Source organism: Nyctereutes procyonoides, unplaced genomic scaffold (genome assembly GCF_905146905.1).
Source record: "Nyctereutes procyonoides isolate TBG_1078 unplaced genomic scaffold, NYPRO_anot_genome, whole genome shotgun sequence".
Lineage (NCBI taxonomy): Eukaryota > Metazoa > Chordata > Mammalia > Carnivora > Canidae > Nyctereutes > Nyctereutes procyonoides.
In genome coordinates this window covers 11,442,293-11,514,381 of record NW_026575131.1, presented here as the reverse complement: position 1 = coordinate 11,514,381, position 72,089 = coordinate 11,442,293, and positions in this window count along the sequence as shown.

Genomic DNA, 72,089 nt, shown 5'->3' with positions numbered 1-72,089 from the left:
ATGCATTACTTTACCCTCTTAAATACCAAAGTAGCTGTATTTTTTTGAACTAGAGTCCACTTACATTGCCTCCATTTTTCACATGTAAGAGGGGAATCTAGGAATAGGCGGCAAAATAGAGTAGCAGTTAAAATTGCCAGCTCTGGAGCTCCACTGTTTGAGTTCAAATCCCAATTCTGAGACTTCTTAGCTGTGTAACTTTTGTCTGATTCTCAATTTCCCTGTTTGTAAACTAAAAATGATAATACTACATCTTCTGACTATAGAAATGATTAAAGACTCAAGAGTTTAGAACATTTAATGGTTTTAAAGATTAATATTAAAACAGTAAAGTAGCCCATAATGATTGTTAGGAAAATATTAACTTACTATTTTGATAAATAGGGCACGTAATCAGATAGCTTTCCTGGGTAGCATTAAATATAGTAATAAAGATTGTTTCCTGCCCAAACAAATGTGCTTTTCACTGAATAGTTTTGTATTAGCTGTCTTCCAGTGACTAATAATAGTTCTGCTAAGAGTGAATGTCAAAACTTTTACTGTATTTTCCTAGTGTCCCAGTAGCTGTAAATGAATTGATAAGTCAATATACCTATGTTTAAACATAATGAATCAGTTATAGTGATGTCATCAATGCATAGCCTATATATAGCCTGTGAATATTACTTAAGCACCAAAACATTTGTTTTTATGATTGTTACACTCTTTAGAATGTTTGATAAAGCCAATTTTGATTGATAAGTACTAGGACAATTCTATGACATTGTACAGTAGAATTTTTTTAAGAATGATGAAAATACAGAGGGTGGGGTGGGCTTGGAAAAAGAGCAAGAGGCTAGTAGATGCTGGGGTTCTAGTTCTACTTGCTTCCAGCTATGTGATATATTTAATATATGTAGTTTGTTCTTTATCTCTTAACATGGCAGGTTTGGGTAGATGATCTCCAAATATCAGCTGTGATATTTTAGATTCTGTCTTAATAATTTAGAACTTCGGGGATCCCTGGGTGGCTCAGCAGTTTAGCACCTGCCTTCAGCCCAGGACATGATCCTGGAGTCCCAATGCAAATACTGCATCGGGCTCCCTTCATGGAGCCTGTTTCTCCCTCTGCCTGTGTCTCTACCTCTCTTTCTCTGTCTCTCATGAATAAATAAATGAAATCTTAAAAAAATTTAGAACTTCATAATTATGATTATTTGTAAGTGTGCTGTGGATCATACAAGTGTTGTCTTAAAATTCTAATCCCAAATGGCAGAGAGTCTAGAAGAGCTTACTTCCTGGGAGAGATAACTATCTGGGGGATTTGACAAACACACAGAGTTGTCTATGTGATTTGACACACTAGCATCTAGCAGTTATCACCCCTCAAAACTTTGCAGTAATTCTCCACTGTCCTTTGGAATAAAATCTGAAGTTCTTAAAACAACTGCTGGGCAGCATCACCTGGACCCAACTGGGTTGCCAGCCTTCTACCGACTTGCCACATTGTACCCTTGAGTGCATACAGTTCTTTTCCATTTTGGACTCTTGCTAATTGTTGTTCACTTTTCTTCAAATTTCCCTCTTCTTATATGACCCAATCCTGCCCCTACTTTATCTTTTAAGCATCAACTTAAATATATAGATTATCAACTTCTGTGTTGAACATGCAGTGTTTTATGCATTAGAGACAAGATTTTACAGGAAGCATCAGTTTTAGTCATTTCTTCTAAAATGGGGATCTGGCAACATTTGCGTCCATGTTTGTACATGGTAGTGGAACCATTGCTGATGAATGACCCTTCTAAATGGGTTCTGAGATTTTAGGACCTGTATACATATATTCACATGCATTGGGAACCCACCTTCACTAAGATATATTACTTGTTTCTTCATGTGGGGTTAAGAGGTAGCAAGCTCTAGCTAAAATTTTTCCTCAGAAATGTCTCCTGAAACCCTTAGAATGGTTACCTCCCAAATATTACATCCACAGCACCCTATGAACGTCCTTCAGTATATTTAGCATAATTGCAAAAAAGTCATTTTTGATGGCAATATAATTGTTTTAATACACATGTCCCCTTACTACACTGTAAGCTTTATGAGGGCCAAGACTTTGTTTTGTCCACCACTCTATCCTTCTATCAAACACTTTGCCTGATGTACATTCTTGCCAACAATGTTTGAGTGTCTAGTACATACCATTGGTCATGTGTCCCAATAGCTAGCTGATGAATGATTGAATAAATTAACAACCCAACATAATACCCTTGATGGAAACCCTAGAAGTAAAGAGGAAAATTTAGATAAATCAGTGGTTTAAAGATTTATTTATTTTAAAGAGAGAGAGAAAGAGAGAGTGTGAACATGGCACGTGGTGGAAGCAAACTTCACACTGAGTCTGGAGTGCTACAGAGGGCTCAATCCCATGGCTCTGAAAGCATGACCTGAACTAAAACCAAGACTTGGATGCTCAACCAACTGCATGACCCAGATGCCCTGCTAAATTAGTGGTTTAAAAATATTCAGCACCATGGAAGGAATGATCAATTTTTTTTTTTTGGTTTATGTATACAAAGGAATGATCAATTTCATTAACAAGTGCAGTTTAGTTGTTGGAAGGCATACTTCTTTGCTACCTGCTCCTGTTAGAGATCTGTTTTTATGTTTGTATTGTTGAGTAGTGTTTCAGTCATGTCAGGAGGATAAAGAATTTGCAAGTAACTGGCATCTATGTAATCTGGCATTAATTACAAAGTTTCCTCTAGTCTACATTTAGAGCATTTTTATTGAGGAGTGCACATGTTTCCTTAACAGAGATTCCCAGAGAAATATGCCCATCTCCCTAGCATGACATTTCTGTTTCTTTTTTTGTTATTTTTATTTACTTATTCATGAGAGAGAGAGAGAGATAGAGAGAGAGAAAGAGAAAGAGAGAGAGAGAGAAGCAGGTTCCATGCAGGGAGCCCAACGTGGGACTCGATCTCGGGTCTCCAGGTCATACCTCGGGCTGCAGGCGGCGCTAAATTGCTGCGCCACCGGGGCTTCCCGACATTTCTGTTTTTAACAGCCTATATACCCAGCTCATGCCTTCCAGGAGCTAAAAAAACCCAACATATTGAAATATCTAGAGAAAAACTAGAGGGCCATTAGGTAAAATAGGCATAGGTTCCTCAATCCCTTCTTTTGGAGTAAAATGAAAGAAAGAAAAAAGAAAAGGAAGGATCGGTTATGTGTCATACACTAAGCTTTGAGGATTATGGACAGATAAAACATGATCATTGGGATTTAAGGTTTAAAGTTGAAATATACTTTAGTTATTCACATACTTGTTACATCGCACTACTGGAGGCACTAAAACAACATTTTTGAGTGTCATTGTCTTTCTCTCTTCAACAATAACTAGTTAGACTTATTGGATGTTTTCAATGTGTCAGACCAGACACAGCACTAGGGGCACAGCACATGAATTATCAGTCTTTAACTGTAGAGCCATGCTGCTATAGACATCACCATGCCCATTTTGAAGATGAAGCAACAAAGGCTCAGATGAGGTCTTCCAGTAGGAAAACTGAATTTTGATCCTAAGTCTTTGTTGAAACTAATATAAGCACTCCTAGCCACTTTTCCATACAGCCCTCCAAATCCATTTTAGTGCAGATATTTGAAGTAAAGCAATTACTGCCCCCACCCCCACATTCCTCTTAATATTCTGCAATAACTTTCCATAGTAAAATCCAAAGTTCTTAAACAACTAGTAGGCAGCATCCCCTGGACCCAACTAGCTTGCCAGACTTTTTCCTACCGACTCACCACTTTGGCATCTTGAGTATATAGAGCCTTTTTCTACTCTGGACTCAGAAGTAAGAAGATAAATCCACAATTCACCTAAGGTCAAATAAGTCTATCCCCACAACATTGATGTTTACTTTTAGAACATGAAGTTTCTTTTTAGCTCCCTTAATCTGTTAATGAACAATACTAAAGCTCCTAGATTTATCAAGTACACCAGTTGCACTTCTCTTTTGGTAGCAAAGATGCCATTTTGTGTAGAAATATTTTTTAGTTGAATAAAGATAATTGTGGCACCAAAGCTTAAATTTGTAAGTCTTAGGTTTTTTTCTTGCACTGAAAGGGTTCTAATTTAGGAGCACAAGATCCTCCAAATTTTTAGTGGAGAGCTGTTGACCTACTCTCCAGAAATATTCACAGACACATAAATATGAGCATGTTTTAGAAATATTAGGCAAATATAAATGCTTAAAATGATGATGAAAATAAAAATGAGTGCAATACATTGAACATGCACTATGTGCAAATGATATAGAATAAACTTCCTGAATTTATTCCTAATCTACTTTAGTAAAGTTTAGTAGCACATATGACCCATGCTTTGCTAACATTATTAAGGAACTCTTTCAACCCAGGGCTTCTTAAGCTGGGGCCCATGATTTTAGGGAGATCCATGCATTCTAGAAATATTATTCAACTTTAATATATCTTTGGACTTTTTTTTGAGAATGGGGCAATCCTTTTACCAGATGGTCAAAGAAATCTGTGATTCTCTTCCAACTAAGAGCTAAAGATGAAGGAATGAAATTATGTGCTCCCACTGAAATTGTGGGAATATATAATGACATTGGAGAGTGTTTTTGAAATAATGTTGATGAAAAAATGAAGGAAGAGTACACATTGAGACATCTCACCTCCAAAAAATGGATTTTATAGAAGGCTTAAGATGTACCAATATTGGACAGCCCAGGTGGCTCAGCTGTTTAGCACCGCCTTCAGCCCAGGGTATGATCCTGGAGACTTGGATCAAGTCCCACATTGTGCTCCCTCCTTGAAGCCTGCTTCTCCCTTTGCCTGTGTCTCTGCCTCTCTTTCTCTCTGTGTCTCTCATGAATAAATAAATAAAGTCTTTAATAAAAAATATGTACCAATATTAATAGTGGTCATCTCTTCAGAGGTGATTTTTATTTTTTTTACTTATTTCTTATCTATTTAAAGTTTTCTAAAATGACCATATTTTCACACTATATTAGAAAAATAAATGTTTTAATTTAAATATATTTAAATAAAAGATATAAAATACAGTATCTCCAACATGATCCTCACCACCACCAGATTCTTTAGAGAGAAATGAACATTGATTCATCCAGGAAATTTTATTCTAATCAAAAAAAAGTCTTCTGATTCATCTATTTTGAATAGATATCCACTGGTGGTATAAGGGATGCAAATATTCATCATTAATGTATGATTTCGATTCAATTTCCCAATACTTTACAGTTGTGAAAAAGTGATCTTTATGTCCTCAAAGTTTTCTGCTGAAGGGGAGTTTTTATTGTATGGCTTTTATAGACAATCTGGCTTGTATAATCCAAATTAGATTTTGAAATGCTTTCTTATTCCAAATTGGCAATTATTTAAAGACACTAGGGGCAAAAGATTCTGGTTGTTCACGATGTATCATCTCTTGTGAGATTTTATACCTTTTTATAGGTTTCCTTTCATTTAAACCTATGGAAATTTTTGAAAGTAAAATCATATATCTACAATGTATCTTCTTAATGTAAGAGGAATTGCTTAAACTTAGATTATGTGTTTCTATAATACTGAAGTTTTACATTCACTTTATTTTCGAGGGACACCTTAAAGGCATTCTACAGAATAGCTATATTCTATATATAGAATATATATATTAAAAAATCTTTTCTAATAGCAGAAAATTGTTTGATGATAAAATTGTTAATTGCAATCACAGATCTTTAGAATTAAATGGGACCTCAGAGGTTATCTGGTGTACTTCCCCATCTGATGCTGAAGTCATCTACAAGTTAGTTGTTCAGACATCTCCTTGAGCACTCCCTGTGACCTAGAATATAGCATCTCATTTGGAAAGATACTAGTGGATGCTGAGATGTACTGCCCAGATTGGCTTTCAGTACTGATGAACTTCATCCAGGGACTCTTCCAGACAGCTGTAAAGACAAACCCTCTTGTGACAAGAAGATAACCCTGATGAGCCATCCCGGCTTAACCCTGGGGTTGGCTGACAACTTTGTTAATAACTATGGTGCAGCCGACTTCTTTTTGCTTTTCTTTCTTTCTTCTTTCTTTTATTAAAATGGTTGAATGGGACACAGCACAAGATAAGTTCTGCCATAAGACATTCTCTTGTATAATGCCAATGTGACATTACACTAATCATTGCACCATCAACATTAAGTCTCATCCAGGTTTTGTTTTTTCAGTTTGGGATAAAGCAAAAGACTTATAAAATGTTTGATACACACACATGTATGCATATTTCACATATATACATGCATTTTCTTTTCCATAATTTCTTTTTAATCTTCAAATGTACTCACCCTGAGATTGGCTGACAACTTTGTTATAACTATGGTGCAGCCGACTTCTCTTCTCTTCTCTTTTCTTTCTTTCTTTCTTTCTTTCTTTCTTTCTTTCTTTCTTTCTTTCTTTCTTTCCTTTCTTTCACCTATATAGATCCCAATAAGACTTCTTTTTTTTTTTTTAAAGATTTGATTTATTTATTCATGAGAGACATAGAGAGAGAGGAAGGAGAAGCAGGCTCCATGCAGGATGCCCAATGTGGGACTCGATCCGGTCTCCAGGATCCTGACCTGGGCAGAAGGCAGCGCTAAACTGCTGAGCCACCAGGGCTGCCCCCAACAAGACTTTTTAATAAACATTTTTCATATTAGTTTCTCTCTCACAGTCTGCTTCCCAGGGCATTCAACTTGAAGCAGTTACCCAATACAACTCAGTTTCTCATCACTCAATTCTCGGAGCAGTGACTTACTTCATGTAAGCCAGACAACTTCTATCTGTTCCACCTTTTAACTCTCTCTAATATCACTTGAAATTTACCTTACTTGAAATTTACTTCTTTCTTGAACATTTTTGTTTGAATTCTTTAGTCATATCTGAGCACATAAAAAGTGGTTTTAAATCACTAAAAAGGATCTATCTATCATCTATCTATCTATCATCTATCTATCTATCTATCTATCTATCTATCTATCTATCTATCTATCATTCATTTACATGAGAGAGAGAGAGAGCAAGAAGGAGGAGGGGCAGAGAGGGAGGGAGATGGACAAGCAGAATCCATGCTCATTGAGTTTGAAGCCTTATGCAGAGTCCCACTTGGCCTGATTTCAAAACCCTGAAATCATGATGTGAGCCAAATCAAGTCAAATGCTTAACCCAGATAATTATCTGTCACCGTTTTAAAGTTCCGTTTAAAGCTCAATGCCATTTCTCTGACCCTACCTCTCCTATGCCACATTTAGTTTCCTGGATTTGGTCTTATCAGTTATTTTCTTAGTTATTCATTAATTTTTTGCTTTTGAAATATATTACTCAATAAACACTGTGTTGCTGTGGATATCCAGAAAAAATAAACGGATACTGTCTCTGGCTCCATAAGGTTTCCCATGCAAATATTAATAAGATCATAACATATGAATATATAACTAAAGTATTAGGATATTCTTAAAAATAAGAGTGCAGAATTATGTAAGAGCAGAAAGGGATCATTAACTATGTAATGATACTTGTTTTTCTAGAAAATCATATGTTCTAGAAGGGAAATCTAATGGAATTGCTGCTCTGAGACAATTTTACAGCTTCTTATTCTCCACCTCCTTATCAGCTACTAAGGGCATGGGTGATATAATCTACACCTAGAACAAAAAGGAATGAGCATGGAAAAAAATGTACTGATCTAGGCAAAAAAGAAGGCAAGTGAAGCAAAAACTATCACTCAAGCGTTAACTCTCTTATTCTCAACAACTCTTGTTTTCATAAACAAATTAAAATTAAAGTGTAGAATATTGTGGTTACAGAGTTATAATATGAGAAATAAGTTACATCTTCTAAGATTATTTATAAAATATCTTTTTCATTTATAAAATTTGTTTACATTCCTTTGCTTGAAAGGAAATGTAAATTAAGAGTAGTGACTTTTACCCAAGATAAATAAATCAGCCGTCTTTTTCAAGTTACCCGTCCACATTTTAAGAAAATCTATTTTTAAAAATCTTTCAAAATAACATTTTTAAAAGATTTATTTATTTGTTTGAGAGACCATGAGAGTGAGCATGTGAGCAGGGGTGGGGGTTCAGGACAGAGGGAGAGGGAAAGAGAGAATCTCAAACAGATTCCCCACTGAGCATCAAGGCTGATGCAGGCTCCATCCCAGGATCCTGAGATCATCACCTGAGCTGAAATCAAAAGTCAGATGCTTAACCAACTGAGCCACCCAGGCACCATTAGAAATAACAATTTAAAAAATCCACTTGTTTCTGAGATTTAGAAGGAAAGTTAAAAATTACCTTGTACAAATTTTCTTTTTATGTCTTAATCATGCTTCTTTCCTGTCAAATGCCCATCATTTGCCAAAATCAGCCCTAATTAAGAGAATGGGCTCTGGAGACAAATTTTTATTTTATTTTTTAGCTTAAATCCTGGCTTTGCCACTTACTAACTGCAATGACCACAAGCAAATTACATAAATTTCTTTTGCCTTGGATTTCTCAATGATCAAATGGGGTAGTAACAGCATCTACCTCAGGGAGAGTATGGATTAAATAAGATGACATATGTCAAATGCCAACAACAGTGCCTAACACAAAGTGAGTGCTCATTCATGTTAGTTATAATTTAGTGCCATATAGCTTAAGTCATCTCCCACAAGTGGACAAATCTAATTCATTCTGATACTGTGTGCTCAACAGAAAAGGCTAACACCTATTAGTATGACAGGGAAATAGCCTCCTAAATTATTTCTATGCTTTCTCTTTTGTCTGCTTTTCTACACACAGCCAATGGTAGCCATTCCAAAATTCAATCAGACAAAGGTAATTTCCTGCTTAAAACACTCAAATATAATTTGTCAATACACTTTGAGTGAAATCCAATGCCTCATCATGTCCTACTACAGCCTATAAATTATGACCTCTGCCTAACACTCCAAGCTCACCACCCACCCCACTGCTTATGATAATCCACCCATACTGGCATTTCCTTTTCTCCTCTCTGAATAGGTATAGGGCAAGTAGCATCCATTACCCATTATCAGAAGTCTGGGCACTTCTATCTGCTGCAACTTGGTATCACAGTCACTAAGGAAAACACAACGCAGTCAAGCACTGAATGGAACAACTCCTTATTCACACAGAGAAGAGAAGAGCCAGATTAGCTTCAGTGGTGAGTATCAGTTCCCTGTGGCCAGCCATTGGCCTGTATGCATCCCTCCTGTGTCACAGAACAAAGGGCCTTGCCCCCTCCCCACAGGGGCAGATATAGTAGTGGTTTTTTCCAGAGGCTGTATCACAGATTAGAAGAACAAAGGATACACATTGAGTCTGAAACCAGGAGAGATATTCCCACACAGGGTGACAAACCCAGCATAAACTATGGGCTCTCTTTCTCTTGTGAAGGAAGTACTTCAGGCCCCAGGCCATTCTTATGGAGGTCAAAATACCGCAACATAAGAGGGCCTTTCCCAACAATAAACCTTTTGCACTTGCTGTTTGTTAAGCCCAGAAGTGCTATCTATAGCTGCAGTGCTTGTAAGAGTTGCTGGTGTATACTAGACAATCAATGGATATAGTTTGGGTGAATGGATTCTATTCCTAGCTTCTATTTTTGGTGATAAGGTCTATAACGTATAAAAATACCTGTTGCCCTTTATTTGGAAATAGGCTCTCATAAGCCCTCTTGTATTGGTTTTACCTCAGTGGGTCACGTGTTTTTTTTTTTTTTTTTTTTTTTTTTTTTTTTTTTTTTTAGTGGATCCATTTAGCAAAATGCTTTCTCATTTGTCAAATGAGAAGAGTAAGGCTCTGGAGGAATGCAGTCTTATATTTATTCTCTATTCCCATCACATAAAATCTGTTTGATGACAAACTCACTTAATGCCTCTATTTCTTCATTTGTCAATCTGCTAAATGAGTAAAATATCTTCCACCTGATTGCTTATATATACTCAGTAGGTAAATTTTACTCTTGTCACTATGACTTAATATTTATAAATTTAAGAATTGATTCTTATCCCAATTCTACACAGGAGGGAACACAGGTCCAGACTTATAACAGAACTTGACCCAGGTCTCCTAAATGATAGATAAAGGTAGATGATAAATACAAGTATTCTTGTTCAGTTTCCAAGTTTAATGCTATGAGTATAGCATATTTGTTTCCATTTTTGTGGTTCACTTTCCTGTAGCAAGATATACAAAATATTTGACTACCATTTTGCATTAGCTCCCATTAGCTAATGGCTTATTGAGGAGCATTCTGATGTATGAATGCAAGGACTTGTGACCAGGACTCTTGGTAGGTGCCCTCAAGATCAGTTTAAAATATAATCTATAATAATCTATATAGATTTTTATAATAATCTATATAGATTTTTTTAAGTTCTATGTCCCTTAAAAGAAGTTATTGGAGATTTTGACTCAATGCTAAAGTCTTTTTGTTTTTTGTTTTTTTTGCTAAAGTCTTTTTGAAAAGAAATATTGAAAGACTTCTGTTTCCAGAAAGATGGAGTAGATGCACTTTTCTCTATTCATTCCACTAGGGATGTGATTATTATCTTATGATGATAGAAATGTTCTGTAACTTGATTGTATTAATGCTAATATGCCACTTGTCATGTTTTTACTATAGTTTTACAAGATTTAACCACTGGAGAGGAAACTGAGTAAAGATTACATGAGATTTATCCATATTATTTCTTATAGCTTCATGTGAATATACAGTTATCTCAAAAGTAAAAAGTTTAATTAAAAAATAATGTGTGCATATATTAGTCTAGTATTAGTATGACAGTGAATTAAACTATCTAATATATAATGTTCCAATAAATTTATGAGAAAACAATCAGCACCCCATTATAAAAATGGAGTAGAGATGTCTGAGTAATGTAACTGACTCCATTACTTATTAATTTTATGTCACAGGGCAGAGGACTCAATGTCCATCAGCCTTGATCCTCTCAAATGTGAACTACAATGTCTACTTTACAGAATTAATGTGAGGAGCAAAAGACACAATATATCCTTTTCTTCAATTAATAATAATGGCTGCCCCATTTCTTCACTGCCCCATTTCTTCAATTAATAATAATGGCCGTCCTTCTTAAAAGATGTGTATAACAAGGCAACATATTTTGCTGATAAAACTGGAAACTTTTAAAGGATTTTCTTAAAGATTTATTTACTTATTTTAGAAAGAGAGACTGCAAATGAGGGGAGGGGCAGATGGAAAGGGAGAGAATTCTCAACCAATGGGATCCCAACATGAACCTCGAGATCATGACCTGAGTGGAAATCAAGAGTTGACCATTCAATCATTGACCCACTCAGGCACTCCTACAGGATTTTTATCACAACATTTTAAAAAATAAATACCCATTAAATGCCCAATAATTAAAAGAAGTATGGAATTCTAAATGTTGACCATTCTATGATGTTAGTATTAAATGGTTTTACAATGTAAAGAAAAGCATTTGAGGAAATGAAAAATATTTACCATATACTGACTAGTTTACAAAGTTTTATAAAATATTATAAAATATAAAATATTTATAAAGTATTATATGAGTATAATTTTTAGGTGTGAATACAGATACCAAGACTGAAAAACGTACAAATAAAAAAGAAATGTACCGTACCCTTGATAGCACAGTAGCAAATTAGGCTCACAGATATACAAAACTGTTGAAAAAAATAATTGCCATTTTAAATTTGAAGGAATAAAAATGTAAACTCTAGTGAATAGCAGCTACATAGGAATATAACTATTGTGTTATACTGGGCAAAGAAAAAAAAGAAAGACCATAGGTAGGCTAAAGAGGATTATGTAGAAAATCATGTTTAAATTGTGAAGCAGAACCAAATGGGAAATGACGCCAAGGGGAACATATTCTGAGCATTAACTGGCACTTTTATGGTATATTGAGCAAGCTTATATTATATCAATCCATTGCCTGAAAATCTTTGGATATTCTATTCACTTACTGTGAACTATAAAAACTGTTTTTACTTCCAGGTATTTCCCTTACTGGAAATTTTTTGTTTTGTTTTAATACAACTGTGTAAGGGGTATTTTAGAGCACTACTGAATTTTGTCAAGAGTGGTAAAAGAGATACCTGTTAGAGAAAAGAACATAATGATTTCACTCATGGCCACTGATGTTGGTAAAGTCCTCTGTATAATTATGTGTATTGGTTGAAGAAAAATTTTTTAATTTTTTACTTGTAGAAAAAGATCTTTGTTCCATATTGGTTGTGAAATTAATATAGAGAATTGTGTATTTCATCCTCAAATCAGCTTAAGTTATTTAAAAAAAATTCAAAGATCAAGTGGAAAAAAAGTAAGTCCCAATAAAATAATATTGAAGACAAAGAAGTATTTAACCATTAATCTAGCATAAAAGTACATATTTCTGAATGTAACAGCCACTATAATATCACTTTAGTGCTATGCTTCATGAAGGAATGTTCAATGGAAATAAAGTTATCAGATGTATTTTTAGGGGAGAAAAAGCATTTGTTTGCTAAAATGTTCATGGTGTACAAGACCCCCTCCCCTAATTCTGCTGGATTGTGAGAAGTTCTTAATGGTAAGAACATTTATAATTTTTTTTCAGTTGTACATGTACATGTGAAGAAATAGTTTGCAAACCAGGTTTGAGAACCTGCCATAGTCTATATAATGGATTCACTTATGATTTTGGCAACCATTAAAGAAATTGGTAAGACATATCATAGGATCACATTTTCAATCCACATTCTAAGAATTCCTAAAGATTATTCAGTTTGTACTAATCAAACTTCTCCCATCAGAGAGAAAGAGATAGAGAAAAGGAAGAGAAGATAGAGAATTAGCCTTAAACAATGCTTAGCAAGAGGGAAGGACTGAATGTGAATCACTTAGACTATACTTAGTAGTTGCTGAATTTGTGTCCTTGGGAATGGGTAGAACTTTATTTCTGTAAATTCTGATAGAATCATTAGGATTAAATAGGAAATAAGCTAAAGGAAATTGAATCAGTTTCTCCCCTCAAAAAAAGTGTGCTTACTTTCATGCACCAAAAATGTCTTTTCTCTTAAAAAAAAAGAGCAAAAGTGAATTCATTTTCAAATGATTATATATTAAGTATCCATAATTTGAAGCCAATGTAATATTTAATCTCTATTCTTGAGCCTCCGTTGACAATTTTTGAATGTGTATCACTCTTTATTACCATTAAGCACACTGGCATAGAATTTTCTCCTGTGCTAACTTGACATTTTATTTTGCATCATCAACTGCATGAGACAAACTTCTTTCAGTGGTTTGTCACTGAAAACCACTTTCAGTGGTTTCTGAACATTGTTTCTTTCCAAGGAACAAAGAACATAATTTAGCTTCCTCTGTAGACCTATCAATAGAAATGAAATAAAATGATTTCTTTTGTGTTCATATATACATGAAAGTAAAGAAAAAGTGAAGCTAAAATGCTTGGGGCATACCAATTATCTCTTTTGTCTCAAGCATGCCCAAAGTGTCCTCAAAAACACAGAATTTACATTGTTTGAGTCAATAAATCATTCAGTATGAGTGCTTTGCTCTACTCTTCACACAACATAATTAACAAACAAAACAAGATATGTAGTGGATCCAGGTGCAGAGATGATGTTTAATTAAAAATGGGACTACTTCCAATGATTTGATTTGAGTTAAAATTTTGAGCCTTTGCACTGTTAAACACTGATCTAGATTTCCAAAGTGGAATCGCTTTAGGAGGGGTTAATTTTGCTTCTCTGAGAGTGAGTCACCTTTAGTCTTGTTCTCAATGAATGGCCAGTATTTTCTTTTCATATATATATATTTTTTGGTCTGAGCAGCATGATTTCCTGTAACATTTCCATTTTGGTAGGATATATGTATGGATTCTATAGGTCACTCCTTCATTGAATAATTATTACAATATGCCAAGCACAGGGCTAGATGTGGGAGACACAATGGAAAGGAAGATGTATGTGGTATCCTTTCTCAGGAAGCTTGTGTTGGATTAAGGGTGGCAGAGTCATTTGAGTAAAAGTATAATTAAGTACAAAACCAGTCTGTGATAACTAAGAATTGGTGGTGGTCACTTTAATCGAGTAGTTAGAGAAAACTCCATTGGGAAGCATTACACTGATACTGGGTGGTTGACCATAAATTAGTTATGCAAAAGTAGGGATGGATGGTTTTTACTAGGACACACGTAAATGCTTTGAATCAGGAAAAGGTTTAGCATGTTTTATTAATTTCCAAAGGACATTGTAGATAGAAGATAGTGAACATAAAAAGAATGGTTCTGTTTTAAGTTGGTGATGTAGATATTAGCTAAATCACAAAAGATGTTACAGATCATGGCCAAAAGTTTGAATTCTATTCTAAGGGCAACAACTGGCATGACGTTTTGTTTTTAACTGTGCAGGGGCATGTGCTGAGTTATGGCTACGCATGAAAAATGCACAGTAATAGTTTGGGTGAAGTAGGACGGTGGCCTGATAGTGATGGTTGTTCTAAAAATAAAAAAGACTGAATACATTTAAGCTGTGATATCAAAGAAATAATTTTAGCTAAACTTGTTTCCATTTAAAGGCAGAATACCCAGTATAGAGCTATTGTTTTATAGTAGTTTCTCAATGGCCACACTATGGACATTTTGTATGTGATGCCTCATGGTGGTGGTGGCAGGGCTCATCCTCCACATTGCAGCATCCTTGGCCTCTACACACTAGATGCCAGTAACACACACACACACACACACACATCTGTCTTGACAATAAAAAAAATAAGGTTCAGGCATAGCCAAATGTCCTTTGGTGGGTAAAATCTCCCCCTTTGAAAGCCACTTATTTATAGTGATAGGTCAGTATCAGGATTGCTAGAGAACAACAGGCTGAGAATGGAACCAAAGTAAATGTTATATTTCACACCAGAGAAGCAGGGGGAAGCAGTTTCAGAAAAAGAGAGTTCCAATATATCACAGGCTGATAAGCAGAATAGCCCCTATGATTTCTGTAATGAGATGAGTTATATATATATATATATATATATATATATATATATACACATATATATATGTATATATATGTATAGCAGTGTCTTTAAGTATCAATGAGATTGGGCTGTAGTTTTCAAACTATAATGCATATTTGAGCCGCCTTATGAGCTTGACAGTTTCTTTCATTATTTCATTCATTAGACAAATACTTATCAAGTGCTCACTCTCTGCCAAGCATGTTTAGACATTGAGGAAAGAGTAGAAAAAAGAGAAAGAAATATCTACTTTTCTGGAATTTATCCCTAGTAGGGAAAACATGATAAAATTATAAATTTTGAAGCTCTAGACAGAAATTCCCATTTAGTGGGACTGGGATGGAGTACCAGAGTTTGAATTTTTATAAAACATCTAAGGCTTAAATGCATTTTTATGATTATACTTTGAGAAATACTGAGTTTGAATCTAAATAGAAATCTCTTTGAGGTGTCAGAAAAAAAAGAGATTCAGGAATCATTTATTCAAGTATAACTATAAATATGTATGCAACATATTCATATACATTTATGTGTGTATATACACATATTTATACATTTATTATATATAATACATATGTATGTATATGTGTATATGTGCGTGTGTATCTGTCTTTGTAGAAGACATTTGCTAGGTATTTTGGTTGATATAAAGATGCCTAAGATAGTTTATCTGTTACCCTAAATATAATCTTTTAGATCAGAGAGACATCTAAGTGTCTTTGTATGTGTATGCATATCTATACACACCACTATATGAACAAATTTTGTTTCTGTTAAGTATCATTACTTAAAAATTTGAGGAAGATTTTCACCAAAAATATAGTACATGCTTGAGATGGTCTGAGATATATATATAAATATTGTGTGTCGACTACACTATATAGATAGATGATAGATAGATGATAGATATAGATAGATATAGATATATTTGAATGTATGTATTCAGTATTGATTCTATAGGTCATTCCTTCATTAAGTAATTCTATATCTGTAATATAGTTGACACACAATGTTAATATTAGTTTTAGGTGCACAACATAGAGATTCTACATGTTTTTATGTTATGCTGTGCACACCACCACAAGTGTAGTCAGAGATAGTCCAAATTATTGTTTAAAATATATATGAAATTCAATTGGGAGAGTCTCAGGCAGCTATCTTTCAGTAGAGTTTCAGAAACTGTACACCATAGAGTAGCTCCTAAGATTGGTACACATAATACTTTGTAGTTAGGGGAAAAAAAAGGAAAAAATGGAGCATTTTCAAATAAGAATCTCATATCCATAATCTCAAAAGTAGGTAGTTTTAATTTCAGATGCTTTGTTTCAAGTTGTTTATTTCATGGAAAATTTTAAGGGCTGTGGTAGTGGTTCTCAAACGTAATGTATAAGAATCACTTGAAGAGCTAAGAAAGAATTCAGGGGCTCAAGTTTGTGGTAGTACAATGTGGTCCAACCTCAGTTATTTTACCAATTCCTCTGGTGATTCTCCTGCACACTAGTGTTTGAGTGCATCTCAGCTACAGGGAAAGAAGCAGCAGAAATGATTTCTTGAATGATGGTTTGTGATATTCTCAAGGCATATAAGAGAAAACTATATTGAAAGTATTGTGATATTCTCAAGGCATATATTGAAAACTACAGTATATGTAGACATTGGCAAAAACATTATATGTAATCAAAGGAGTTGTAAATTTTTATGTATTTGATAGATATGAAATAGTATCTCAGGTGTAGGTTTTCTTTCTTTTGTTTATTTATTTATTTATTTTTGTTGTTGTTGTTTATTTTGTTTTTAAGTTGCCTCCATACCCAGCATGGAGCCCAATGCAGCGCTCAGAATCAGGACCCAGAGATCAAGAACTGAGCTGAATTAAAGTGTCTGATGCTTAGCCAGCTGAGCCAATCAGGCATCCACCAGAGTACTTTTAATTTGCATTGTGGTAAGTGAATTTGAGCATCTTTTTATATATTTTAAAGGTCCATTGAATATCTTTCTGTGTGAATTATATGTTTATGGGTTTTGTTCACTTTTCAAATTTTTACAAATTTTTCAGATAGTGAAGACATTTTCCTATTTCTCTTTGACTGGAAAAGATGGCAGAGACTATTCTAGGTTGTGAAAACTGCATAGGAAAATTTTTTTAAAGTTGGAGAGGTATAGAATAGTAAATACTCTGGTGTCTTAGACTATAACAATAGATTCCCAAATGTGGGATTTGCCTTGGAAGCATGAATAATAGTTTAGGTAATATGTGGATATAGTGCTAACTTACTTTGAATTATCTTCTAATTATACCAAAAGAGTCAATTTGGCATTATTTAATAATCCCATGTTTTTTGAAAGAAGCAAGAGGCCTCATGCTCAGAGCCATATGCAGGAAACATCATCCAACAATAATTTAATAACATTATTTTATTTAGTTTATTAAGTTTTACCTTCTGTTCAAGGTAAGATTTTTCTATTTATGGAAGAGAAATCTAGTATGACTTATGCTAGTAAAAATGGTATCAAGTTGAGGGGGGAAGTAATAAATAACACTATCAGTGATGCCTGGACATGGCCAAATCATGGAAATGGTTTAGAAATCATTGAGATGTTAGGCTTAGATTTACTTATTATAATTATTCAGTGAATGGCTATAAGCATTTTTTAATTTTGCTTTTGTTTTCTTATTAAGTCATGTTATCTGAAATGCTCTGGCTCAGATGACAAGGTGGTACCTCTGAATGATGTGGTCTTTTATTCTTAGTTCAGTTGTATCTCAACATATTTTCTATTTTAAGAGGACAGAGGAGGAGGAGAGGAAGAAAACTTTTATTTTTATAGAGATAGATTTGGCATACGATTGACAGATGAATAAAATAACAAGCATTTATCATGAGAGTGGAGGATAATCCAAAGCTCTGATTCTTAATAGCTGGTTACAGGCTTCTCCAGTAGGCCTTCACATAATCCCTGTGAAGGGACTTCCTTCAGTTTTGGACAATGGCAGTCCTTGGCAAGTATGACTTACTGACCATTTTATAATAATTCTTTCAGTTTAGGGGTACCTGAGTGGCTCAATCGTTTGAACATGTGACTCTTTGTTTTGGCTCAGGTCATGATCTCGGGGGTGGTGAGATCTAGCCGCACACTGAGCAGGGAGCCTGCTTGAAGTTCTCTCTCTCCCTCTCTTTCCCTCTCTGCAACCCCCCTTGCTCTCTCAAATACATAAATAAAATCTTTTTAAAAATTCTCCCAATTTATCCTCCCTTTAAAAATACTTTCTTTTTTTTTTTTACAAATTTTACAATTGTAATCACAAGAAAAATACTAAAGAAAGAATGTATAATCCTATACCCAAAATTGTTATCCTATAGCACTTTTGCATTATTTGCTTGCATTTTTTTAAATAAAATTTTTGACATAAAGTTAAATTATTTTTAGCAACCTGCTTGCTCGCCTTCCAGCACTCTTCTTTAGAGGCAACAATTCTCAAAACTTAACATTTTTTAAAAATTAAAATATGTCGATACTTTTAAAACCTCCACTTTGTAATAATTGTAAAACATCTTTATAGTGTTTTTTCCACTATAAATACTGTTGTTTTTCATGGATGTTTTATACAAATTGCATCAAACCATATGCACTAGTCTGTATGTTGAGTATTTCCTTTAGTATTGTTTTGATATATAATCATGAGATATGTATATATCAAAATATGCTACATACTCTATACTATAAGCAAATATATAAGAATATGTATGTGTATGTATATATATATATACATTTATATGTGTATATGTATGTTTAGTCATCCAGTTCTTTCCTTCCTTTTAACTGATGAGTAATATTCTCTTTAACAAATTAATTGTATTTAATATTCCATTCCTCTTTTGATGGATAGTCAAGCTCCTTTGTTTATTCCTATTTTGTAGTTAAGGCTCTGTAAGGTGGTTTATTCAAGACTACTCAGCTAGTTGAAAGTGAAGCTAGGATTTAAATCTAATCTTCTGATTCCTAAGACAAGTGTCCCTTACAACCGCACGCAGTCCCTTTATCTCATGTCATCTTAAGTCGTCCATTCAAGGCAATAATAATATGGACACATGTTAGGAATTTTAAAGTGAACTGTGTCTCTCCAGAGTATGTCACATCTCTCATACTGTGAGAGTTGAAAAATAAGCAAGATCAAGAAAACAGGTAAAAAGATGAGAACATACATGAAGGGGTTTATAAGTGGCCAGGGATGTTTGATATTATTTCAAAAAATAGCAGTATTAATACATATTTTAAAGAAGTGACATTATTTCCAAACACCAGGTGATAGATGATATAAGTCCTTTACAAATATCATTGCTAAATATCATTGCTAAATATCACAGGAACCCCCCAACGAGAAGTATATAGATGCTTGTCACTTACAAATAAGAAACTAAAGTTGAAATCTACATAATTTGCCCACAACCACATGCTGACTAATGAAGAAACTAGGTTCTAATCCTGTGCTATCCCAAACTCTGTGGTTGCCCTCCCACAAGGCCCAGTGGCCAGGGATTAGAACTGAGGTTGCGACATCAGACCTCTGGCACAATTCCTCCTTTCATAGCCTCATGGCAGATAACAATGGGCTAGTATTGTTGATGATCAAAGTGCTGCTTTATTTAGATAAAATCATCCATCCATCTTTTTAAAACGCAAACCATATATTTTTATCTCAGGTTTTCCTAATAAGGAATTAATTTTTTTACTTTAAAAATCAGAACATCATAATCCATAGTTTACTTGGTTTTTGTGTTGATCATACCTCCTGTATGTGTATTTCATTTTTTTAAAGATTTTATTTATTTACTCATGAGAGACACAGAGAGAGAGGCAGAGACAGGTAGAGGGAGAAGCAGGCTTCCTATGGGGAGCCTGATGCAGGATTCAAACCCAGGACCTTGGGATCATGACCTGAGCTAAAGGCAGATGCTCAATCACTGAGCTACCCCAGCATTCCCTGTATTTCATTTTTAACCTGCAAATTATGCTGTAAAATTAACATTTATTGGGTTTTAAACTCAAAATAAAAAGAGAAAAAAGTTATAAGCATGAAGTATCTACTTAATAAGTGGCTTGGGATTCAAACTGCCTGGAATAGAGTTAAACCTTGGTAGTTATCAGATCTTTGCTCACAGGGTTAAAGAATAGCTGTACATAAACATTTAATCTCAAACTATACACTCCAATAAAATATCAGGCTAATAAAAGCCAACCATGGACTGAAATAGTCAGGTGTTTTGTGTTTAGCCCTTCACCTCGTTGTGGCTTTAGGGCTTCAGTTAAGAGGAGACTGATGATCTTCCATCAGGAATAGGTGATATGTAGATCTCCTGAAGTCCCTTGCAGATACCTGGTGATTCTCTGAAGGCTGCTAATGACCTGGAAAATTAGAAAGGGATGGATATGCCAGCATCTTGGGACTGAAAGAGCTGCAGGCAAGAAAAGCAGAGAGACTGAAGTTTATGAATCCATTGAGAAGACCTGGGCTGGTGGGTCAGTTTCTAGACCTTCAAACAAGGCACAAAATTAAATAAAATGAAAACCAAAAGAGCCCTTCCAACTTTCTTATTCTATAATATGACATTCAATTTTAGTGCTAAAGTTTCAAAACAGCAACAAAAAACTTAAAATAGAGGTGCTAGATTGGGGGGAATCAGAGATTAGAAACTGTCACCAGAAAATCCTACTCTGTCTAGCAAATCCCACTAGTCCATGAGTCACAGAGCAAACCATGTGCAGATCACACAATTTAGCTCATTCCTAACTGGAAAAATGTACCTGGCTCTTCTCTATAAATTCATCTACTTATTTAGTAGTCATTAGTTGGGACTTGCCAGCCCCTGGCACTGTGCTTGACCCTGCAATGGTCTGGGGTGCTAGCTAGATAGTCTCATACCCCACAACTAAGAGAACACATGATGAGAGCTAAGTAGTTGGCTTCACAGGTACTCAAAATGTAGAGTCATATTCTAAAATTCAGCTAGAAGGAAATTGATGGACCTACTTCAGTTTCCTGCCATACAGAGACTGGCAAAGATGAGTTGTATAGAAATAATTAGGAATAAGGATGAAGAGCAGGTGTTACCAGTATCAGCTGTCCATTGGGATCAACCATGGTTCCTAGTGATTAGCACTTTTGTCACTGAAAAAAACAATAGTCAGCTACTATGGACCTTCTCTATTTTACCAAAGTTTTCACCCCACAGTTATTGCCTTTGAGGATGCCAGGTATGTGTGTCTCTCTTCCCACCCTCCTTACCCTTGCCTCCATCCCAGACTTCTGTAGCTAAGCAAGTGCAAGACATCAGCCTAGACTCTCCCAGCTGATCTGCACTGCTCTGTGTACTCTTGTGCCTAGCTTCTCCAACTGTGCACTTGCACACTACTGACCTCTCATCACCATTCTCTATTGCCCTGTGCATGCTGTTTCAAGATTCTGCAGCCACAGAAATGCATGCAGACAACCAAGGACACCATAGCTACTTATAAGCCCAGATTTAGGTGTATCTACAGTCACTGACTTTCACCACTAGGCTCACTTTGAGCTAGATCTTCCTATTGGACACCTGCACACTGTCAGGCTATACCCATCATCAGCCTCCAGTGCTGTGCACATATTCGTAGGGTCATCTTACAGCCACAGGAGAACACACTGATAGCCCGGGCCCCAACAGTTGCAAATGGGATTGGATCTGGACCTGTCTCGTAACATCGGTCTGTACCACAGGGCTCACCTGCTGATAACATCTCCAGCTGTGCACCAGAACACCCTCATCCTGATACTCATCACTGGCATCCACTGTCATGCACCCATGAAGAGATCCTGTAGTCAGAGAAGTACATGCCAACAACCAGGATCCCTAAAGCTGACAGCTGGCACCCACAGTAGGTCCAGGTCCTTGCTGCTGGCCCTGGCACCTACCACTGCATGTTTATTTAAAATTGGCCCTTGTCCACTATACAGGGACCTCCCCCACAGCTAATTATGTGCATACCATCAGCTCTGGCCAACATTGCTGCCTATCCTGGTCCCTAGCCACTGGTCTTAGAGGTGATACTGAGAACCTCAATAACTCCTGAAGCCACTGTGGAGCTCTTGCCGCGCTTGTCAGGAACCACACAGTTGTTGATGGTTGATGATATGGAAGCCAACAGTCTGAGCCAATGAGACATTATAGCCCCAGACCTAGAGCCACCACACAACCCGGCACATGGCAACCTGCATCACTATAACCAGAGTCACAGCATGATTCAGCATGTTTTCAACTGCAGATGAAGGTCTTTTCTTACTGAAGTCAACCCATAAAGTCTATAAGAGCTAAATACTTTTTCAAATGTGCAGATACCACACACAAAGCTATGAGTCACAAAGACAGGAAAATATGAAACCACAAAAGGAACACAGTAAACTTCAGTAACTAATCCTGAAGAAATGGAAATACATGAATTGCCCAACAAAAATTTCAAGATTATTCTTCTAAAGATGCTCAGAGAGAACACAGTTAAGCAATGTAATGAAATAAAAAAAAACATATAAGAAGAACATGAGAAGTTGGACAAGGAAACAGAACACATAGAAAAAACAAACAAGAAGTTTTGGAGTTGAAAATAGAATTATTGAATTGAAGAAATCAAAAAAGAGCTACAGCAGCAGACTATACCAAGCAAAAAAAGGAATCAGTTACTTTAAAGATAATGTCATCTGAGATTATCCCAGTCAGAGGTGAAAAAATAAAAATGAATGAAAAGAAAGAAGAAAGCCTATGTGACTTTTGGAACATCATGAAAAGAAATGAGCTATGTATCATTTGAGTCCCAGAGGAGAATAGAAGGGAAAGAAAGAAATGATGACTGAGAATTTCTCAAATCAGAGATTTGAACATTTAAGTTTGTGAAGCAATAGACCATGTCATAATTTCACCCCAAAATTATCTTCTCCAAGATACATCATAGGAAAACTTCTAAAATGAAAAACAAAGAGAATTTTGAAAGCAGAAAGAGGAAAAAAAAAATCTCATACAAGGAAACCAACATAAGGCTATCAGCAGATTTCTCAGCAGAAACCTTGCAAGTCCCAGAAGAAAATGTGATATGTTCAAAATGCTGAAAGAAAGAATAAACTATCAAACAGAAATACATCATCCCACAGAGTTGTTCTTCAGAAATGAAGGTGAGATATTTTCCCAGATAAACAAAAGCTGAGGAAGTCATTTTTAGCACTATATATGCTGAAAGGAGTTCTTCAAGCTAAAACAAAAGGGCATGAATTAGAAACATGAAACTATGAAAATATACAGAACACTGGTAAAGATAAGCATATAGTCAGATTTAGCATTCCTTAATACTATAACATGGTGGGGTACTAACCACTTATCTTTAGTATAAATGTTGAAGGACAAAATTATTAGCAATAGCTATAGCTAAAATGATTTGTTCATGAATATAAAATATAAAAAGATTATAGAAAAAAACAAAATTGTGGGAGTAAAAGATTACAGTTTTATATACAGAGTAAATTATTACCATCTTAAAATAGACATGTCAATAAGCTATTAAAGTAAACTTCAGGGTAACCACAAAACAAAAGCCTATAGTAGATACACACAAGATTTAAAAATAATCAAAATATCCTACTATGGAAAGTCATCAATTCACAGAGGAGGACAGCAAGAAAAGAAAGGATCAAAGGAAATACAAAATAGCCAGAAACAATTGACAAGATGGCAATAGTAATTCCTTGCCCAGCAATAATTACTTTAAATGCCAATGGATTAAATTCTCCAATAAAAAACCAGTAAGTTATTGAATAGACAAAAACAAAACAAAACAAAACAAAACAAAAAAACCTAACCCAATTGTATGTTGCCTACAAGAGACTCATTTCAGCTTCAAGGACACACATAGGTACACATAAATGAAGGGGCGGAAGAAAGATATTCCAGGCAAATGGAAATCAGGGGTAGATATATTAGACAAAATAGACTTTAAGTCAAAAACTGTATTGAAAGGAGCACCTGGGTGGTTCAGTCAGTTAAGTGTCTGCCTTCAGCTCAGGTCATGATCTCAGGGTCCTGAAATCGAGCCCTACATTGGGGCTTCTTCTTCAGTGGGGAGTTTGTTTCTCTCTCTCCACCTCCCCCTTCTCATGCACTCAAACACACACACTCTCTCTCTAATAAATGAATAAAATCTTTATAAAAGACTGTATCAAAAGACAAAGAAGTTCACTTTGTAATATAATAAAGGGGTTAATTCATTAAGAATATATATATAACAATAATATATGCACCTAAGTAAATAAAGAAAATACTGTAAAGAGTAGAAGACAACAATACAATGACAGTGAGAGGACTTCAAAACCCTACTTTCATCCATGGTTTGGTCACCTAGACAGAAAACTGGTAAGGAAACATGGGTCTTGAAATACTCTTTACATCACATGGATTTAACAGATATTTACAGAACATTTTAGCCAGCAGCTGCAGAATATACATTGTTCTCAGGCACGCATGGAATATTCTTCAGAATGGATGATGTATTAGACCACAAAACATATTTTAGCAAATTTTTTAAAAGACTGAAATCATACCAAGTATTTTTTCCAGCCACAATGGCATAAAAGTAAGTATCAATAACAAGGAGAAAGCTAGAAAATTCACAAATATGTGGAAATTAAACAACAGACTCCTGAAAACTGATGTGCAAATATGAAATCAAAATGGAAATTAAAAAACCTGGAAATAAATGAAAATAGAAACTGTACATACCAAAACATGAGATGAAGCAGAAGGAGCACTCAGGGAAGTATAAAGTGATAAATGCATGGATTAAATAAAAAGATCTCAAGTAAACAACATAACTTTATACCTCAAGGCACATTAACAAGAACAAACTAATCTGAAATTTAGCTGGTGGGAGGCATAAAAATCAGAGCAGAAATCATTTAAGTAGAGAAGAAAAAAAAAACAGTAAAAAAGATCGAAGCTAGTTGGCTTTTTGAAAATATAAACAAAATTAACCAACTTATATTTATATCTACCAAGAATAAAGGAGAAATAATTCAAATAAATAAAAGAAATGAAAGAGAAGACCTTATATCATCTACTACAGAAATACAAAATATTGTAAAAAGAATACTAAGAACAATTATATGCTGATAAATTGAAAAAATTTAAAAGAAATTGAAACATTTCTAGAAACATACAACGTACCAAGTCTGAATCAGAAAAAGTACAAAATATGAGCAAGTAATTAACATGGGATTGAATCAGTAATCAAAAACCTCTCAACAGAGAAAAATCCAGACCAGACAGTTTCATGGTGAATTCTACCAAACATTTAAAGATGAGTTTACCCAAGCCTTCTCAAACTCTTCTAAAAGATGAAGAGGATGGAACACTCCCCAACTCATTTTGTGAAGCTAGAATTAGCCTGACACCAAAGCCAGATTAGGATAGCACAAGAAAAGAAAACTACAGGCCAATATCCCTGATGAATATAGATGCAAAATTTCTCAACAAAATACTAGCAACAAAATTCAGCAGCATATTAAAAGTATCATATACCATGATCAGGTGAGATTCATCCCTGGAATGCAAGGATGGTTGAACATATGCAAATCAATAAATATGATGCACCACTTTAACAGAATGAAAGACAAAAATCATGAGATTATCTCAATAGTTGCAGAAAAAACATTAGAGAAAATATAGCATCTTTTTCTCATAAAAACTCTCAACAAATTGAATGCAGAAGAAACGTACCTCAATATAATAAAAGCCATTTGACAATATGTCATATTGACAGTTAATGTCATAATGAATAATGAAAAGCTGAAAGCATTTCCTCTGAGACCAGGAAGAAAACAAGGAAGCCCTCTCTCACCATTACTATTCAACACAGTAATGCAAGTCCTATCTGTGTCATTAAGCAAGAAAAAGAAGTAAAGCCATCCAAATCAGAAAGAAAGAAATAAAACTGTCTCAGTTTGTTGATAACATGATCTTGTACATGGAAAATCCTAAAGTTTCTACCAAAAAGAGCAAACAAAAAAGAAGTGCTGTAAATAATCAATGAATTCAAATTAGTTGTAGGATACAAAATTAACCTCCATAAATAAGTTGCATTTCTATGACAACAATGAAATGTAATAAAAAAGAAATAAAGGAAATAATCCCATTTACCATAGCATTAAAAACAAAAACAAAATTAAGAATAAATTTAACTAGGCAAGTGAAAGATCTATACACTGAAAAATTCAAGGCACTGATGAAAGAAATTGAAGACACAAGAAAATGGAAAGATATCCTACATTCATGGGTTGGAAGTTAATTTTGTTAAAAATGTCCACACTACCCAAAGTCAATGTAATCCTTATCAAAATTCCAATGGCACTTTTCAGAGAAATATAAAAAAAAAACTCTTTTTTTTTGAAGATTTTATTTATTTATGAGACACACAGAGAGATAGAGAGAGAGGCAGAGACATAAGCAGAGGGAGAAGCAGGCTCCATGCAGGGACCCCAATGTGAGACTTGATCCTGGGACTCCAGATCATGTCCTGAGCCAAAGGCTTAATGCTTAACTGCTGAGCCACCCAGGCATCCTGAAAAAGTATTCTAAAATTCATATGAAACCACAAAATATCCTGAATGACCAGAGAAATCCTGAGCACAGTACAAAGCTGGAGGCATCACCTTTCCTGATTTCAAGCTACATTACAAAGCTATAGTAATCAAAACAGTATGGCATTGGCATAAAAAAATAGACACTATTTACAATGAAATATTCTTCAGCATGAGAAGGAAGGAAACCTTGCCATTTGTGACAACATGGGTGGACCTTGTGGGCATTATGCTAAGTGAAACAAGTCAGACAGAGGAAGATACATGCTCCATGATGTCAGTGGAATCCAAAAACATCGAACTCAGAAACAGAATGATGGTTGCCAGCAGCTCAGGGATGGGGGAAATGAGGAGATGTTCATCAAAAGGTACAATCTTTCAGTTATAAAATAAATAAATTCTGGGACTCTAGGGTACAGTAGGATGTCTGTAGTTAACAATACTATATCACATACTTGAAAGTTGCTATGAGAGTAGAGTTTTAATGTTCTCACTGTAATAACAACAAAATGGTAATTATGTGAAGTCAAAGATGGTTAACTAACCTTATGGCAGTAATCATTTTGAAATATATACATTTATCAAATCATCATATTGTACACCTTAAACTCACAATGTTATATGTTAATTATATCTGAATAAATTTGGAAAAATAGTTTGTTTTATAGGTACTCAAATGTATGACCATATTCTAAAATTTACCTGAAAATATTATTGTTAATAAGATGACATGACAAAAAATCAAACTGCAAAATGTTTGCTGCAAAATCTTTTCATTGGCTTTGTGAGAGACCCATATGAAGGTTTTATAGAGTAACTTAGTTGGCACAAAGAGTAGTGAGTGGGTGGTTCACTTCACCCAAGGTGAAGATGAGACCCATTTTCTGGCTTCGTTCATTGTTCACAAAGTATCTGATGAAGTCTTCTTCCCTGTAAATACGTCACGATTCTACATGTAGCTGGTAGTCATATAGAAACAGCTGCCTCCCTCTTAAGATCACGGTCCTCTGTACAATTTCAGGATTCTTCCACTTGTAATTTTCCACAGACGAAACCACTTAAACTCTGTGTCCAGGCCCACCTGGGACCAGTCCTGTTCCATTTACCAAGGCTGTGCCATTACATAAGTGTAAAGTAATGTCCAACTAGTACTCCTTTCCTGAGATTTCCTCATCCTTGAACCTGTATTTTAATAACTGGACTTTCAAAAATTCTACATCATCTAGAATATTTTTGTTATTATTATTATGGTACTAGATCTTTCCTTCATTTCCTTGAACTAGAAATTCTATCTATTCTGAGAAGACTCAAGCTCCATTCTGGCCATAAAATAAAGGACTTCAGATTTAACTTCAGTGTCCTCATCCATAGTTATTAACACTTCCAGGCTTCTTAGACCTCACCCAATGTCCCTTGATGTAATACTATATCCCGATGTGCCAGGTACAGTTCTAAGAGCTTTGCACAAACTATGTTGTATAACCCATGCAATAGTCCTATGAAATAGGTACTATTATAATCAGCATCACTTTTTTTTTTAATTGAAAGTATTGAGGTATGCAGAAGTTAAGTAGCTTGCTCAACAATTTAGCTTGCAATGCTAGTAAGTGGCAGAGTCAGTGCTCTAGACCAAACAGTCTGGATTTGGTCACCATTCTGCCTCACTCTTTTGCCTGCAAGGGATGCTACTGAAACTCCCTCTGGTGTCTGTGACGGAGATGAACCCCCAGGGGCAGCCTAATGCTTGGTCCTCAGGAGCCACGGCATACCTTTCTGCTTCCTGCTGTACTCTACTTCTAGTTCTCTTCCCATTTCCTACCTGCCTTAGAATCAGTGGAGGGTTTTTGTTTGTTTGTGCTATGCTCCCTTATGGTCTTACCTGTCTCCCTCACATGTACCTTGTGAGGTACCTTGTGAGTGACTTGGTTTGGAGAACTATAGTCTTTTCTCCACCAGTCATCACACCAAATTGACCAAGTTAGATTTTATGCAACAATACATAAATTGTAAAATTCTTTTCTCTGAACCTTTTTACTTGATAATGTACTTTATTATCGCGTGTATCCACCAACCATATTAAATGTAGCAGCTGCTAATGACATACTTAATACTTATTATTTGAAGCCATATACACTGTGAGGAACTTTAGTGCATGTGGGGAACACATACACACAGCAGGAAGAAAAGTTACAAAATATTATATGTGCAATGCCAATACACTTCAACTTTTTCTTAATTATGTCATTGAGATAGTAAAGTCATGCAAAAAGCCAGAATTAGTAATATTAAAAGTTATTGTCATTGGGAAAAGCTTCAGTAAGAAAATAGTTTATTTAGTATTCTTGTTTTTCAAACATGCAATGGTCTTACTTCTAGATTTAGACCTCCTGTCTGTGTGAGCTACAATCCATATCCTCCACTGCCAATTACATTACATTTGCTAGTTCAAGAGTTGAATGATATTTGTACCACTCTTTATGCCAATGAAGCCAATTCAGGGTATTTGCAGACCATGATCCCAATCATGAGGAAACTATCCTAGGATACCCACTAGCTAATAGTTAATTATGCCAAGCTGCCTAATTAAAATATCCCAATGAAAATATAGTACCACTTATTTAGACATGATGTGGAAATTAAGTGGCCTTTTAAAACTTGCAATTTACATTTAGAAGGCACATTTCTTGGGAAGAAATAAAATGTCAGGTTGGGATGATTTGTTTTATTGGGAAGATTTTCCATAGCACTTTTACTGTCTGAAACTGCATTATTATTGATTAGTTTACATTAATATTTATTAGTATATACTCATTTATTATCTATTTCTACTCATTAGAATGTAAGCTTAAAGAGCATCTATATTATTTCTAATTGTCTTCATAACCTAAAAACTGGACATAGGGCACAAGTACCCAATAGGTATTTGATAAAAAAAATTACTAAATTAGTGAACTTATTTTAAAAATGGACATTGCTATCTGTGTGTTGAATACACTTTGGAAGTGTTTAGTCTAACAACTGCAAAATATCTCTCATCTTTCCTAGGATACAGGGAGTGGTATCTGGAAGGGTCTTTCTTGGTTTTATGACTGCCACCTCCCAAAGAAGATAAATAAATGTCTGAATACTAAGAGCACTTTAAAGCAATAAGTTATTATTATATCTGGCTGTCAGGTTTATTAATGCTAAATTCAAATCAACAACAGGAATAATACTAGAAGAAAATTCACATTAAGAAATGTGTTACAAATAATCTATCAGATAAAGGGCTAGTATCCAAGATCTATAAAGAACTTATAAAACTCAACAGCAAAGAAACAATCCAATCATGAAATGGGCAAAAGACATGAACAGAAATTTCACAGAGGAAGACATAGACATGGCCAACAAGCATATGAGAAAATGCTCCGCATCACTTGCCATCAGGGAAATACAAATCAAAATCACAATTATATACCACCTCATACCAGTGAGAATGGTGAAAATTAACAAGAGAGGAAATAATAAATGTTGGAGAGGATGTGGAGAAAGGGGAACCCTCCTGCACTGTTGGTGGGAATGTGAACTGGTGCAGCCACTCTGGAAAACTGTGTGGAGGTTCCCCAAAGAGTTAAAAATAGACCTGCCCTACAACCCAGCAATTGCACTCCTGGGGACTTACCCCAAAGATACAGATGCAATGAAATGCCTGGACACTTGCACCCCGATGTTTATAGCAGCAATGGCCACAATAGCCAAACTGTGGAAGGAGCCTCGGTGTCCTCAACAGATGAATGGATAAAGAAGCTGTGGTCTATGTATACAACGGAATATTACTCAGCCATTAGAAACGACAAATACCCACCTTTTGCTTCCACGTAGATGGATCTGGAGGGTATTATGCTGAGTGAAAATAAGTCAATCAGAAAAGGACAAACATTATATGGTCTCATTCTTTTGGGGATTATAAAAATTAGTGAAAGGGAATAAAGGGAAAGGAGAGAAAATGAGTAAAAATATCAGTGAGGTTGACAAAGTATGAGAGACACCTAACTCTGGGAAATGAACAAGGGGTAGTGGTAGGGGAGGTGGGTGGGTGGTTGGGGTGACTGGGTGATGGGCACTGAGGGGGGGCACTTGGCGGGATGAGCACTGGGTGTTATGCTATATGTTGGCAAATTGAACCCCAATAAAAAATAATAATAAAAAAATAAAGGAAAAAATTTTAAAGAAAAGAAAAATAAATAAAAATACACTTTAACTTGCTATTACACCTGATAATGTGTCATCTATTTAAATTACAAGTACCATTATTGAACAGCAGATAACAATAAATTGGCACTTTAAAATATCAAAAAAAAAAAAAAAGAAATGTGTGAGTGGTGGTTGAAAGAGAACAGAAACCATACTGAAGTCTTTATTCTTTCCTATTCTACACCAAAGTCTATGCAGCACAGACTTTAGCTTCATTGCAGAGTACCTTAATTCGCAAAGGCTGACATTATTTGTTATATTCTTCAAGAAATGACCATTTTTATTCTGTGCTTTGCCAAAGCTTCATGGGGGCTGAGAACAGAGGACCACTCTGTTCGGAAAACCATGTTGCCACCCCCACTCCCACCCCACCCCATGTGTCTCTTTAGCACACATCATCTGCCACTGCTTCTGAGCACTGACTTTCCATGGCAAAGATAATGTCACCTTGTTAAGCTTGGGATGGCAATTTAGACAAATGCCTTCCATCACTCTTTAATAACAAAACCCAATTTTTAGTCATATCTTTAAACACATGAATGGGAGAAAGTCTTCTAATAAAAGAAGCTGCTCATTTGTTATAGTATGTGGCTTCATGCCCATGAATTCATGTTTTGCTGATAACCATTTTCTGCCACATTCATGCCTTAAAATAATGAAGAATAGGACATTCACAACCTGATTCTATGCTTTCTAGCTCTGGGACGCTTGTAGTGAGGAAGGAGCAGCGGTTTACTGCCATGTCCATTTCCATGGGTTGTGAATGATAGAGGAATTTTCTTCCCACTGAACAAATCTGCCAAGACCTTCACCAGATTGGCTTCTTCAATTCTTGCCTTGAAGTTTTGGACTGCAGAATTCATGATGTAGAAAATAATCTAAATCAGATGTTGTAGAGCATGACAGGTAAAGAACATGGGCTCTGAGGTTCTAGTAGCCTGGGTTCAAATCCTGACTCCACCATGTACTAGTCACGTGCCCTTAAGCAAATGACCTAACCTTTGTTTATCTGCAAAATTGGAGATAAGATGTTTGCCACACAGAATTTCTATGAGAAATAAATGAGATAATGCCTCTAAAGAATTTAGAATAATGATTGACATATTATCTTTAGTCTTTAGCAAGTAATTGTTGGGTATTTTCTTTCATATTAATATCAGATAAAACTTATTCAGAAAATCACAACATAATAAAATGTTAGTTTGATGTTCTTAACTGGATTTCAATCCTACATTTAATCCTAATGATGATATATCCAGCCTTTTATATGGGCTGTAGGCAGTTTTTCTCTTGGGTGGTAGAGATGGGAGAGAAGCAGAGGGTTTGGATATTGTAAGTTAGCAAATGATGTGAGGAGTTTTAAATGTGAGTAATGTTACACTGGAATTTTTACCATAATTACTTCAAAATAATATTTGATGCACAGCCAGTATTAATTTTATGAAGTTATTTGTATTTTATTCCAGAAAGGATTTGTGATAGGCTAAAATACAACATTGTTCCCATACATGTCTGCATTTTTCAAATTTTAAATGTAGGATTTTAAATTATTATATTCTTCCCAATAGCTGTGAATATAATATATCCAACCAATGAATGTAAGTAGATTTCCTGTTATTCTTTGATTCAAGTCTTTCTATTTAGTAATTTCTTTTTATTTATAGTCTCCTAAATCTTATTTCTGTCTCAGAAATAAAACATTTTTTTCTAGTAATACAAACATATATAATTGGATGATAAGAATGAATGAGACTCTCAAATATGGCTAACATATCTACTTCTGATTTAATAAGGAATTGAAGGATTGGATGTTTTCAGACTGTATTTTACTGAAGAATGTCTCCAGGAACCTCTGTAAAAAGGAGCTCTTCATTACATCAGCAGTCCTTGACTTTATTTCTATGTTTTAATTTTGTTACAGCCATTGATAGGGTTAACAGCTGGAAAAATGAACCAACTAGGAATGAATGGAAGTGGGCCTTATGTTGCGGAAAGGCCACTAAACTGAGAGTCAGGAAATCCAGGTGTTTAACACCCCAATAATACCAGCTAACATTTATTGAGTATACAACGAGGACCAGGTGAGCCCAATTTATTTATTATCTCATTTAAATGAAACAGTTTGACTCTAAAGTAATCCTCAGGCAAGACGACTAGGGCCAATATTAGGGCAGACTCATCAGGTATGAACACACAATATTCCACTTGGATAATTGCCCAAGTGCCCCCTTGCAAGGCATGTAATGTCCAAGGCTATCCTATTTTGGAGGACAGATTTTTATCATTAGAGATATTATCAAAGAGCAGGCTTTGCTGGTCATTATTTGAGGCTTGCTGGGTGAATTTAAAAAGGGTTTCTTTGTGTGCTATAATATCCTTTAGGCAAATGGAAGGAACGAATATGGCAGACAAATTAGATAGTGGAAAACAGAATGTTCCTACTTGGCCTTCAGGAGAAGGAAGCTGGAAGTTGTTGTAACCATGTAGTAGGTTATTTGCTATGCCCAAGGAAAATACAGAGGCAGTGGCCCAACCACTCAGGTGGAAGCTATGCCTAAGAATTTGGACAAAATAACCACTGGGTCCCATTTGGGACCACCAGTAAACCCCTGGGTGGCATGACTAGTAGAGCCAAATCAGTTACTATACTTTAATATGACAGGATAGCTACACAGTTCCAATGATATCCATCCCATCCTCATGGTACAATTGAGTTAGTTGTTTGGAGTGATTTTTCTATTTCCAGCATAAGGATGCCCAGATATTCAAATGTCCATAACCTAGGATAAGCCACATAACCCATCCCAAATGTGAGCATAACTGCCCATGGCTCTGTTGGTGATATTTCTAGGACATTTCTGGTCAGCAGTTAGGTGAGGTGCCTGTGTAGTTTGATTGACAGAAGAAAAATACCCATGCCCTGTGTTTTTGATAGTGTGTGTCACAGAGCAATTTTCTGGCTCAATATTGGTAATGGCAGAAGAATCAAGAGTACCTGTCCTAGCTTTTTCTTTCTTGTGGTACTGCTTTAGGGTCTTTCTGTTCTCTCCCTGGCATGGTGATATCCACCATGGCAATCCTGACAAACTAAAGAGGGCATCTGTCCGATACCTAACAGGAAGATTGATTTCTTTGTCAGGGACATTAGTGGGCCCACTGGAGAAAGGTATATCCATCGGTGGCCCATATCATGATCAGACACTACAGGAGCAGCAGAAGTTGAATGTGTAAGACAGGTGTTTAGTAGAAACTTATAAAGGGCAGTCTTCCTCTTCTATAAGAATTGTACTTGTGGCCTGACTTTAGATGTAAATCAGGCTTCAGCATTAGAAATTTGGTCTCTTATACCACACATGATGGTCAAGGATGTAGCACTGTCAGGCCTGAGGAGTTGGGCCAGGTGTGAGATATACCAGACCAGGATCTCCATTCACGGGTGTGAAGTAACTCACCCATTCTGGTGAAACATCTTGTTGAATCCCAGCAGCCAACTCCTTTCTAGGTGTTCTTGGGTGTATAAAATTAGTTTATCCATGGTGAGAGTTAAGACAATGGCTGTTTCTGCAACTTCTTTTCTATTACAGTACTTGGGGCCTTAGAAGGAGTCCCTGGGCTGGCATATAAGGCAATTGGCTTGATAATTCAACTGTATTAAAACCTGAGACAGTACTTTGGTCCACCCAGCCAAGGTGGTTTTACTTCTTGGTAATTTAATATACTTCAATATTCTATTCTTTCTACCAATGCTGCTGCTTATGGGTTATACAGAAGATGGCAGCTCCATTTAATGTCATGTTCTTTTGCCCAGTCTTGCACATTATGACCTTTGAAATGTGACCCTGATCATGTCTATTTGATGAGGGTATCCATACATGGTATTTATCTTCTCTAATCCCCTAAGTTAGTTGCTCGGCAACTAGGAAAAGCATGGGTTAGGCCAAATGCAGTGTCCATACAAACTAGGGCATATTTAAGACTCTCATTCAAAGGCAGGGGGACAATGTAATCAATCAGCTAATCCTTTACCAATTGGGAACTCTGGTGGATGCCATCAAACTCCTCTGGCAGTTACCTCAGACTTTGTTTATAACACATGATAGGCTGTTACTGCATTGACCAAGTCGCTATATTTCAAGAGCAACCCAGCATCCTTGGTAATATACCATCCCTCTAGAGTAGTTACTCTTGCTATGCACCCAATCTGCTGTATGTACTGAAGGGTCAATTGCTCTGGCTTATACCAGAGCTAGGACATCAGCTTGCTTTCTTTCTTTCTTTCTTTCTTTCTTTCTTTCTTTCTTCTTTCTTTTTTTAAGATTTTATTTATTTATTCATGAGAGTCAGCAAGAGAGAGAGGGGGGGTGGGGGTGGGGGAGACACAGGCAGAGGGAGAAGCAGGCTCCATTCAGGGACTCCAGAATCATGCTCTGGGCCGAAGGCAAGTGCTAAACCATTGAGCCACCCAGGGATCCCCAACATCAGCTTACTGATAGCCAAGAAATATCAGTCTCTCATGAGCAAGGACATGGAAGACAATGAGGATTGCCTCAGTTTTTTGCAGGTGAACCAAATGTCATTTCACATATCCTGACCCCACAAGGGCTTATTTATGATCATCTACCCCTCAACTTCCCATTGTCCAAGCCATGGAGTTAGTCCCTTTAGAATAACCCAATTGTCAGTGCAAAGTGTTAATGGGTAAGGCTCATGGGTGATCACCAGCCAACTTGCTTTAAATTCAGCCCACTGGATGCTGTGGTTTGCTTACATTTTCAGCTATCTGTATACCAGACATTAGTAGGAATTTCTTCCATTCCTTCTGTACAGGCCAGAGCAGCTTCCACAGTGATAGTGACCTATATATTTGGGGGATCTACATATTCTATAGGCCCTAGTAGCATCTGCATTTCTAGACACAGTGGGCTTGTGGACAGGGACATCATCTGTTGCAAATAGGCATGTCACTTAGTCAAAGTGGGAGTTTAAGCAATGGCTAAGGTGGGTGGAACATATTCTCAACTCATCCCCTGATAGGAAAGGAAGTTCTTACCATGATGTGTTGTTCTCTCATGAGAGTGTCTACCTGGAGCACTGTGTACACAGCTAGGAGCTATTACTCCATGAGGGTATATTGGGTTGTTACCCACTTCCAGAGCTTAAACTAAATTTCTGGATGTACATTCCTTCTCTTATCTCTACCATTGTCCAAACCATACATCACAAACATATTCAACTCAAATGATAGCTCTGCTTGGGAGATGCCCATAGCTTTAATCTTCTTCACTAGTAATTCTGCTTCCTCAAAGGCAGCTTGCTACTCTGATGCCTAGTCCCACATATGCCCTTTCTTTACTAGGTGTTATAAAGGACAGAGTCACTGTGCCAGGTACACAATAAAAGTGCTCGTGAATCCCCAAATCCCTGCAAAGCCTTTACCTTTTTGTTCTTGTGAGTTAGATAGGCTTGCACCTTACCAATACAGCTTCTAGGATACCGCACATCTCACTCAACCAAATGACTGCCAAGAACTTTATAGCAGTGCCTAGGCCTGGAGTTTTCTGTGGGTTCACTGCCCATCCTCTCACATATTCTAGCAAAGCCTGCAGATTGCTCTGCAGCAGAGACAAGTTTTTGCATGTTAACATTATGTCATCGATGTAATTAGGATATTTTACTGATGTGGGGAAAGAAAACAGGAACAGATCTTGGGCTACCATCCCATGATATATGGTGGGGCTGTACTGGCAACCTTGAGAAAGCATTTGAAAGGTTAATTGTTATCCTTCCAAGTGAAGGCAAATATAACCTGTGACTCTGTGGCCAAAAATATATTGCAAAAGGCATTTGCTAAGTCACAGTCACAGTATTCACCACAACCAAAGTATCTAAGATAGTGGAAATGTTGGACAGAGCCACATAGATAGGGGCACTGCCTTGTTCAACTCTCAGGAGTCCACAGTCATCCACCATGAGCCATTGGCTTTGTTATAAGTCATACCAGGCTATTGAAAGCACTAGGACACTAGGTGTACAATACTCACTTGGTGCAATTCTTAGATAATTTCTCCTATCTCTTTATGCACCACCCCCCAGACGATTTATATTGGCAGTTACCACTCTTTGCAGGAGTGGCAGGCTTACTGGTTCCCAGTTGGTGCTTCTAGCCAGCACTGGTTTGATTAGTCTAATCTGGAGGCAGAATTTCCCAATTGATGTTGGCGGAGTTTGATCCTGTAGGGCATCAGGGGCCATTATGTTTTCTAGTACTGGAGAGATCAAAGCCTGACTATGTTTTACACCTGAAACTAATATAATGGTGTGTGTTGACTATACTTCAGTTCAAAAGAAAAAAACAAAAACCTCATTATGGGGTGGGGGGAAGTATACCCAATTTGCAATGTCAAAGGAACTTTGGGAACACAACCATTTGATCTCCATAACCACTGGACAGTGCTGAGGGAGCCAGAAAACTTCTGAGTGTTTCCATCTATTAGAGTCCATTTGGCTCCAGTAAACACTGGAACTGTCAGTTTTTATTTCTGGAGAAAGAGTGAATAGCAAGCTCAACTTAAGGTCTATGATTGCCTCAAAAAACTCTCACCTGGAGGCAACCTTGGCCTACATGGGAACCTATAGCCAAGGCATGGGAGCTACCACTCCCAAAAGGACTGTATCCCTGAGGCCTCTGCTGGAGCAGATGGGGCATCAGGGATGGTAGGGGAAGATGAGATTGTTCTGAACTATTGTTCAGATTTTAAGGCTTTACACAGGCAACCAAGATAGTACTGGGCTGTTAGTCGATCTGTTCAGGTGGAGCCCCTGCAGCAATGAAATTAAACCAAACTTGCTTTCATGTTATTTTTACTAGACCTTTTATAGCTGATTGGAGTAGCTTTTTAGTTTTCCAACCTCCCTCTCTGTCTTGGGTATTTCTCAAAACCCATCCCCACCCCCAGGATTTGTCCATTTCCCACAGATTAGCAATGAATTGTCCAGTATCACAAAAGTCTTGTTCCATAGCTAGACTCTGTATGGATGTCACCATCCCATACCAGGTGCTGGGGGTTGCCTGGGGAACTTTCACTTTTATTCCTGCAGTGAATGAGGCCCAATCAGGGCCTTCAGTGAAAGGAAAGTAGGTTGCCTATGTCCTTCCCAATTCCCTAAGAATGTGTTAACCTCCTTTATGGATTTCCAGGTTTCCATATGCCCAGAGAGATCCTCCTTTTTTTTTTTTTTAAAGATTTTATTTATTCATGACAGACACACAGAGAGAGGCAGAGACACAGGCAGAGGGAGAAACAGGCTCCATGCAGGGAGCTGGATATGGGACTTGATCCCAGGACTCCAGGATCACCCCCTGAGCCAAGGGCAGATGCTCAACCGCTGAGCCACCCAGGTGTCCCCAGAGAGGTCCTTCTTATTGGGTGAAGCCTTCCTGCAGGATGGAATAATCCAATCTCTAAGAGAATGAGTACTGTGAACCCTCTGAGCACCACACAAGTGCTGCTAGAAGGCAGGGTATGTTGATGTTGTTCAATTTTCTCTGCCTCATGCCAGGTCAGAAAAATGCCATTACCCCTGTATCTCATAGTTGCACTAGCCATGCCTGGATGCTTTCTCTGGCTTTTTGCTGGGACTTGGCAGCTGTATCAATAAGCTCAGGGAAAGTATTCTTTCCTTTCTTTGCCTTCAGCGCCGTGTGTGGTTCCTTGAACAAACACATTAGACCAGTGCTGAGGATCAATGCCTACTCTCTCAAAGCTATGTCCTTGGAACAGCTCCCACTGTGGAGACAGTAGACAGAGCATATAGTCCAAGGACAGAGGAGGGGTTGCAGAGCCTTTAATTGTTCAGGTCCAGCTTGTTGGTCAACCATCAGGAACCTCCTCTTAACTACCTCCTCTGACACTCTCAAAGTTGACAGCACTCCAGACAAGTTAGTTGTAAACACAGTCAAATCTCTGAGGATAGGGGCACTTAGGTGGCTCAGTGGTTAAGCCTTTGGCTCAGGTCATTATCCTGGTCCTGGGATTGAGTCCTGCATTGGACTCCCCACAAGGAGCCTGCTTCTCCCCCTACCTACGTCTCTGCCTCTCTCATGAATAAATAAATAAATAAAATTTTTTAAAAAAAATCTTTGAGGATATATTTTATATATTTAATGAGATTCCAAGGTTGGGAAGAAAAGCTAACCTAATTTTTAAATATTTTGAGTATCTACGATGTGCCAGGTAGTCTGTATCATGATTCCAAAGATTCCTCATTCACTCAGTCTAAATAGGAAAGATACACCAACAATAAATAAATAAATAAATAAATAAATAAATAAATAAATAAATAAATAAATAAATAAAAAGTAAGTAGGTGATCAGCTAAGTGTACCCACATGCTTATATTATATATCTATATATAATTACTTATGTAATGATGTATACAGTTTTACATATACTATATGTTCTGTTTTGAGAATGAGTTTTAGTTATTGTTTATATGTATCAGTTGTATGTTTCTGCATAGCAATTATCCTCAAATTTCATGACTTAAAACAATACACATTTACCATTTCATAATCTCTATGGGTCAGGAATCCAGGTGTGGCTTAACTGAGTCTTCTGGCTCAAGGTCTCTTATAGAGCTGCAATCAAGATGTTGAACAGGGCTGTGGTGTTTTTTAAGCTCAGCTGAAGTGAGTCTGTCTCTAGGTTCACTTACATGATTATTGGCAGATTCAACTCCCAGCATGTTCTTGGCTCTAAGTTCCTTACTGCATTGGCCTCTCCATGGGACAGTTCAAAGGATGGTAGCTGGGATACATAAAAATGAATGAATGGGAGCCCTCAAGAGGGTAAACGAATCAGAAATCAGTCTTTTGTAATCTAATCTAAGAACTAACATCTTGCCCTCCCCTTTTTAAATTGAGATATAGTTCAATATTGTATAAATTGAAGAGGTACAACATGTTGATTTGATACATTTATATTGCAATATACTTGGTAGATAAATAAGTCATGGAGATCTAATACACAGTACAGTGATGATAAACATCTTGTCACTTTTGCTGCATTCTATTCATCAGCAGCAAATCACTAGGTCCACCTCACACCCAAGCAGAGGCATTAATATCTAGAATTGGGGATCACTAGGGACCATCTTGGAAAGCAGCCCATGTCAGTGTCCTTCATCGTTTGGTTGTTGGACTAGGAAGAGAGTTGGAGCAGGAGGTGAGTGCTGAGCACTGCTAGCACCACTCTCAGCTGACTGTATCTCGTAAGGATTCAATAAAGGCTCTATCCCCAAGATAAATTAAATCCAGAGTGCCTGTTCAGGTTGGCAGCATCCCAGCCCATTAACTTCTCAAATGACTCATATGCATAATATCTGGAATTCTGAAGGACGTGACAGGGGTTCTGAGCATTAGCTTAGCATGAGTATATATGTCAAATATATTCACTTGAGTTTCTCATAGAAACTTCCAAACTTGAAACAGAAGAAAGCATTCTTAATTCTCTTTAAATAAATATTGCTTCACTGAAGGGGCAGTCAGGTGGAGGAATGAAAGAATGACATGACAGAGAACAACACACAGAAAAGTTTAACATCTCACAGATGAAAATCTCAATATAAATTGGTTGAATGACAAATCATGAATAATACCTATGTATGCTTACATAATAGTGTATGTCTCTACAATGACTACTGAACTAGGATTAAGTTCTGTGGTGGAAATTTTGGGTGAACAATAAGAAAATATGAATTACTAGGAGTTCCATTCAGAGCACAGTTGATCCTCACCTAGAGTAAGGGGAGTAAAGGAAAATACAGATAGACTCATAGACTATCTTATTTTTTTAAGATTTTATTTATTTATTCATGAGAGACACAGAGAGAGGCAGAGATAGAGGCAGAGACATAGGCAGTGAGAGGAGAAGCAGGCTCCATGCAAGGAGCCCGATGTAGGACTTGATCTGGGGACTCCAGGACCACGCCCTGAGCCAAAGGCAGACGCTCAACCACTGAGCCACCCAGGTCTCCCTAGACTATTTTTAAAAATAACACTGAATGGATATAAGATTGAATTACTTGCATCCAAAATTAGAAACACTTGAGAAAAGGAAAAAAAGAAAGAAATCCAGAATTTTGAGATGAATACAGTAGTAACCTCTTAGTTGAAAATGGCTGTGTTCTCTCTCTCTCTCTCTCTCTCTCTCCCCCCTCACTCTCTTTTCTCCTAAGCTGTGGGCTATGACATCCATAGAAGTTGCTGGCAGAGGCAAGGACTTTTTTTTTTCTGGCAGGCTGTGTGCAGGAATGGTGAACCAGACTGATGCCCTCATGTTACAATATGCACCCTATCTAGTGATTACTGTGTTGTGGCAAACAACTGATATTTTTGATTGTTAATCCTTTAAATACTTGTTTTTATAAAGACACTAAATTTTCTTTATTTTTTTTGTAAGTTGTAAATAGCGTAACTTACAAAATGGTTCTCAAACCATTATTGGGCTAGTGTAAGAGTTGACTATGTAGAACATTAGAATTAAGGAAAGGTAACCCGTTCTGAGAGAGCATCTACAACATGCAAGTAAAGTGCTGGATAATGTGTGAATTTCTCCTTCCACACATAGGTCATGAGTTTGTAACTTCAGTCTCCCTCCCTCAAAGAATGCTCAAATGGCATAATCCGACATTGTTTCATGTTTTATTTTTTTTTTGTTTCATGTTTTAAATAATACTGTCTTTCCTATGCTTAGGTTTAATGCTAGGACTCTGTGTTTTTGAGTAAAGGAATGGTGTACAATATTTGATGTTTTATCCAGGTTTGTAGAAGAAACTTAAACATGGTAGATTTCAAAAATGTTTTTATTTGCCTGATGAATCAGCTATAATTTAATGTATAGTTATATACATTCAAATAAAATGCAGGCTGTCAAATATGATGCAGGAAGGAGAATATTTTGTTGGGTAATAATAGTGGAAAAAATATGAGGAAGGTGGTGACCAGAACAAGGTTTAGAACTCAAACGTTTATGTATTCATAGTTTCCAAAGGATATCCCAAAAGGAATGTGTTCAAGATGGTCAATGTATTTCATTTGAGATATTTTTCAAAAGCTTAAGAAAAAATAAAATGTATCATTTCTACATAATAAGAAATTATTTTAGGTGTCATATGATACAGATGGTGACACTACTTTGGTGTTCTCATATCTGTCTTCCTTTTTGTATAAAATTTGTCTTCAGGCAAAAAAAGGCTTGACCCCTTTTGTGATTGTAAGATGGCTACACCAAGTAAATGCATCTCATCTAAATGTGACAGAGTCCATGTAGTCCATGTAGGAAAAAAAGCCTAATTCTATTTATAATTATTTGTAAGGTTGAAGAATTTCCCAGAAACCCTAGCCAATACATCTCATTAGATGGAAATGTATCACATGTTCATGATCATCTTTTAAGCAGAACATATGCCCAGGCCTGGAATAAAGCTGGCCTTTCCTGGACAAGGTTAAGGGGAAGTTGGTGAACACCTGGACAAAATTAAGATTAGAAAGAAGGATAATGGGGGTGGAAATAGAGGTTAGATATACACCTAACAGTATCTACCATAAAAATAATTATTCTAAAGTCAAGTAAGTTTAGAAAGTCCTGGGTTTAATTTTATTTCAAATTTTCTTCATTGTGAAAATTAGAGTATTTTTATGTTCATGTGCATTACAAATCTTAAAGGTAGGATATAATGTGTGACATTTTCCTACCTAGTCTTTTTCTTTTTTACTTTTTTAAGATCTTATTTATTTATTCATGAGAGACACAGAGAGAGAGGCAGAGACATAGGCAGAGGGAGAAGCAGGCTCCATGCAGGGAGCCCGATGCAGGACTTGATCCCAGGACTCCAGGATCACGCCCTGGGCTGAAGGTAGGCTCTTAACCGGGGAGCCACCCAGGCATCCTCTTACTTGTTCTATTTATTTGTTTACTTCTATTTGTTTTGTTATATTATTACATTGTTATAAACTCATGTGACAATATTCCATGGTTTATGAAATAATAGTATAGATCTGTAGGATGCAGGTGGTGTTCATTTTGAACTCCCAGGTTCTGAACTCTCTCTTAAAAAAAAAAAAAAAAGATTTAATTTCCTTTTTCATGAGAGACTCAGAGAGAGGTAGAGGCTCCCTTTGGGGAGCCTGATGTGGGACTTGATCCCAGGACCCCGGGACCACAACCTGAGCCAAAGGCAGTTGCTCAACTATCGAGTCACCCAGGTGCCCCTGAACTCTCTTCTATGTATGGGAAATTCTACAATTTTTGAAGCTTGGTGGGAAGAAAAGTTCAGTAAGATGTTAAGAGTTGGGAATGTTTCATATCTCCTTTCTCAGTCTGCCTCGTAGCTAGGTCACAGATATAGTTTTGACATAGAAAGTGGTGACTCTGGGATCCCTGGGTGGCGCAGCAGTTTGGTGCCTGCCTTTGGCCCAGGGCGCGATCCTGGAGACCCGGGATCGAATCCCACATCGGGCTCCCGGTGCATGGAGCCTGCTTCTCCCTCTGCCTGTGTCTCTGCCTCTCTCTCTCTCTCTGTGACTATTGTAAATAAATAAATAAAAAACCTTTAAAAAAAAAAAAGTGGTGACTCAAGAAGAAAGTAATGAGAAAATATCTCTCCTTCTCCTCCTCCCCTTATCCCCCTCCTTCTTTTTCTTCTTTTTCTTTTTTCCTCCTCCTCTTCCTCTTCTCCCTCCTCCTCCTTCTTCTTCTTTTCTCTCTCTCTCTCTCAGTGGGAACAGTTTTTTTTTTTTTTTTGTCTCCAAATATGAACTGAAGTGTGATCTGGAGTGTTTCTTATGGCCACTCAACCTTAAACATAGTTCTCTAGCCTTCCTAATGTTTCTGTGAGCTATCCAAAGACTTTTTAATAAATTACTGTTCAGCCTATTTCAGGCACAGTCACATTTTGTTGGTTGCAACTGAGTACCAGGACCAATATAAGTATTGATAGTGAAAATAACATTTTAAAGTAAGAATAAAAGACATTAATAAAGGTGACTATATGGTGATTGGTGACTACAGAAGGTGATGATTTATCTCAAAGAATTAGGCTAGCAGACAATGTTGATTACTTCTGAATTGTCAAGGAAATAATCACATGTTTAAAAGTGTTCCTGATTTCAGTTTACATTTTTGCATAAAATAGCTTAACGAAACATTGCCAATGAATAGCAGAATGACAGGGGAGAAATATTTCCAACCAAAATGTTGAGAACCCCTGCTAATGATAGGTAATTTCTAATGAAGTTAAAATGTATAGCTTCATTGCTAAAATGAATGTATAAGTCACTGGGAAAATGAAATTTTATTATATAAATCTGTTTAAGAATGCATCAATTTTTACAAAAGATTTTCTTTCTTTATTTGACAGAGCAATAGAGACAGAGAGCACAAGCAGGAAGTGGGAGCACAGAAAGGCAGAGGGAGAGGGAGAAGCAGGTAGCCAGAAGCAGGGCTCCATCCCAGGATCCTGGGATCATGACCAAGGTGAAGACATACACTCAATCGACTGTGCCACGCAGGTGCCCCAGGAATGCATAAATTTTATAAACCAAGAAAATTAAAATGTTTAAATTTGAAGAAATATACTCAGGTGTATCAGAATTATATTTAAATCTCCAATATCATTATTTTCATACTCTTTTTTTCAAGAGGTTCAAATCATTTAACTACACTATTGAGTTTGGAAAGTTAAGAACCATCCTTCCCTTTGTAGAAAGTGTCATTAGTATCATTGCAGCTACTTAAATTAAACTCAGGAAGTTTTATTCATTTTTTAAGGCAAACATTTTTTTGGACAGAACTAAAAAAAAAGTGTTCACAGCTTCAGTATTTTACCTTCTAGCTAAAAATTTACCATGCATGAGTCTATACATCAGAATAACAAAAAGTTAACAAGTTTGTGGAAAATGGCAAATAATTCTTCACAGGAAGCCTAATCTGCCATGGTTTGGTTAATTTCTAATGGCAAAATAACACTAAATCAAATACACAATTTTCTGTCTATTTTGCTAAGATTACCTTTATAAAAACAAAGTTATAATGTTTTTCTAAGTGCTTTTCATTGGACTAAAATGTATTTCCTCTCCAGTTCTTCATTAGGCAAAATGAAAAATATTCATCTAAAACATGGGCTTGTGTGTGATTATCCAACCAAATAAAATTATTACTGGCAGGCAGGAAATAATGACTTAGAGATAATAGCTATACTGAATCAGATGACTTATGCAAATCTTCCCTCATTGGCAACCATTTTTTCCTGTTCGGATTCTTTTTCCTTTCCAGCATTGCATTAAAAGGAATTCATTTCTCACAGGCCAGACTTGGTTTTTATTTACAAAGCTTGAAGTCCTAATCTGAACTGATTACTTAGAAACATATATCAAGAAATTATGTTGCAACATCAGATTTTGACATAAAATCAAATAAATTTCCGTTGGAGTCTTTTTCATGTTTTATTGATTTTGTATCAACATTCATATTACAACTGGTTTCTTTAATATGTATGTATGCATGTTCTCCCTTGAAAAGAATATCTCCATCCCCCAGTACCTTTCTGATGTGAGTTTTTAGTTTCCACTTTGTATTATTCTTATCTCTGCATATCTCTATTTCCCTATTTCAGTTGAAATCTTCATTTTTCATTGCAACTTCCTGCTAACACATAATTGATTATTGATACAACATGCTGCCTGGCACAGGGTAAGTTTCAATAAATCTTTATTGCACAATGAACTCAATAAGTAATAAAATAAAATACCTTACTGGTTTGTGTTTTCTTTTATATCCCATAAAAATAATCCTAACCACAGAAGTATTCCCGTGGGTTTTTCTCATTACACCAATTCTTGCTTCTGTGCGGTAGAAGCACATAGTAAACTGTTTCAATAATTCTAATTAAAAATATTCATGTATATTGTTCATTTAATTTTATCTAAATATTGGATTCCAGTTTGTTTCTTAAGCGTGGGTCTAAGGATCAGGGACTGACCTTTTATCACCATCTGCGTTCTTTTGAGTCTGTGATTTTTTTTTTCTAGGATTTTATTTATTTGTTCATGAGAGACACAGAGAGAAAGAGAGGCAGAGACATAGGCAGAGGGAGAAGCGGGCTCCTCCCAGGGAGCCCCATGCACGACTCAACCCCAGACCCCAGGATCATGCCCTGAGCCGAAGACAGATGGCCAACTGCTGAGCCATCCAGGCGTCCCAAGTCTGGGATATTTTTGAAGGTTAAGTTATTGGCCCACATTCCTCTACCTCCCTACCACCACTGATGTGCTTTACCATATAACTTTTGGTTCTTCTCACAAAAGGTAGAGCCCTGTCTTGTGTCTTTAGCTAGTCCATATAGTCTGCTTTAGCCAATGGTATATTAGTCGTCACACTACAAACAGATATTTGCATAGTTGGGCATGCTTTCTTTTCTGTTTCCTATCTGGCCAGGAGAACATGCCCAGCCGGCCCCCGGTTTTGGGGGTAGGACAAGAGATTCCTGGAGCAGAGCAATGTTAACCAACTGGATTATAAATCACTCTTATCCCAGCTACCAAAGTATGTTGCAGAAACACTCCAGCCAGCCTGCATTTGTGAGCAAGAAATAAACGCAGATGGTTGTATGTCAAAGAGACTCTGTAGTTGCTTGTTATGTAATAACAATGACTAATAGAGAAACGATTGAAGAGTACTGAGGCACAACATTACTTCCCCCAACCACTCCTGAGAAAATTGGTAATAAAGACAATGATAGTAAGAATTGCTGCTTATTAGTGCCTACCAAATGCCAGCAATCACTAGATGCTTTGCACATTGTAATCCCATTTCATGCTATGAAGATGACTCTATGAAGTAGGAAATACTATCCTTATTTCATTCCTAGGAAGGGCGTATAATTTGCCAAAAATCACAAAGATAGGAAGTGGCAATTCCAAGTTTACAAGTCAATGAATTCAGAATAAAAAGCTTTTATTTTGTGCCAAGATGACAAAATTTGCCTTTGATATTCTCAAACTTCCCCTTTGTTTCCCCATTCTCTTGACTCCAGTCCTGTATCCCTCTCAGCTCATTTCCTATTGAGATTAGTACTTTCATGCTGCTTAAGCCTAGATTTTAAGGGCTCCAAATTTAGATTGCCTTCCATTGGGTCCTAATTTGGTAGTGGAGTATGTGGACAGCTGGGGTGAGAAAATACTTTCCAACAGTTGTGGAATGTTCATAGCCAAACAAAAAACAAAATAACAAAACAAAAACAATAACAACAAAGTTATTAACTGAATAGATTATTCTGTCAAATAAAATATAAGTGAATCACCCAGCTTTATTGGATTGGAATTGTGTGCAAGATAATGAAAGAAAATCAAGGGTTGCTTAATAGACAAAAACTTAGGAACAATGGGGATGTCAGTTTCCAACTTTAGCACTGTAGAATTCAAATGTCATTTGATTAGAGAACACAAAGCAGGAATAGCAACCAGGGTGATTATTTAAAAATGCAAATCTGATGATGTAACTTGCATTCTAGTAAGTAGAGACAGTCATTTTTTTAAGTGTACTTAGGAAAGGATACATATTTGAGGGGGGAAAAAAGTATAGCAGGTTATGGGAGGTCAAATGTTCTGTTTACAATATTTGGAGGTGCTCAGGTCAGGGCACATAAAGAAAGTAACACTGAAAGGGAGTTAGCCCTGTAAATAGAAAGGAGGAAGAGTGCTCCAGGTATAAGGGAATTCCAATGCAAATGTCCATAAGGTAAGAATGTACCTGATATCAAATTTGTCAACATCAAGAGCTTCTCTACTACCACCAATTTTGTTAATTATCTTCTTAAAAACAATGAAGTTTTTGACCTGGTAAAGAATTATCTGGTTAATTCCTTACCCAAATCTCTGCTTTAATTTGCTTTTGTAGATACAGTTTGATTTAAATACTTCTGAGGATAAAAATTAAAAACGAATGCAAAGGTTACAATATATATTCTCTTCCCTCTTATACATGTCATGATTTTTCACATTAGTTGCTGAAAGTCATATAATATCGTAAATATATGGGTTCACAAATTGGCTTGTAGGAATTCAAACTAGAGAAGATAACATTTATTAAAGAGAGATTTATTATTATTTTTTTTTAGATTTTTTTTTTTTTAAGATAGTCACACAGATAGAGAGAGAGAGGCAGAGACACAGGCAGAGGGAGAAACAGGCTCCATGCACCAGGAGCCCGACGTGGGATTCGATTCCGGGTCTCCAGGATCACGCCCTGGGCCAAAGGCAGGCGCCAAACCGCAGCGTCACCCAGAGATCCCCCAAAGAGAGATTTATTATGCTATAAAACATATATCACACAAAACTCAATTAGACTCTTTTAAAGTTTTCCATGTTACTCATCTGGCATAGTATAAATTGGCCAATAACTTTCATGCTTTTTTTTTTTTCTCCAGGGAAACATTTTTTAGATGCTTATAAGCAAATAATGATTTTTTTCCCCAAATATGTTTTCCTTAACTATATTTTCTTAAGTAAATGTGGTACTGTTGGATGCTTACAGTTACATTATAAAGGAAGTAGAATTTGTTTATTAAAAAAGATAATTCAGAGCTTTAAAAATGGCTTTGTTTAAAAGAAACTTTTCAAACATTTGCTTGAAAGTGAAAATTTTTACCAAATCTATTAAATAGTGAGTTAGTCTGACAATTCGTATTCTCCTTATTCCACATCATCTTGGATAATCAATAATTGGCTAATTTTTTTAACAAATTATTTTTCAAATGACTGGGCCTTAATCTGGACAAGCATATCATCAATACTGACATTTGCACAGTGTACAGCAACTGGCTGAGGTACAGATTTATGCTTCTTTCTGATAGGAAACAGGCATAGAAATCAATGAGTTAACGAATATATCTAATGTGTATGTATTGGTAATATTTATTTCTTTAGCATAACAAAAAAATCAGATTGACCCAGTTGTTTCTGATATGGACAAATTGCTGGTCTCTCTAGCCCCAGTTCCAGTATATAAAAGGTTGTTTAAATCAATTTAAAATATTTACATGAATGTATAAATAAAAGAATATTATGAAATAATATGCTGTTTTTGGAGCAAGTCCTATATAAGAATAGTTGCTCTTAACTTTGTATCATATTTGCTATTAAGTTTCTGTTGACTTTAAAGTAAGATTTTAGGGGCACGTGGGTGGCTCAGTGGTTGAGCATCTGCCTTCAGCTCAGGTTGTGATCCTGGAGTCCTGGGATCGAGTCCTGCATCAGGCTCCCAAGAGGGAGCCTGCTTCTCCCTCTGCCTATGTCTCTGCCTCTCTCTGTGTCTCTCATGAGTAAATACATAAATAATCTTTAAAAAAAAATAAAATAAGATTTTGGGTCAAGAACAAAGTCTGCCCTGTTCCTAAATAGGATTCAACTTGAATAGATAATAGCAGTTTTTTGTATTCTAATTTCAGTTTTAAACACAGGATTCAGGGGTACCTGGTGGCTCAGTTAAGAATCTGCCGTAAGCTCAGGTCATGATCTCAGGGTCCTGACATGGGGCTGCATGTTGGGCTCCCTGCTCAGCAGGGAGTCTGCTTCTCTCTCTCCCCACTGCTCATGTTCTCTCTTGGGGGCTCACTGTCTCTCTCTCAAATAAAAAATAAAATATTTATTAAAAAAAAACACAGGATTCAAGTTGAAGGAATAATTAGAAATCCTTTTAAGAGGATTGGTGAAAAACTTGGGCGTCATATAGGACATTGATCAGCCAATTAAAATAATTGTAACCATGTAACATTTACAAATACTAAAATACTTTTAATTCTTTAGAAAGATGCCTAAGAATAGCTTTAGGCATGTATGTTTTTTTCTAATTCCTTTCTTTCATTACCAGGTGATAATATCAGGAAATTGCAATGATTCAGTGTTAGAGCATGAGCCTTTTAGATCTTTGAAGGATACTAAGCTGAGAAGAATATATTGATTGAATTTTGTGCAATCTGTCTAGGTTGCATTTCTAGTTAAAATAACTTAGTTTGTTCCAGTGTTGTGTGTGACCCTGATGATACCTATCAAAGGAAATTGTTCATTTCTTTAGCTTTATTTTTATTGCTTTATTGACTCTGTGTTGAATGTTCAGTTTAGACTGAACAACTTGAAATAAGACCCAAGAAGCAGCACCCCTATCCTGATAAACAGCAAAAAATCACTCACTTTTTTGCGCCTTTTGCAAATCATGATTACTGTTCTGATCAAAAAATGCAGGTCGCTGGCCTTTCAGCAAATTTTCTTCATCAGCTGTCTGAATGCTTCCTTTGAACAACAAAAAAAAAGGTAAGAGACAATGAGTAAGTTTGGTTTGAAGACTGGTAGGTTATTTATTCAGCCAATTGTAGAAAAAGGAATGGTGGAATTTTTGAAAAAAGAGCTTGAAGAAAAAGAGAGTTATTGAGGGTGAAAACCCAAGTGTAGTAAGTTAATGAGGAGTTTGGAAACTATAATGAAAGGGCAGTGAGTGTCAGATAACTTCACGGTCACCACACAACAGTGACTTGGGACGGATGCTGTAAAATACAAGTATGTAGTCGTTAGCTCCAGCTTATAGATCTTGGCCCAACAGAAACACGTCCTACGTCTCTTCTTCTTCAGCATCTAGCCTAGAAACACACATGCATGTGCACACGTGTGTGCACACGGACACAGACATGCACACGGCATGATATATCCCTTGAGTACACTGGCCCTGAAATTATGTTTATCTAGTACGGTATAGGGCAGAAGGCTGGGCTTTTACAGAAAGAGCGCAGATTTCAAATTCAAAGAGCGCAGGATTTCAAATTCAAAAAGATTCAAAAAGTAATCTTACTTTTACTACCTTAGTGTTCATGGATCAATTATTTAAAATCTACTGAGACTTCATTTCTTCTCCTGTGTGAATATGGATCATAGCCTAATTTGTGTGTGAAATGATGATCAAATGTCAGACTGCCCAACTCCTAGCATGGCACAATGTTTTTACACACATCAAGTGCTCAATAAATTGATTGTGGTGTTGATGGATATTCTCCGCTTCTTCCATATTGTTGCTAATTCATCAAGTAGAAATTTAACTTCTATTTTTGTAGTCCCAGGAAAGTCACTCCAAAGCTCTAACTTTCTCCCCATGCTCTCTGACATGTCCCAATGTAAGATAGTTTTTCTCCTTAGAAATTTTGTAAGAGTATAACATCCACTAAAGTTATATTTCTTTATTGGGTGGAGTTAGTGCTTTAACAGCTAATACCTACATATGCCCTGACTTAACCTATGACTATCTCTTTAGGATTGCCTACCAATGAGAATGGGCTATAAGAATTCTTTAAAAAAACACATTTTATTTATTTATTCGTGAGAGATACAGAGAGAGGCAGAGACATAGGCAGAGGGAGGAGAAGCAGGCTTCTTACAGGAGCCTGATGCAGGACTCGATCCCAGAACTTCAGAATCATGTCCTGAGCCCAAGGCAGATGCTCAACCACTGAGCCACTCAGGCGTCCCTGGGCTATAAGAATTCTACTTTTTTCCTTTCTTTTGATAAATGTCTCTGGATATGTCAAGAGTAAGGTATTCCATTTCATTACTAAGGAGTTTTCTTAGCTTCTCTGTGATTGAGAGGTAAGCTTAATTCAGAGGAAAACGTAGTGTGTCAGATATTTCTATGTATCAAACTACCCTCAAATCTAAGCATTTTAAGACAACAGCCACTATTATTTTCTTTTAAGATTTTATTTAAATTCAAGTTAGTTCACATATAATGTAGTATTAGTTTAGGGATAGAATTTAGTGACTCATCAGTTGCATTTAACATCCAGTGCTCAGTACAACATGTGCCCTCCTTAATGCCCATCACCCTATTACCCCATCCCCCCACCCACCACCCCTCCAGCAACCCTCAGTTTGCTCCTTCGAGTTCAGTGTCCCTTGTGGTTTATCTCCTTCTCTATTTTTCATCTTATTTTATTCTTCTCTCCCTTCCCCTATATTCCTCTGTTTTGTTTTTTTTTTCAGTTCTGCAGATAGTGAAATCATATGGTATTTGTCTTTCTCTATTTCGCTTAGCATAATACACTCTAGTTCCATCCATGTCATTGTACACGGCAAACTTTCTTTCTTTCTTTCTTTCTTTCTTTCTTTCTTTCTTTCTTTCTTTCTTTCTTTCTTTCTTTTTATGGCTGAGTAATATAGTCCGTTGTATACCACCTCCTTTTTTATCCATTCATCTGTCAATGGATATCTGGGTTCCTTCCATGTTTTAGCTATTGTGGATAGTGCTGCTATAAACATCGGAATGCATGTACCCCTTCAGATCACTACTCTTGCAACCTTTGGATAAATACTTCATACTGTAATTGCTGAGTCATAGGGTAATTCTATTTTTAAAAATTTGAGGAACCTTCATACTGTTTTCTGGAGTGGCTGTACCAGCTTGCATTCCCACCAGCAGTGTAAGACAGTTCCCCTCTCTCTGTATTCTTGCCTACATCTCTTGTTTCCTGAGTTGTTCATTTTAGCCATTCTGACCTGTGTGAGGTGGTATCTCATTGTGGGTTTGATTTGTATTTTCCTGGTGCTGAGTGATGTTGAGCATTTCTTCATATGTCTGCTAGCCATTTGTATGTCTTCTTTGGAGAAATATCTGGTCATGTCTTCTGCTCATTCCTTAACTGGATTTTTTATTTTTTGGATGTTGAGTTTGATAAGTTCTTAATAGATTTTGGATACTAACCCTTTATCCGATGTCATCTGTAAATATCTTCCTCCATTCCATGGGTTGCCTTTTAGTTTTTTTGATTGTTTCCTCTGCTGTTCAGAGGCTTTTTATCTTGAAGTCCAAATTGTTCATTTTGGCTTTGGTTTCTCTTACCTTTAGAAATGTGTCTTGCAAGAGGTTGCTGCAGCCAAGGTCAAAGAGGTTGTTGCCTGTGTTCTTCTCTAGGATTTTGGTGGATTTCTGTCTCACATTTAAGTCTTTCATCCATTTTGAATTTATTTTTGTTTATAGTGTAAGAAAGTGGTCAGTTTAATTCTTCCTGCATATGGCTGGTCCAATTTTCCCAACACCATTTGTTGAAGAGGCTGTCTTTTTTTCCACTGGATATTCTTTCCTGCTATGTTGAAGTTAGTTGATCATATAATTGAGGGTCCATTTCAGGGTTCTCTATTCTGTTCTAATGATCTATATGTTTATTTTTGTACCAGAATCATACTGTCTTGTTGATCACAGCTTTGTCATACATCTTGAAGTCCAGCATTGTGATGCCTCTCACCTTGCTTTGCTTTTTCTATATTACTTTGGCTATTTGGGGTCTTTTTTGGTTCCACACAAATTTTAGAATTGTTTGTTCTAGCTCTGTGATAAATGCTGGTGGTATTTTGATAGGGATTGTACTGTAAGTGTAGATTGCTTTGGGTAGTATAGACATTTTAACCATATTTGTTTTTCCAATCCACGAGCATGGAATTTTTTCCACTTCTATGTATCTTCCTCAATTTCTTCCATAAGTGTTCTATAGTTTTCACAGTACAGATATTTTACCTCTTTGGTTAGATTTATTGCTAGGTATCTTATGGTTACGGGTACAATGGTAAATGGGATTGATTCCTTGATTTCTTTTCTGTTGCTTCATTCTTGGTATATAGAAATGCAACAGATTTATGTGCACTGGTTTTATTTTCTGTGGCTTTGCTGAATTCCTCTATCAGGTCTACTAACTTTTTGTCGGTGTCTTTCAGATTTTCTACAGAGTATCATGTCATCTGAGAAGAGTGAAGTTTTGACTTTTTCCTTGCTGATTCAGATGGCTTTTACTTCTTTTTGTTGTCTGATTGTGAAGCCAGGACTTCCAATACTATGTTGAGCAACAGTGCTGAGAGTGGACATCCCTGTCTTGTTCCTGACCTTAAGGGAAGGCCCTCAGTGTTTCCCCATTGAGGATGTGTATCTTTCACATACTGCCTTTATGATGCTGAGGTATGTTCCTTCTATCCCTATTTTCTTGAGAGCTTTTATCAATAAAGAATGTTATATTTTGTCAATTTTTTTTGCATCTATTGAGTGAATCATATGGTTCTTATGCTTTCTTTTATTAATGGGGTTTATCACGTTGATTGATTCACTGATTTTGAACCACCTTGCAACACATGAATAAATCCCCTTTGGTCATGGTAAATAATCCCTAATGTATTATTAAATTCAATTAGCTTGTATCTTATTGAGAATTTTTGCATCCATGTTCATCAGGGATATTGATTATTATTATTTCTTAAGTTTTTTTAAGAAACCACTTATTAGCTGCTTGTATCAAGTTTGGTTCTGCCCCGTGTCCAAAATAAATCTGTTCTACATGTCCAACCTTAAAAACATTGTGGGAGGGCATGATCAAAGGACAAAGATTCAGGAGGGTGCATTAAGTTAATAGAAGTTGAGTGCATTGATTATTTGTAGGAATTGCACTTTGGCCAGAGGTTCAGGCCATTTTTTTTTTTTTTTTTGAAAACTGTGTCACTTGTACCAAGGCTGATATTTGACTCTGCCTCTACTGTCTTTTTCTCAATTTATTCATAATGCTCACCCAAACAGATGATAAGCATAAGGGAGATTTGCCCAACAAAACAAGGAAATACTCTGTGCATGTGTGTGTTTGTGTGTGTGTGTGTGAATTACCCAGCCAGCCTAGTGCTGGCACAATATACAGGGATAGATATCAAGCTATCCAGACTGTTTTATTACGTTGATTAAAATTCAGGAAAACTAAAGAATTCAGAACTTCTGAAAGAGAATTTTCCAGGTACTATATTTATTAGTGTGAAATTCAATTCTGAGAAGAGAAAATATTTTAAAAATCACTAAATTAATGATTTGAGACTAACAAAAAGCATGTGATGAGAGAAAATTTTTGTTGGAATCTGATTGGGCTACATTCCTGCATTGTGTTAAGTCCCACAATCTCTCATTTCCACTTTCTAATTTGGAAAATTACAATAAAACCCTTTTTTTTAATTTTAAAGATCTTGTTCTAGAAGATCTCTGTTTCTGAAGTTGCATTGTAAACTTAAACATGTTATAAAATGAAATGCTCCAAACAAGTCCCAATTTTATTGGTATCTTACAATCTTAGCATGGGATAGAACTTTAAAGAGCAGTTTCAGTAATTAGTACTGTGCATGGAATATAGCAGGTTCTAGGGCAGTTAATCCCCATTTGACTGATCATCATGTATATGACCTATCAGTCACTCTTCCAATACCAAGATAATTGTCATTCTTATTTTCTTGGAAACATTTTTGTTTTTAGCATGTTATTATTTCAAAGTATTTCAAAAGCTGTTTTGGTGAAGATCCAGAGTTTTCAGCGTATGTAAGTCATATTCTCAAAAAAAAAAAAAAACAAGTAATTAGTAAACAATAAAGTACTTTCCCTTGTTGAGTGATAGCAAACAAGGCTCCATTTGTGCCTCTAAACCTTAATAGACAAATCCAGAGTTTAAACTAAAATTATAAAAAAACAAAAAAAATAAATAAACTAAAATTATTTTGAGCAAAGTGGAACCAGGTGAGAGAAGTGAAGCGCCAGGAAGTAAATTAAGATGGTGCTCACTCTAAAGTACAGAACTTGTACTTGCACCACAAGGAGGGTGAGATCTTCCTTAAATTATGCACTACAGGGTTTTGCTTGCCTTGCCCTAATCTAGCTCTAGTTGGGACGCTGAAAAAATATTAGACATTCTTTCACAGGTAGAACGGGACTTTAAACCAATGAGCAGGTAAGCACCAAATGTTGCCCAAAAAGGAGTGATTCCTTTTACTGCATTTACATTCAAAGTTTTCTAATGGTTTTGTTTCTGGGTTTTTTTTCTTTTGTTGTTGTTGTTGCTGTTGTTTGTTTTCTTTCTGTGTTTTGTTTCTTTTTGTTTGTTTTTGTCTTTTTTAAAGCAACCTGAAACATTTGAAAAATAAAGGGCAATTTTGGCACAGTAATCATCCTGGAAGTACTAGGGAAGAGACCCTAACCAGTATTAGGTAAAAGACTCTGGCCTGGTGAAAAGGAGTTTTAGATTCTTAACATGGTTTTGAATCCTACTTCCACCCTTTTGGGCTCTGTGACCTTGGATGGAAGATTTTTAGCCTTATCTGGCAAATGAGGGTGATTTTATTTTTTTTTTTCTTAAGATTTTATTTACTTATTTATGAGAGACATAGACAGAGAGAGACAGAGACACAGGCAGAGGGAGAAGCAGGCTCCATGCAGGGAGCCTGATGTGGGACTCGATCCTAGGACTCCAGGATCATGTCCTGGGCTGAAGGCAGGCACTAAAACACTGAGCCACCCAGGGATCCCCAAAGGTGATTTTAATAGCACTTAACTCTTATGTTTTATGTGTGTGTGAGAAACTTAAATGTAATAATGTATATAAACTTTTAACATAGCAACTGGTTTATAGAAAGAACTCAACAAATGATAGGTATTATTATTGATATTATTTTGTTATTGTTATTAATTTGTAGCAAACACTTGTCAAATAATCTGTCTTTAGCACTGCAAATTCATTCATAGGATTCAAAATATGTGTCCTGAAATAGATTTGAAAATTGTTTCCCTTCTACATCACTTCTGATTATTCTTGTGAGAAATCTTGGAATTTCTGGAAAATTGAAAGAGAAGGAGTAGAAAAAAGGCAGAAAATACAGGAATCAGAAGAATTATGAGCTCTATGATGAGATTAAATACAATTTGGATTTTGAAGATACTTGAAGAGAAGATTTAGAATAATTAATGATTATTTATTTGTAAATGTAGACTTGGCAAGCTATTTTTTATATCTTCTGAAATAAAATACATTTATATGTTTTTTCATTTATGGTGTAGTTTGGACAAATTGATTGCTAAGGACTCACATTATCAATTCACTAATTTGATCCCAATCCTTCAACACCCAAGACATGCACAAGTAAACAGTACATCTTTTTATTGCATCTTTTGATGCAATTGTGGAAATACGGGACTAAAATGTTTCAACATGAAAAATTTAAAAAATTGTTAATAGGATGAATAACATATTATTTGAACACTTCTAAGAAATAGATAACAATGTAAATAGCATGTATGGCTTTTTTATGGAATGTCTTTGGTGCCTCACACTTAGCCAACATTGCACATCTAAGGGTGCCATTTTAGCATATTTCCGCAAGATCTTCAACCTCACCCTTTGCCTATTTCTCAGCTATTTCAATGGTGCTCAAGGTGAGTTTTTAAAATTTTTATTTATACTAATATGATGAAAGGAGGTATAAAACAGTCCAAAAGACTAGAATTTTATGTTCAACAGACATGAGTTGAAGCCAGTTTCTACAATATGAGTTATCTGGTGGTAGGGAAGTTTTAAAATTTCTGAGTTTAAATTTCTCCTTCTAAAGAACAGAGAATAATATTTATTTCATAAAACCACTTTAAAGGTGGAATTTGGGGGACAACTGGGGCTCAGCTGGTTGAGCATTCAACTCTGGCTTTCAGCTCAGGTCATGATCTCACAGTCCTGAGATGGAGCTCTGACTCAGGCTCTGCACCGAGCATGGAAGCTGTTTGGGATTCTCTCTCTCCCTCTGCCCCCTTACCCCTGCTCATACACGCTCTCTCTCTCTTTCTCTCAAAAAAAAAAAAAAAAGATGGACTTTGAAAAAGAATATAAAAATGTTGGCAAGATACTGGCACAAATAAAGTGTTCAACTTGTAGTACCTACTAAAAATATGTTATTACTTAATTAATAATGAGAAACCTGTTCTCTGTCAGATATTAAGCTAAATCCTTGAACCACAAAGATAAATATGACACGTTTTCTACCCTCAGTGAGTTCTTGGTGGAATAATGAGAAGGCAAAAGAGACAGATAAATAGATACTGATGACGAAGCACAGAGACCAAACACCAGGCTAGACCTTGGGTTCTCGGGGAAAGCCTTCATCTAAGCTAACTCCTGAAGAATGAGCAAATATTACTCTGAGAAGGAAATGGGAAACACATTGTGGCTGGCAGAGGAAACAGCATATGTAAATACCGACTGATTGTAGAGCAGATTGGCTAAAGCAGAAGGTGAGAAATGAAGGAAATACAGGAAAGGAAATGAGAGATATAAAGAGGCCAGATCTCAAAAACAATTTTGAAGTCAGGCCACGGATTTTGAACTATATCCCAAGGGAAATAGAAAAGGCCATTGAATGATTTTAAGGTAAAAATTGAGATTTTCACTTTAGAATGGTCACCGGATATTAGAGAAATCAGAAAAGTCAAAAGACTACAACATTTGTCCCAATTACAACAGGAAACTGCCCTGAAATGCGGTCTTGACAGTAAATACAAGTAGATAGATTTGAATAATCTTGAAAAATAATGCCTTGTTAAGACTTAGTAAATGAACATAGTTCACCAAGATTCTATTCTGTTAATGCTGATAAAACTACCTCACAACTAGGTGGCTAAAACTGGTTATTTAGCCTTTGATCCTGAATATGTCCCTTTTGTTGATCAGAAGTTGAAAGGGAAAGAAATTAATCTTTTAGTCTCTCTCTTCATTTTTGGGTATTTATATGAAATAAATTATGAATTGGTTTTTCACATTTCACCATTTTCTTAGTTTATTTCCATGGCTAAGCCAGTTAATTCTATTTCACTTCTTCATGTCAACTATATTGGCATGATTCCCAGGTATGGTACCATCCTAGCCTTCTAACATCACAGAGAATATTGGATTTGTAAATGTTAGCATGCTGACTATTATGCAGGAGGATACAATTCTCTTTATTATTATTTTTTAATCTTAAAGAATTTCACTAATGAAATTTTCTTCATGTTTTCCACTTTCATTTGGAATATTATTATTTTTACCATGTCATCCAACAAGCATCACTATGTTGGAGAACTGATTAATCAGGACCAGTCATTTAAACTGACTTTTAGCACAATTTCACTCCTATTTGATCTTGAATCCTTTAAGATCTCCACTCAATAAAGAGGCCCATGTCCTGAAAAAGATTGATCTTGGAAGAAAGAAAGAGAAATGAAGAGTTGGCATGTTGAGAAGGAAGGAAAAGTTGGTAAGAAGTGAGCCTGGAGAGGATGAGAGGAGTTATGTCACACAGGAGGTTGTAGATCATGTCATGGATTTCACATTTTATTTCAAGTACAAGTGGGGCAAGGGCACATTAGCACTGAGTGTTTTGAGCAAAGTAAGGACAAGATCCATTTTTCATTTTAGGAAATTGTCCTGAATGCTCAGTAGAGAAAGTATCAGAGACAGAGCCAAATTGAAGTTAAGGAGACTTTCAAGACTCTTGGAACAATGTTCTATTATTACAAATGGGATGTGCCAGTGGTTTGAACTACAGTAGAAAATGGCATAAGTATAAAGAGATTCAATAAATATTTTGGAGGGGTCCTAGACAGGACTAATAATGTATTTTATGTGGATGGTGAGGGAAAGTGATGTTAGGTATGATTCCTAAGTTTTTCTACCTAGCATTTTAGAGGAAAGTTAATTTACCTACTCAAGTGGAGATTAGTCTGAAGTGTTTTAGTTTATTATTCCAACTATATGATGTTCTGTCAAAAGATCAGTGATTTCTAGAGATTCAGAGACAGGGAGACATAAATGGGTAGAGCATGAGGGATTTTTAGCACAAACTATTCTGTATTATGATACTATAATGGTATATGGTTCTGAGACTCTCTCTTTTTTCTGAGACTCTCTTTGTTCTGAGTTTCACCATTTGTGCTTGGCCATTAACCCTGTTATTTATGTATATTATTATATCCTATGAAATGTTGATTATTTCACTAGAAATTAATTTTATATTTTTCAGAGATGGAGTTGTTAGCAAATTATATTATTTTAGAAAACAACGGAAAAAAGGAGACCTGGGGACATAGAAATAAAAGTACTAAGTATTTGATGACAATCCCAGCTTACTGCAAGGAAACAGCTTATATCTGCTAGCCAAGTAACCCCTTGTGAAGGGTATTCAAGCAAAATCTGAACTCTCTATCATTTTTGCAGATCTTATTTATACAAAGAAAATTAAATTTTGTCTAGTATCTCATTTTTAAACAGCCAGATATATTTTCAGCAATCTTTAAAGAGAGAGAGAGTGGGGAAGAGAGAGGGTTTTATTTATTTTAAATGAGTTTACTACTTTTTCGTGATCTAGATTAAAATATAGGCTGGGGAATACAGTGCTGATCAACGTGTTCCAGGGACTATAGCTAGTAAGCAAATTCTGTTACTGGCCCATATGAGGTAAAAACAAAAATGTAGATTAAATTCCTAGAGATTTGCATCGTAATGTGATACTGGTATGACACTCAAACACTTGATCAGTTGACTCAATTTATTGAACAGCGTATATAGACCAGTTTCCATGATCAGTCCTGTGGTATGAACGGAGTTATATAGTCATATACGGAGACCAGATATTGGTCTGTGATGGTTTGGAGAAACACTGCTGCAACTTGCAAGATTCACTTTTTGATGTCATGGGGATACCGGTATTGAGAGAGATGCATGCCATCTCCATGGAAACTGAAGTAGAAATACAACTAAAGATCTATGTGACTGTTAAAAAGGAACAGCAGCGTTCTATGAACATGTTACAAGCAGAATAAAGCAATCGGTGGTTTCAGCTATCGGCCTTAACTAAAATTTACAGTGATAAACACTTGAATTGGAGGTGCTGATTTCTGATTAAGCTGCTTTTATCCATGGGCAGCCCTAGGCAGCAAGCTTCAAAGTGACAGGAGCATCCAGTACTATTAACTTGGAGGTACCAGTCTGCACACCTGTCCCTATTCGTTATTTCCTCTCTTGTATAATCACTCGCCATTATTATCCTTGGACTCCCCTGCAAAGTCATACTTTTTTTTTTTTTTTTTTTTACAAATGTTGCTGATTTGACAATATGAATGCATTTAGGATCATGTCCTCATGTCATTACTCTAAAAACTAAAGTATCATTTTATATTCTGCTTCTTACTTTTATATCCAAAAATAACACACAGAAACACTGAATGTAAAAAAAAAAAAAGAAAGAAAGAAAGAAAGATAGAAAAAGAATCGAGTGCTTTTTTTTTTTTTTCTAAGATTTTATTTGTTTATTTATTCATGAGAAACACGAGGAGGGTGGGTTGTGGGCAGAGACACAGAGAGAGGGAGAAGCAGGCTCCATGCAGGGAGCCCAACATGGGACTTGATCCCATGACTCCAGGATGAGGCTCCATGCAGGGAGCCCGACACGGGACTCGATCCCACGACTCCAGGATGACGCCCCAGGCCAAAGGCAGGCCAAACCGCTGAGCCACCCAGGAATCCCCTCGAGTGCTTCTTATATTACTTCCCACCACAGTAATGGGTTGCTAAACTTGGACAGGTAGAAATGGTGGCTGCCTGGTACTGCCAGCTTTATTCTTCATTCTCTCCCACAGTTATATGTAATTTTTCACAGTAGAAGGAAAGGTCTCCCCTGCTGAGACCTCCACTGCAAATACCACAATACTCTGCTGTGTGAATACACCAGGTCAACTAAATGCAGGGGAAGCCCAAGGGATGCAGCGGCTAAGTCAATACAGCCAGTTACTCCTTGTTGGCCAGTGAAACAATTTAATCATTTTGTTAATAGGATAGTTATTTTCCTTTCCTCAAATATCAATTAAAGGCAACTGGAGTGTGGATTGTATGTTTTCATTAGAAACCAAATTAATACAACTGTAATCGTTGAATTCTCCTGAGTATGGGCACAGACCGACACTTTTGTTCTATTTATCCACTTGTGTTTTGAATCAGTGCAAGGGACTTAATGGCTTCTTAATTTAAAGTGCCATTCTCTTAACTTTTATTTCTCTGGTTTCCTCTTCTTTTATTGGGTTATCAGAAACACCCCAATGGATAAAATTTCTTTTACAATATTTACAGTGTGAAACATACCAGAAAATTTGATGATGTCCCATCTGTGCGTGTTGTTCTGAAGGAGTAGGAATTTTGATGCAGAAAATCAAAGATTGTTCACCTTTCATTATTTGCGAATAGATAGTTTAATGTGAGATTTGTTTCCTGTAACAATTAAGCAGTATGAATAAATATGATTTTTCGTTTTAGTCCATATGCCTTCAAAAGCAAGGTTGGAGAACCAGGGAGGTAGGAATGAAGTGAGTCTCTCTTTGAGCACATTTTCTAACAGAGACTTCTTTTTTATTTTTAATTAAGTTTTTTGGGGATGCCTGGGTAGCTCAGTTGGTTAAGCATCTGACTCTTGGTTTTGGCGTAGGTCATGATCTTGCGGTCCTGAGACAGAGCCCCATGTCGGGCTCTGTGCTCAGTTTAGTCTGCTTCTCCCTCTCCCTCTGCTCCTCCCACTCCCATACTCTGTCTCTCTCTGTCTCATAAATAAATAGAATCTTTAAAAAAAAAAACTAAGTTTCTTCGTTTTAATTTCAGTATAGTTAACATACAGCATTGCATTAGTTTCAGATATATAATATAGGGATTCAACAGTTCTGTACCTTATTCGGTGCTCATGATGATACGTGTACTCTTTAATTCCCAGGGGCTTCTTTAAAATACTTTTGAACATAATATCCTGAAATAGTCATTTTAAGGATTATAATGAAATATATTTGATTAAATAGCAAAATATTTACTCTATATTCTATATTTTGGCTGATTAGTCTACCTTTGAAAACACCTTTAAGAAACACATTTCTAAGAAATTCACGGCAAGTTTTGAACAGATACCCGTATAAGAAAACTGATTTTTGCTTCAGTTATGAAATTACCAAGGGGATAACATTTAGCTTTCTAGGTGTTCTGGTTAAGTGAGGTTAGGCAAAGCAAATTGTGCAGTACTTATTTCCTATATCTGGAGAAATATTTTTGTAAGTGACAGTTTGTCACCTTAAATTTCATACTCACTGCTTTCTAAGGATAATTGTTTCTCCACTGTAGGGCGCTTACTGGTTATTAGATTTGTATTAAGAGGAGACTTTAATCATCCATAAAGTCTCTAGGAAAGCAGATGCATTTAAAATGTTTAAAAGAGCACAAGAGAGAATGCTTAGATACATCAAGCTGAGGCCAGCTCTTGGTAATGATTTGGATTCATTTACTCCTTCAACAATTAGGAGCCCATTCAGTTCTTCACAACTATAAAAGAGCAGTGAAAGTGTTTTCCTAAGCATTGGTCCCATTACTTGAGAAATATGAACGTAAATTTAAATTATATGTTTCCTAATGCAGTATTACTTACTTCTTAAAAAAATGTTGTCAGTGAATATGTGGTTTTGTTTGAGAGGCTGGGATGATGAGGGTTGGGGAATGACTACTGAGCTCATGTGGTGAGTTATGTGGATATTGGGACTTACAAGTTAAGTTAAAATTTCCTTGGAATTACCTCTGTATTTTTAGGTACTTAAAAGAAAGTTTTTTGAAGCATTGTTTTCTTATTAATTATTAACTTGTTTTGACTTTCCTTTAAAAGGAAGAAGTCAATGCTGAAGTTAATCCAAAGTGGCAGATTTTGTAGCTCTTAAAAAAAATTTACTTTCAGAGGGAGTATTTGTATATCCAGACTGTGATTTGTCTAAAATATTAAGAGTTCAGAAATTATGTGAATTTAAAATAAAGGTATTTGACCTGTATAAGCGTCTCCCTCCTTGTAAGCTAGTTAGGTCATGTGTATAGAGAATGACTGCTATGCAGATATACGTATTATCAAGAGCTGAAAGTTTACTCTGACTATAAAAACATTCTTTGTATTCAAGGGATTTAGAATATTCTTCCCATTTATTAGTGTTTTAAAATGAAAAGTCTCTAGTTATTTTGTTAAAGGCACACATACATTCACTTCCGAGTTGGGGAACAATATGACAGTCTCCTTCATTGATGGAATTAATAGTACCAGGTTAAAGGAAAAATGAATTGAACAGTGAGAAGTATCTCAAAGCTTAAAAAAAAAAAAGTAGTAAATATGGTTCCTTGACCTTAGCACTATTGACAGTTTGAGTGGGATAATTTTTTGTTGTAAGATCTGTCCTATGCTTTGTAGAGTTTCGCAGCATTCCTGGCCTCTAGATGTCAGTAGCATGGTACTCTCCAGCTGTGAAAACCAACTGTTTCTCCAGACGTTGCCAAATGTCCTCTAGAGGGATACAATTGCCTCCACCACCCCCATGTCAGTATGAACCAGTGAGGTAAAGAACCGACAGGAATAATATAGCTCCCTGAAGATGACAGTCTTCAAAGAATGCGCAAGTTTAATGGATGTAAGTCTAATGTGTTTTCCTAAACACTGCTGTCCTAGACTCTTCCCAGGTATATTACAAATACTTTAGCAGGCACAGAAGAAATATGTTTTCTAAACCTGTGTTATGGAATGGATCTGGTATTAAGTTTGTCGGTTGATATTGTAAAATTCTTACTACTTCACTACAGGAAGGATTTAGTCGTTATATAAGGATTTGGACAGTTTATATCATGCTGCATGGCTTACACCTTGACAGAAATTCTGATTTACTCAATATGTAGCAACATCAATGTGTTTGTGATAAACCTCGGATGGTCATATTACATAGAAAAATTTTGGCAGTATCGCTGCCTACCCTTGGTTTTCCTTCCTTGGTTGCTGGGAAAGGAGGCAGGAACTTCAGAACGAAGAGGATAGAAGGTCAGAATGTAAAATCTGTAAGAGTTTTTTAGAGATAGCAGTGGATTAGAGCCTCTTTTGCCTCCCGAGCTTCCCTTCTTGTAGACAAAGAGCACTTCTCTTCCTTTAAAAAAGTCGCCTCATCGCTTTCAGTCAATATATTGAAAGCAAATTCTTCCTTCATTTGTTTCCAAGGATATACAGAGCAAAGGCCATTAGAACAGATAATCTCCTAGGTTACTGAGATTTCTGTAGATATGGGCTCAGGACTCAAGAAATATTCAATGAGAAACAACTTCATGCCTTTCTGGGACTTTTGAAAGCAGAAGGGATCTCCTCTGAAACAGAGAAGGCCATAGGATGACATGTGAGGGATTACAAACCAAGGCATTGAAATGAAGCAGATTCTTCATAAAATGCTTCAAGGCTCTGGAGTCAACTGAGTCTGAGAGTAGTTGGACCCTTGGAATTTTCTGCTTAAAAAGTAAATAATTCCCTTTTGTAACTCAAGCAATGCCAGTCACTTACAACCCAGGTTCTTCCTAATAAAAATAATGTCTATTCTCATCTCCATCATCTCCTTTCACAGATCGTAGAACTGAGTCTTGATGAGTATAAATGATTTGCTCAAGGTCATACTTCTCTACTATAATCTTCTGAACCTATGCTTTAATATGGTTTATTTCTTTAATGCCCACTGTAAAATGAACTAGCTTATTCCTTAGTTTACATAATACCTAGTAAGAGTTATTCATTATTTTCATTTACCAATTAACTAAATTGATTAGATATACAAACCAACCTGAAACTATAACCTCAATTAGTTGTCCATCACTTAATTCAGAATTAAATTTTTATGTTTGCACATATATATGCACATAAATGGAAACATATCTAAAGTATAAATTTTTCCCTGGGCCATCTTATTAACTCATGGTCTTAAATTGGATTCTGATTATTCTATTTATTGGGCTACTGAAATGGTTATTTGCAGTTCTAAATTTTTTGTAAAGAGGAGAGAGTTACAAGTCTCATTTTTTCTTAAATAATATGTACATCTCTGATTTTTAATTTTAAGTTAATTGCCTTTTACACTCTATTTTTCCGTGAGCACTGTAAATCACAGAGTTTACAAGACATTTGCATCATTTTTCTTATGACAAATGCAAAGCACAATTATAATCAGAATATAATAGCATCAATATGTTTATACAGATGTTAAAGTAAATTCGTCAACTTTCATTCCATATGTCTTTAAAATAGCTTTCTCTTCTCTTGTCAAACCAAAGATTTTTAAATTAGGGTATTTTTATCCTTATATTTTATACTTCTATATACTAGGATAAGGCATTGATACCTCTTGTCATTAAAATTGATGGTTATGAAGTTAGAATTTATTTACTGTGAGTTGATGGGGATAACAAATTTAGAATACAGTCTGAATTTTCTTGTTTTATAATTTTATAATCATGGGCAAATGTTGTACTTACCAATAATGGGTATGATTTTATGTGATTCGACTGGGTTTGTATAAACCTCTAATCACAACATTCATCACTAAAACTACAGAAATCTTTTTGGGAAACACCAAAATCTAAAACCCCTAAGAGTGTGTATGTCCATGCCTTACATTGTTCTGATGGTTTGAAAAACCTTGAGTAGGTAAAAAGAAACAATAGTTTTACTGAAATGAGGGGAGTGGGGAAGATGGGCTTTGGAGAACTTTAAGATTTTACTCTATACTGATATTAGCTCTTCTGAGGATTTGCAAAATGAATGGTCCTATGAATCAATAGGTCCCTGATGGCAGGACAAGTTTCATACCTTGACAGAAAGCCATCTTCTGGGCTTTGGAATTAACAAACATAACCATAACTTCTGGATATCATCCCAGATTGTGTTAGCTAACTAAAGGCACACATACATTCACTTCTGAGTTGATGGACAATATCCAGAGGGACAAAGCATTCCTAAATGAACAAGGGAAGGAGGAAGCTTTGGTACAAACAGATTTCTGGGGGTAGAGCAAATAGAAGAGGAAGCCTATCAGAGATAGACAAACTTTGTTGGATACAAGTGGGACAAGTGAAGGTTTTGATAAACCAATGGGTGGGTATGTTAATTTTAATAGAAAGGCGACCCCAATGCAAAGATAATCCCCACTGCTAAGGCCAAATCTTACCTGAAAATTCTTCTGAGTAAGGATAGGCCAAGCACTGGCTCATCTCATCTATTTCAATCCTAGGCTACCATTGGTTCCTTAGCCAATACCAGAGATCTCTGTGGGTCATATGACTCTGATTAAGGCTTCACTCCACCATCCATTATGGCAACTCTGAAGCTTTTCTTGAAAAGTTAAATGTCACTACTGGAGCCCTACAACCCTCTATTCTCACTAAAATTATGACAGCAGTTAATGCCATTTTTGGACTACTACTTAGCCACCAGAGGATGGTCCCATAGGAGCTGCACTCTCCTCACTCCAGGGTGAAGGGAGCATCTCTGAATCCTCTTAAAAGGACATAATTAGAGGATGAGCGAGCAAGTCTTGGACAGGAAATCTATTCTAGAGTTTTGACCTCTGTTAGTATTAGGATACTAAAACAAAACAAAACAAAAAAAGGTTCTAACATTTCATTTTAATTTAGCATAGGCCATCTGCAGACCACACTTCAGACAGAACTACTTCCAGTCATTCAAGGTGAATCATCACATCAAATATAAAATCTCTTCTTAATGCACTAATAGTAATAAATTTATCCCTATCAAATGTTACATCTCTTTCACCCTTGTATAACATCCTTAAGTATCATTCCATTACATATCTTCTTGGTTTATGTTGCTATAAATTGACAAAATCTTGTAATTCTTTTGGATTGGTTGACACCTACTCAAGGTCACAACTGTAGCTGTTCCCCTGTGGTCTTCTAGGAGTTGAGATAATTGTAGGTCTATACACAATGAGAGACAATGAGAGATGGTGTGTGGAAAAAGGAACCATTTTGACATATCCCAGGGCGGACTGTGTAACAGAGGGCTGCACTCCAGGGAAAACTTCTTTACCAGAGGGAAGGGCAAATTGGACAACTCCAGCCCTCTCTAGTCTTCCCATTTCATTGAATGGAAAAAAATATAATGGTAAATCATAGGTCAAGTATTTAGATGTTCTAAAACACTGAAATTAATCATAGGATTATAGAACACTTCCTCTCTCAAACTGCTTGACACATCAATGGGCAACAACATAATAGCACTGAATTACACCTAAGGGGGCTACAAGACAAAGACTATATTATTAAGAAGAAATTCCTAGGACACTCAAAAGAAATAGTGAAGAAAAAATAAGAAAACTAAGGGAACCGAAGCCTCTGGCATATATTAAGCCAGGCTTAAATAAAATGTCAAATAAAATGCCTAGTTACCTCAGTTTCTATTACTTGATATCTCATCCCCAGCTTTCAACAAAAAATTACAATGATGATAAAAGGCAAGAATAACAGTCTGAAGAGACAAAGCAAACATAACATAAATTTTTGAATTATCAGATAGGGATTTTTGAAATAACTATGATTAATTTATTAAGGGCTTTAATGGAAAACATAATACAAGAACAAGATGAATGATGTAAGCAAAGAGATGAAAAGTCTCAGAAAGTATGAAAAACTCTCCAAAGAAAAATGCAAAGAGAAAAAGGGATAGAAAAAATATATAAAATATTCAAGAACCAGGGGGCATTTAAAAAGGTGTAACATAGACATAATGGAATACCAGAAGACACAGAAAGGAATGAAATGTTTTAAGTAATGATAGCTGAGAATTATGCAAAAATAAATGACAAGTACTAAACCACAATCTAATTCAGGAAGCTCAGAGAAAACCAAGGAGGAAATACCCAGATAATCTACCTGTAGGCATATCATATTCAATTTTCAGGAACCCACACAGAAAATATTTTGAAGGAAATGACAAGAAAAAAAAAACTTACCTATAGAACAAGGATGGGAATTACATTGAACTTTTCACCCAAAATAATACAGTAGAGTGAAAGTTTTAAAGTATTGAAAGAAAAAAAAAGTCACCACCCTAGAATTCTATATCCAGTGAAATTATTCTTGAAAAGTAAATTGAAAGACTTTCTCAGGCAAATAAAAACTGAGGGAATTCGCTGTCAGTAGACCTGCATTATAAGAAATGTTTTTAAAAGTTTCAGGCCAGAAATATCAGACTCCATAAAGCAAGGATGAGCACTGGAAAAGGAATACATGACGGTAAGATTATACCTTTTATTTTCTTATTGATTGATTTTATGAAAATTGTTGAAGGTGAAAGTAGTAGTAAAACATGTCTTTATTGAAAAGCAACAAAAATTGACCCAAAACACCCTTCCTATAATTAATAAGTGATTACAGAAAGGTTTCAGGATCAAGAGTAATATATAAAAGTAAATTGCATTTCTGTGTACTGGCAATAAACAATTGGAATCAGAAATTTATAGTTAATACCATGTTTATTAGCTCTCAAAAATGAAATGCTTAGGTATAAATGTAACAAAATATGTACAATATCTATATGAGGAAAACTATAAAATATTGATGGAAAAACTCAAAGATCTAACTAGATGGAGAGATAATCCATTCTCATGGTTTGGAAAACAATATTTAGATGTCATTTCTTCTCAATGTGATCTATAGATTCCATACAATACCTATGGAAATCCCATTAAGTTATTTTGTAGATAACTGATTGAGAAATGATCCTTAAGTGTTATGGAAAAGTAAAAGACCCGGAATATTCAATACTGAAGAAGAAGAACAAAATTACAAGACTAACACTATTTGACTTCAAGTCTTACTGTAAAGTGATAGTAATTAAAATAGCATCATATTGATGAAAAATAAATAAGTAGATCAGTGGAACAATAATGAAAGTCCAGATATAGACCCATACATACAGCCGACTCATCTTTGGCAAAGGAGCAAAGAAAATTCCATGGAGAAAGTATAGTTTTTCAACATTATACCTTTCACAAAATTAGCTCAAGGTGGCTCATAGACATAAATGTAAAACTATAAAACTTCTAGAAAATAACAGGAAAGATATGTATGACCTTGATTTTGGTAATGATTTTTTTTAGATACAATAACAAAAGTATTATGGATGACAGAGAAAATGTGATAGTGGAAATTTATTAATATTAAAAATGTTCTGCAAAAGACGCTGTTAAGAGAAAAAACACTGGTCACAGACTAGAAGAAAATATTTTTAAAATACCTATCTGATTGAATACTTGTATCCAAGGGATGCCTGGGTGGCTCAGTCAGTTAAGCATCTGCCTTCCACTCAGGTCGTGATCTCAGGGTCCAGGGATCAAGCCCCAAGTCCTCAGGCTTCCTGCTCAGTGGGGAGTCTGCTTCTCCCTCTCCTCCCCACTCCTGCTCTCTCTCACTATCTGTCACTATCTTTGTCTGTCTGTAAAAAAAATGTTTAAAACAATAAAAATAAATATAAATTTTAAAAAGAATACTTGTATCCAAAACATATAAAGAACACTTAAAACTCAAAAATAAGAAAACAAACAACACAACAACTAAAAAAATGGGCGAAAGATCTGTACAGACACCTCACCAAGAAAGATACCCAGATGCGATATAAGCATATTAAAAACATGCTCAAATCATTTTATTAGAGAATTGCAAATGTAAACGAGATATTGCTATTAGTATGTTCCAATTAGAATGGCTTAAAAAGATGACATTACCAAATCCTGGCAAGAATTCAGAGCAGTGGAACTCTTATTCTTTGCTGGTCAGGAAAAGTCAAATTTTATGGCCACTGTGGCCGAATGTTTGGCAAAACAGTTTTATCATATAATCCAGTAACCATACTCCTAGTGCTTATCAATTGAGGTAAAAATTTATATCTGCACAAAAACCTGAACATGAATATTTCTAGTAGTTCTATTCATAATTACAAAAGAAAAAAGAGAAAAAAGAAAGTAGCCAAGATGTCCTCTAACAGGTGAATGCATAAATAAATTTTGTTATATCCATAAAATGGATATTTGGGTAAAAAGAAAATGAGATACCAAGTGACAAAAGAATTGAGGAAAGTTAAATGCATTTTGTTGAATAAAAGCCAGTCTGAAAAGGCTATGTACTATATGATTTCAACATTATAACGTCTGGAAAAACAAAAACTATGAAGGCTGAATTAGATCATTGGTTGCCAGGAGTTTGGGAGAGAGAGAATGAGTGAATGACTCACAGGGAATGTTTAAGGCAGTGAAACTATACTGTATGGTTCTATAGTGGTACATCCATGACATTATGCATTTGTCAAAACCTGTAAAAGTGTACAACACAAAGAGTGAGTCTTAGTATAAACTATGAACTTTAGTTAATAATGTATCAAAGTTGATCCATTAATTGTAAAAATGTAAATGCTAATGCAGGATATTAATAATAGGTAAGCTACCTGTATGGGGTGGGTACATGGGAACTCTGTAGTATCTACTCAAATTATCTTATATGTCTTAAGCAGTTCTACAAATAAAGTTTAGTAATAAAAATATACTTCATAGAGCTCTTGTGAAATATTCTTATGTGTATAGCATTTCTAATAGTTCCTAGTGCTTATCATTCAATAAAAGTTAGCCTCTATTATTCTTATTATTGTATTAACAGTAATAGTAGTAGATAGATCTATTAACAGATTTGTGTTCTCTGAAAAATGTTTTTTTCTTTAATGCTTTCATGAATTCAGAAATTGACAAATGTAGATAAAATAAGAAGATATTATTGCTTACCCTGAAGAAAAATGTTTTTCTTTACTACAATTAAATAAAATGAGAAAATAGCTTTTATGTTCTGATATACAAACTGATAAGTTCTATGAAATTTTATTATAGCAATTACTTTATAATACAACTACAAAGAATTATTTATTAAAAAGTCACAGTTTTATGTATTACATTTGCCCGTATACTTAAAAAATCAACACCACCAAAACATATAGTCATAAAGTGCCTTTGTAAAAGATATTTTCTATTAAAATATTTTTCCCAATATGGATTTGGAAAAAAATGTCTAGAAAATGAAAGATTTTCTTTTCCTTCACTTCTAATAAAAACACTTAAAAGCAATTCTGTCATTCATAAATCATCTCTTTCTTGTTTATTTTTCTGAGTCTAAATTTGTACAGAATATTTTTATATCCAATGGTGCTTTGGGAGATATGAACGATGTATAATTTATTAAGTGACAATAGAACTTTCCAAATAATCAGATTTAGATGCTTTTAAATGATTCTGAACTTTGCTCTTCCTTTCATGTCCTATAAAATATTTGGAAAGTATTCAATTTAAAG